At 37.3% G+C, this 72,089-nt stretch overlaps 1 protein-coding gene and 1 pseudogene across 1 annotated transcript; both read right to left on the reverse strand.

Moving 5' to 3' along the window:
* Positions 1–20,400: 20,400 nt before the first annotated feature.
* LOC113329375 lies at positions 20,401–22,833 on the reverse strand (annotated as a pseudogene).
* A 12,557-nt stretch (positions 22,834–35,390) lies between these two features.
* On the reverse strand, positions 35,391–42,610 carry LOC113329369. Its single transcript, XM_026576248.1, has 3 exons — positions 42,552–42,610; positions 35,646–35,864; positions 35,391–35,563 (listed from the first exon to the last, which is right to left on the reverse strand). Exons 2-3 carry the CDS (start codon positions 35,826–35,828, stop codon positions 35,468–35,470), a joined length of 279 nt encoding a protein of 92 aa, XP_026432033.1. The 5' UTR covers positions 35,829–35,864; positions 42,552–42,610; the 3' UTR covers positions 35,391–35,467.
* Positions 42,611–72,089: the final 29,479 nt, after the last annotated feature.

The raw sequence follows: 72,089 nt of genomic DNA on the forward strand, positions 1-72,089 counted from the left end.
ATGTGCTTATCCCTTTCTTAACGAACGATCTAGAGAAATGCCCAAGTTCTCATAGAAGGCGGGCACACCTTCACATTCATATAGGTGAGTCTATCAAGGATACTCCTGTATATCCCACTCTTAACTTAAGAGCTATAGACATCATTAAGAGTTTAAACACTCAACCTGTTTCCCACTTCAGGATATCATGCTATGGGAATGCATGACTCTATCATATTATTTGTAACTTCGTCTAGTCCCTTTGAACCTATTTCTAGGTTGGGTATCCATTACAAATGACTCAACTTCTCACGGGCAAAAGTCCCATACTTTTAGAGATATTCCATACCTTTTCTCTTGCTAATCCTTTCGTCAAAGTATCAGCTATATTTCCTTCAGACCTTACATGATCTACTCTAACAACACCAGTTGTGAGAAATTCTCTAACTGTGTCGTGCTTTCGACGTATCTGTCGATTCTTACTGTTATTATAACAGTTCTCTACTACTCCGATAGCCGCGGTACTATCGCAGTGGATCAAAGTGGCTGGTATCGGTTTTTCCCATACTGGAATGTCTGATAACAGACTCTTCAGCCATCCTGCTTCTTCACTAGCTGCTGCTAGTGCCATCAATTCAGCCTCCATCGTAGATTGGGCTATAATTGTCTATTTCTTTGATCTCCAAGATACAGCGCCCCCAGCAATAGTAAAAACATATCCACTGGTGGCCTTGGAATCATCTGAAAGAGTATTCCAATTAGCATCGCTAAATCCTTCAAGGACTGCGGGATGCCTCTTATAGTGTAATCCTAGGTTTGTGGTTCTTTTCAGATACCGCATAACCCTCTCAATAGCATCCCAGTGTTCCAAACTAGGATTACTGGTAAACCTGCACAGAACTCCCACTGCATATGCAATGTCTGGTCTTGTACAATCAGTTGCATAACGCAGACTTCCAATTATACTAGCATATTCAGATTGTCTAACACTTTCTCCAGTGTTCTTAAACAATTTCACATTAGGATCAAACGGAGTACAAGCAGGCTTACAATCAAAATATTCATACTTTATCAGAATTTTTTCAATGTAGTGAGATTGATCCAAACAAATACCACTACTAGTTCTAGTTATTTTGATTCCCAAGATTACACTAGCTTCACCCAAATCTTTCATGTCAAAATTCGAACTAAGCATACCTTTAGTTTCATTGACAACAGATAAATTGGAACCAAATATCAGCAAATCATCCACATACAAGCAAACAATCACACACACATCATTCTCAAATTTATAATAGATGCATTTGTCACCCTCGTTTATTCTGAAGTTATGTGAAATCATTAAATTATCAAATTTCTCATGCCAATGTTTAGGAGCTTGTTTTAAACCATAAAGGGATTTTTCTAGCTTACATACTTTCTGTTCTTGTCCAGGAATTACAAAACCTTCAGGTTGTTCCATATAAATTTCCTCTTCTAGTTCACCATTCAAAAAGGCAGTTTTAACATCCATTTGGTGAATAACAAGATTATGAGCAGCGGCAACAGCAATCAAAACACGTATAGATGTTAATCTAGTAACAGGAGAATAAGTATCAAAGAAGTCTACGTTCTCTCGTTGCCTAAATCCTTTAGCAACCAGTCTGGCTTTGTGCTTCTCTATTGTTCCATCAGGCTTTAGTTTCCTTTTCAAAACCCATTTACAACCTATAGGCTTACAACCAGGAGGTAAATCTACTATACGCCAAGTTCCATTAGACATATGAGAATCCCATTCATTATCTACAGCTTCTTGCCAGAAACTAGACTCTGCAGAACTGAACGCCTCTTGTAAATTAGAAGGTTCTTCCTCTACGGCATAAAATTCAAAATCAGGATCTCTTGTGTCAGTCCTAGCTCTTTTACTTCTTCTAGGTTCAACTTCAGTGATCCTAGTTTCTGCACTTCTAGGTTCTTCTAATCTATGTTCAGAATCAGCTCTAGGTAAAACACTAGATAAAGAACCCCCACTATTACCCCCACTATTTCTAGATTTAAAAGGAAATCTCTCTTCAAAGAAATCAACATCAATAGATTCAATAATAACCTTATTATTAATATTAAAGAACCTATAAGCTTTACTGTTTTGAGCATAACCAATAAAAATACATTCATAAGCTCTACTTTCTAACTTATGTCTTTTAGGATCAGGTTTTCTAACAAAAGCTAAGCAACCCCAAACTCTAAAATAAGAGACATTAGGTTTTCTATTTCTCCAAAGTTCATAAGGAGATATCATGGTTTTATTATTAGGAATGCGGTTCAAAACATGGCAAACAGTCAGCAAACATTCACCCCACCAATGAGAAGCAGCACCAGAGCTAAGCAAACAAGCAACAGTCAATTCAGTAAGAGTACGATTCTTTCTTTCAGCTTTCCCATTCATTTGAGGATTATATGGTGCAGTTCTTTCATGTATAATGCCATTAGTTTGATAAATTTCAGTAAAAGGAGAAGAATCATATTCAGTGCCTCTATCACTACGAAATCTCTTAATTTTCCTACCAAATTGATTTTCAATTTCAGCAATAAAAATCTTAAACTTTTCAATAGCTTCGTTCTTATGGCTCAACAAATAAACATAAGTATAATTAGAACAATCATCAATGAACGTCATGATATACCTCTTGCCATTTCTAGTTAGGATACCTTCATATTCACACAAATCAGAATGTATTAAGTCTAGTGGTTTCGATTCTCTTACAACAGATTTATGTGAAGTCTTGGTTATTTTTGCTTGACTACAGTATTCACATTTTTCAAAATCATTTTCAGAAAATTCAGGGAGGACACCTAACTTACTCATGTTATTTACTAACTTTTTACCCACATGACAAAGCCTACCATGCCAAACATTAAAATTGCAAACCATATAAGCAGAAAAATCAATTTTATTCATAGCATCAACATTAAGCTTAAACATTCCATCAGTAGCATAACCCTTTCCTACAAAATTCTTATTCTTAGTTATAGTGTAAATATCAGACCCAATAGTTTGATACAACCCAGCCTTGTTGAGAAGATAGCCGGAAACAAGGTTCTTTCTCATTTCTGGAGTGTGAAGGACATCTTTCAGCATGAGTGTCTTCCCAGAAGTAAACTTCAACTCTACCGTACCAGAACCTTTCACCATAGTGCTGTGGGAGTCTCCCAATAACACTTTCTTGTCCTTGGTTTCAGCATAAGTCTTAAACATGGACCTATCAAAACAACAATGACGCGAAGCACCACTGTCTATCCACCACCCATCAGATCCACCAACCATGTAGAACTCTGGATCAGAGACCATGGCAATTATAACGTCACCCACAGCATTAGCTTGTGCGTTATTCTTTTCCTTGTTAAATCTGCAATTCCTAGCCATGTGGTTTGGTTTATTAAAGATATAACAAAGAAATTCAGAATGGGAATTCTGTCCATTTTTCGATGGGTGTTGGTTCTTGTTTTGATTAGGCCTTCCTCCTTTCTTCTGGTTCGGGTTAGGTTTCATATCCCTTTTCTTAGGTTTTAAATTCGGATGAGTCTTATTGTTAGAAACAATGAGAATCTCTTCCTTCTTATCTTGTTTCCGAGCTTCTTCCTCAACCCTGAGCTTAACAATCAAACTTTCAAGAGAAAATTCTTTAGTCTTGTGACGCAAAGTATTACGAAAATCTTTCCAGCTAGGTGGTAACTTGTCAATCATTACAGAAACTTGAAATTGTTCATCAGTTTTCATACCTTCGGCCACAATTTCGTGGTAAATTTTTTGAAGTTCATGAGCCTGTGCAACAACTGATCTATCATCCACCATTTGGTATCTCACATACCGGCTCACAGCATATTTCTTTGAACCCGCTTCCTCGGTGTCATATTTTTTCTGTAATGCATCCCATACATCTTTAGCAGTTTCAAAAGTTGAATAATACTCATATAAATCGTCAGATAATGCATTAAGAATGTAGTTTTTGCAATCAAAGTCATTATCGATCCATTTGTCGATGGCCTTTTGTTTTTCCTCGGGAGTTTGAGAAACAACTTCTTCAACACCACCGGTAGGAGGTGGATCTGTAGCAGCACCACCGCCAGCAGCAACAGCAGCAGCCTTATCAGCAGCAGTCTTATCAGCAGCAGGTTCCAGGGTTCCAGGATGAACACTCGACACAATCATATGCAGCTTCATCAGTTTGAGATAAAAGAACATCTTCAGCTTCCATCTTCTGAAATGCAACCCTTCAAATTTGAAAGGCTTGTTGGTATCATCAACGCGCTTCTTTTCATTCTCCATAGCAGAAACGAATCACCTTAAAATTGTTGGAAACAAAGCACTATAATCAAATCACACAAAGAAACCGCTGAGTCGCGTACTAGGTCGCTATCTTTAAGGTGTTTCGCGACTCTGCCTCTTGATTGTGCTAGCAGTCAGTTTTTTGTCGAAACCCTATGGGATAAAACAGCTTATCTCTTTCGATTTCTCTGCACTGAGAAATCGAATCAATAATAACTCTTTCAACAACACTTGCTCAGAAAACTTGACGAAATAAAAATAACGTTCTATCTTTTCTCTTCCAGAAACCAGTTTTTTTTTTTTTATAATCAAAAAGAATCAATGGAATTAATGGAAAATTAATTTTCGATTAAATGCCAATTAAATTTCTTTGTAACAGCAAAAAAACGGCCGTATTAAAATTTCAACATTAACTGTAATTAATCATGATATAATTATCTTAATACGTTTTGAAAATTTAAGTTAAAAACAGCAAAAAAAATTGTTTATGGATCAGCAGACCTCCCAAGACCCCCAAGGCCCCGCTCCCGGACTAATGTAATATAATATATAGTATATACCCTAGTGAAATTGTGTGGGGTGGGAATTGAACCCATGCCTATAGTGTGGGAGCTCAAAACAATGCCACCATACTATCTCTCTAACTTTGGCATATTATTACAAAACTATGTTTTTAAATATATACCCCAACAATCCCCCACTTATATTTTAAAACATTGAGCAAGTGCTATACAGTTGTGCATAAGCAAAGGTGCCTTTCGACTTGAACCTCTACATAGTGTTGAACTTTCTAAGTATCAGGTAACTAGAGTGACTCTCGTCTTGAACTCTAACTAATAATAGATTATACAACACACACAACTATATCTTAGAGTAAAGTTCTTAATTTTGCACATTAGGGCCATGTGCTTATCCCTTTCTTAACGAACGATCTAGAGAAATGCACAAGTTCTCATAGAAGGCGGCCACACCTTCACATTCGTATAGGTGAGTCTATCAAGGATACTCCTGTATATCCCACTCTTAACTTAAGAGCTATAGACATCATTAAGAGTTTAAACACTCAACCTGTTTCCCACTTCAGGATATCATGATATGGGAATGCATGAGTCTATCATATTATTTGTAACTTCGTCTAGTCCCTTTGAACCTATTTCTAGGTTGGGTATCCATTACAAATGACTCAACTTCTCACGGGCAAAAGTCCCATACTTTTAGAGATATTCCATACCTTTTCTCTTGCTAATCCTTTCGTCAAAGTATCAGCTATATTTCCTTCAGACCTTACATGATCTACTCTAACAACACTAGTTGTGAGAAATTCTCTAACTGTGTCGTGCTTTCGACGTATCTGTCGATTCTTACTGTTATTATAACAGTTCTCTACTACTCCGATAGCCGCGGTACTATCGCAGTGGATCAAAGTGGCTGGTATCGGTTTTTCCCATACTGGAATGTCTGATAACAGACTCTTCAGCCATCCTGCTTCTTCACTAGCTGCTGCTAGTGCCATCAATTCAGCCTCCATCGTAGATTGGGCTATAATTGTCTGTTTCTTTGATCTCCAAGATACAGCGCCCCCAGCAATAGTAAAAACATATCCACTGGTGGCCTTGGAATCATCTGAAAGAGTATTCCAATTAGCATCGCTAAATCCTTCAAGGACTGCGGGATGCCTCTTATAGTGTAATCCTAGGTTTGTGGTTCTTTTCAGATACCGCATAACCCTCTCAATAGCATCCCAGTGTTCCAAACTAGGATTACTGGTAAACCTGCACAGAACTCCCACTGCATATGCAATGTCTGGTCTTGTACAATCAGTTGCATAACGCAGACTTCCAATTATACTAGCATATTCAGATTGTCTAACACTTTCTCCAGTGTTCTTAAACAATTTCACATTAGGATCAAACGGAGTACAAGCAGGCTTACAATCAAAATATTCAGGTTGTTCCATATAAATTTCCTCTTCTAGTTCACCATTCAAAAAGGCAGTTTTAACATCCATTTGGTGAATAACAAGATTATGAGCAGCGGCAACAACAATCAAAACACGTATAGATGTTAATCTAGTAACAGGAGAATAAGTATCAAAGAAGTCTACGTTCTCTCGTTGCCTAAATCCTTTAGCAACCAGTCTAGCTTTGTGCTTCTCTATTGTTCCATCAGGCTTTAGTTTCCTTTTCAAAACCCATTTACAACCTATAGGCTTACAACCAGGAGGTAAATCTACTATACGCCAAGTTCCATTAGACATATGAGAATCCCATTCATTATCTACAGCTTCTTGCCAGAAACTAGACTCTGCAGAAATGAACGCCTCTTGTAAATTAGAAGGTTCTTCCTCTACGGCATAAAATTCAAAATCAGGATCTCTTGTGTCAGTCCTAGCTCTTTTACTTCTTCTAGGTTCAACTTCAGTGATCCTAGTTTCTGCACTTCTAGGTTCTTCTAATCTATGTTCAGAATCAGCTCTAGGTAAAACACTAGATAAAGAACCCCCACTATTACCCCCACTATTTCTAGATTTAAAAGGAAATCTCTCTTCAAATAAATCAACATCAATAGATTCAATAATAACCTTATTATTAATATCAAAGAACCTATAAGCTTTACTGTTTTGAGCATAACCAATAAAAACACATTCATAAGCTCTACTTTCTAACTTATGTCTTTTAGGATCAGGTTTTCTAACAAAAGCTAAGCAACCCCAAACTCTAAAATAAGAGACATTAGGTTTTCTATTTCTCCAAAGTTCATAAGGAGATATCATGGTTTTATTATTAGGAATGCGGTTCAAAACATGGCAAACAGTCAGCAAACATTCACCCCACCAATGAGAAGCAGCACCAGAGCTAAGCAAACAAGCAACAGTCAATTCAGTAAGAGTACGATTCTTTCTTTCAGCTTTCCCATTCATTTGAGGATTATATGGTGCAGTTCTTTCATGTATAATGCCATTAGTTTGATAAATTTCAGTAAAAGGAGAAGAATCATATTCAGTGCCTCTAACACTACGAAATCTCTTAATTTTCCTACCAAATTGATTTTCAATTTCAGCAATAAAAATCTTAAACTTTTCAATAGCTTCGTTCTTATGGCTCAACAAATAAACATAAGTATAATTAGAACAATCATCAATGAACGTCATGATATACCTCTTGCCATTTCTAGTTAGGATACCTTCATATTCACACAAATCAGAATGTATTAAGTCTAGTGGTTTCGATTCTCTTACAACAGATTTATGTGAAGTCTTGGTTATTTTTGCTTGACTACAGTATTCACATTTTTCAAAATCATTTTCAGAAAATTCAGGGAGGACACCTAACTTACTCATGTTATTTACTAACTTTTTACCCACATGACAAAGCCTTCCATGCCAAACATTAAAATTGCAAACCATATAAGCAGAAGAATCAATTTTATTCATAGCATCAACATTAAGCTTAAACATTCCATCAGTAGCATAACCCTTTCCTACAAAATTCTTATTCTTAGTTATAGTGTAAATATCAGACCCAATAGTTTGATACAACCCAGCCTTGTTGAGAAGATAGCCGGAAACAAGGTTCTTTCTCATTTCTGGAGTGTGAAGGACATCTTTCAGCATGAGTGTCTTCCCAGAAGTAAACTTCAACTCTACCGTACCAGAACCTTTCACCATAGTGCTGTGGGAGTCTCCCAATAACACTTTCTTGTCCTTGGTTTCAGCATAAGTCTTAAACATGGACCTATCAAAACAACAATGACGCGAAGCACCACTGTCTATCCACCACCCATCAGATCCACCAACCATGTAGAACTCTGGATCAGAGACCATGGCAATTATAACGTCACCCACAGCATTAGCTTGTGCGTTATTCTTTTCCTTGTTAAATCTGCAATTCCTAGCCATGTGGTTTGGTTTATTAAAGATATAACAAAGAAATTCAGAATTGGAATTCTGTCCATTTTTCGATGGGTGTTGGTTCTTGTTTTGATTAGGCCTTCCTCCTTTCTTCTGGTTCGGGTTAGGTTTCATATCCCTTTTCTTCGGTTTTAAATTCGGATGAGTCTTATTGTTAGAAACAATGAGAATCTCTTCCTTCTTATCTTGTTTCCGAGCTTCTTCCTCAACCCTGAGCTTAACAATCAAACTTTCAAGAGAAAATTCTTTAGTCTTGTGACGCAAAGTATTACGAAAATCTTTCCAGCTAGGTGGTAACTTGTCAATCATTACAGAAACTTGAAATTGTTCATCAGTTTTCATACCTTCGGCCACAATTTCGTGGTAAATTTTTTGAAGTTCATGAGCCTGTGCAACAACTGATCTATCATCCACCATTTGGTATCTCACATACCGGCTCACAGCATATTTCTTTGAACCCGCTTCCTCGGTGTCATATTTTTTCTGTAATGCATCCCATACATCTTTAGCAGTTTCAAAAGTTGAATAATACTCATATAAATCGTCAGATAATGCATTAAGAATGTAGTTTTTGCAATCAAAGTCATTATCGATCCATTTGTCGATGGCCTTTTGTTTTTCCTCGGGAGTTTGAGAAACAACTTCTTCAACACCACCGGTAGGAGGTGGATCTGTAGCAGCACCACCGCCAGCAGCAACAGCAGCAGTCTTATCAGCAGCAGGTTCCAGGGTTCCAGGATGAACACTCGACACAATCATATGCAGCTTCATCAGTTTGAGATAAAAGAACATCTTCAGCTTCCATCTTCTGAAATGCAACCCTTCAAATTTGAAAGGCTTGTTGGTATCATCAACGCGCTTCTTTTCATTCTCCATAGCAGAAGCGAACCACCTTAAAATTGTTGGAAACAAAGCACTATAATCAAATCACACAAAGAAACCGCTGAGTCGCGTACTAGGTCGCTATCTTTAAGGTGTTTCGCGACTCTGCCTCTTGATTGTGCTAGCAGTCAGTTTTTTGTCGAAACCCTATGGGATAAAACAGCTTATCTCTTTCGATTTCTCTGCACTGAGAAATCGAATCAATAGTAACTCTTTCAACAACACTTGCTCAGAGAACTTGACGAAATAAAAATAACGTTCTATATTTTTTCTTCCAGAAACCAGTTTTTTTTTTTTTATAATCAAAAAGAATCAATGGAATTAATGGAAAATTAATTCTCGATTAAATGCCAATTAAATTTCTTTGTAACAGCAAAAAAACGGCCGTATTAAAATTTCAACATTAACTGTAATTAATCATGATATAATTATCTTAATACGTTTTGAAAATTTAAGTTAAAAACAGCAAAAAAATTGTTTCTGGATCAGCAGACCTTCCAAGACCCCCAAGGCCCCGCTCCCGGACTAATGTAATATAATATATAGTATAAATTGTATATACCCTAGTGAAATTGTGTGGGGTGGGAATTGAACCCATGCCTATAGTGTGGGAGCTCAAAACAATGCCACCATACTATCTCTCTAACTTTGGCATATTATTACAAAACTATGTTTTTAAATATATACCCCAACAATCCCCCACTTATATTTTAAAACATTGAGCAAGTGCTATACAGTTGTGCATAAGCAAAGGTGCCTTTCGACTTGAACCTCTACATAGTGTTGAACTTTCTAAGTATCAGGTAACTAGAGTGACTCTCGTCTTGAACTCTAACTAATAATAGATTATACAACACACACAACTATATCTTAGAGTAAAGTTCTTAATTTTGCACATTAGGGCCATGTGCTTATCCCTTTCTTAACGAACGATCTAGAGAAATGCCCAAGTTCTCATAGAAGGCGGCCACACCTTCACATTCGTATAGGTGAGTCTATCAAGGATACTCCTGTATATCCCACTCTTAACTTAAGAGCTATAGACATCATTAAGAGTTTAAACACTCAACCTGTTTCCTACTTCAGGATATCATGCTATGGGAATGCATGACTCTATCATATTATTTGTAACTTCGTCTAGTCCCTTTGAACCTATTTCTAGGTTGGGTATCCATTACAAATGACTCAACTTCTCACGGGCAAAAGTCCCATACTTTTAGAGATATTCCATACCTTTTATCTTGCTAATCCTTTCGTCAAAGTATCAGCTATATTTCCTTCAGACCTTACATGATCTACTCTAACAACACCAGTTGTGAGAAATTCTCTAACTGTGTCGTGCTTTCGACGTATCTGTCGATTCTTACTGTTATTATAACAGTTCTCTACTACTCCGATAGCCGCGGTACTATCGCAGTGGATCAAAGTGGCTGGTATCGGTTTTTCCCATATTGGAATGTCTGATAACAGACTCTTCAGCCATCCTGCTTCTTCACTAGCTGCTGCTAGTGCCATCAATTCAGCCTCCATCGTAGATTGGGCTATAATTGTCTGTTTCTTTGATCTCCAAGATACAGCGCCCCCAGCAATAGTAAAAACATATCCACTGGTGGCCTTGGAATCATCTGAAAGAGTATTCCAATTAGCATCGCTAAATCCTTCAAGGACTGCGGGATGCCTCTTATAGTGTAATCCTAGGTTTGTGGTTCTTTTCAGATACCGCATAACCCTCTCAATAGCATCCCAGTGTTCCAAACTAGGATTACTGGTAAACCTGCACAGAACTCCCACTGCATATGCAATGTCTGGTCTTGTACAATCAGTTGCATAACGCAGACTTCCAATTATACTAGCATATTCAGATTGTCTAACACTTTCTCCAGTGTTCTTAAACAATTTCACATTAGGATCAAACGGAGTACAAGCAGGCTTACAATCAAAATATTCATACTTTATCAGAATTTTTTCAATGTAGTGAGATTGATCCAAACAAATACCACTACTAGTTCTAGTTATTTTGATTCCCAAGATTACACTAGCTTCACCCAAATCTTTCATGTCAAAATTCGAACTAAGCATACCTTTAGTTTCATTGACAACAGATAAATTGGAACCAAATATCAGCAAATCATCCACATACAAGCAAACAATCACACACACATCATTCTCAAATTTATAATAGATGCATTTGTCACCCTCGTTTATTCTGAAGTTATGTGAAATCATTAAATTATCAAATTTCTCATGCCAATGTTTAGGAGCTTGTTTTAAACCATAAAGGGATTTTTCTAGCTTACATACTTTCTGTTCTTGTCCAGGAATTACAAAACCTTCAGGTTGTTCCATATAAATTTCCTCTTCTAGTTCACCATTCAAAAAGGCAGTTTTAACATCCATTTGGTGAATAACAAGATTATGAGCAGCGGCAACAGCAATCAAAACACGTATAGATGTTAATCTAGTAACAGGAGAATAAGTATCAAAGAAGTCTACGTTCTCTCGTTGCCTAAATCCTTTAGCAACCAGTCTGGCTTTGTGCTTCTCTATTGTTCCATCAGGCTTTAGTTTCCTTTTCAAAACCCATTTACAACCTATAGGCTTACAACCAGGAGGTAAATCTACTATACGCCAAGTTCCATTAGACATATGAGAATCCCATTCATTATCTACAGCTTCTTGCCAGAAACTAGACTCTGCAGAACTGAACGCCTCTTGTAAATTAGAAGGTTCTTCCTCTACGGCATAAAATTCAAAATCAGGATCTCTTGTGTCAGTCCTAGCTCTTTTACTTCTTCTAGGTTCAACTTCAGTGATCCTAGTTTCTGCACTTCTAGGTTCTTCTAATCTATGTTCAGAATCAGCTCTAGGTAAAACACTAGATAAAGAACCCCCACTATTACCCCCACTATTTCTAGATTTAAAAGGAAATCTCTCTTCAAAGAAATCAACATCAATAGATTCAATAATAACCTTATTATTAATATCAAAGAACCTATAAGCTTTACTGTTTTGAGCATAACCAATAAAAACACATTCATAAGCTCTACTTTCTAACTTATATCTTTTAGGATCAGGTTTTCTAACAAAAGCTAAGCAACCCCAAACTCTAAAATAAGAGACATTAGGTTTTCTATTTCTCCAAAGTTCATAAGGAGATATCATGGTTTTATTATTAGGAATGCGGTTCAAAACATGGCAAACAGTCAGCAAACATTCACCCCACCAATGAGAAGCAGCACCAGAGCTAAGCAAACAAGCAACAGTCAATTCAGTAAGAGTACGATTCTTTCTTTCAGCTTTCCCATTCATTTGAGGATTATATGGTGCAGTTCTTTCATGTATAATGCCATTAGTTTGATAAATTTCAGTAAAAGGAGAAGAATCATATTCAGTGCCTCTATCACTACGAAATCTCTTAATTTTCCTACCAAATTGATTTTCAATTTCAGCAATAAAAATCTTAAACTTTTCAATAGCTTCGTTCTTATGGCTCAACAAATAAACATAAGTATAATTAGAACAATCATCAATGAACGTCATGATATACCTCTTGCCATTTCTAGTTAGGATACCTTCATATTCACACAAATCAGAATGTATTAAGTCTAGTGGTTTCGATTCTCTTACAACAGATTTATGTGAAGTCTTGGTTATTTTTGCTTGACTACAGTATTCACATTTTTCAAAATCATTTTCAGAAAATTCAGGGAGGACACCTAACTTACTCATGTTATTTACTAACTTTTTTACCCACATGACAAAGCCTACCATGCCAAACATTAAAATTGCAAACCATATAAGCAGAAGAATCAATTTTATTCATAGCATCAACATTAAGCTTAAACATTCCATCAGTAGCATAACCCTTTCCTACAAAATTCTTATTCTTAGTTATAGTGTAAATATCAGACCCAATAGTTTGATACAACCCAGCCTTGTTGAGAAGATAGCCGGAAACAAGGTTCTTTCTCATTTCTGGAGTGTGAAGGACATCTTTCAGCATGAGTGTCTTCCCAGAAGTAAACTTCAACTCTACCGTACCAGAACCTTTCACCATAGTGCTGTGGGAGTCTCCCAATAACACTTTCTTGTCCTTGGTTTCAGCATAAGTCTTAAACATGGACCTATCAAAACAACAATGACGCGAAGCACCACTGTCTATCCACCACCCATCAGATCCACCAACCATGTAGAACTCTGGATCAGAGACCATGGCAATTATAACGTCACCCACAGCATTAGCTTGTGCGTTATTCTTTTCCTTGTTAAATCTGCAATTCCTAGCCATGTGGTTTGGTTTATTACAGATATAACAAAGAAATTCAGAATTGGAATTCTGTCCATTTTTCGATGGGTGTTGGTTCTTGTTTTGATTAGGCCTTCCTCATTTCTTCTGGTTCGGGTTAGGTTTCATATCCCTTTTCTTAGGTTTTAAATTCGGATGAGTCTTATTGTTAGAAACAATGAGAATCTCTTCCTTCTTATCTTGTTTCCGAGCTTCTTCCTCAACCCTGAGCTTAACAATCAAACTTTCAAGAGAAAATTCTTTAGTCTTGTGACGCAAAGTATTACGAAAATCTTTCCAGCTAGGTGGTAACTTGTCAATCATTACAGAAACTTGAAATTGTTCATCAGTTTTCATACCTTCGGCCACAATTTCGTGGTAAATTTTTTGAAGTTCATGAGCCTGTGCAACAACTGATCTATCATCCACCATTTGGTATCTCACATACCGGCTCACAGCATATTTCTTTGAACCCGCTTCCTCGGTGTCATATTTTTTCTGTAATGCATCCCATACAACTTTAGCAGTTTCAAAAGTTGAATAATACTCATATAAATCGTCAGATAATGCATTAAGAATGTAGTTTTTGCAATCAAAGTCATTATCGATCCATTTGTCGATGGCCTTTTGTTTTTCCTCGGGAGTTTGAGAAAGAACTTCTTCAACACCACCGGTAGGAGGTGGATCTGTAGCAGCACCACCGCCAGCAGCAACAGCAGCAGTCTTATCAGCAGCAGGTTCCAGGGTTCCAGGATGAACACTCGACACAATCATATGCAGCTTCATCAGTTTGAGATAAAAGAACATCTTCAGCTTCCATCTTCTGAAATGCAACCCTTCAAATTTGAAAGGCTTGTTGGTATCATCAACGCGCTTCTTTTCATTCTCCATAGCAGAAACGAACCACCTTAAAATTGTTGGAAACAAAGCACTATAATCAAATCACACAAAGAAACCGCTGAGTCGCGTACTAGGTCGCTATCTTTAAGGTGTTTCGCGACTCTGCCTCTTGATTGTGCTAGCAGTCAGTTTTTTGTCGAAACCCTATGGGATAAAACAGCTTATCTCTTTCGATTTCTCTGCACTGAGAAATCGAATCAATAGTAACTCTTTCAACAACACTTGCTCAGAGAACTTGACGAAATAAAAATAACGTTCTATATTTTTTCTTCCAGAAACCAGTTTTTTTTTTTTTATAATCAAAAAGAATCAATGGAATTAATGGAAAATTAATTTTCGATTAAATGCCAATTAAATTTCTTTGTAACAGCAAAAAAACGGCCGTATTAAAATTTCAACATTAACTGTAATTAATCATGATATAATTATCTTAATACGTTTTGAAAATTTAAGTTAAAAACAGCAAAAAAATTGTTTCTGGATCAGCAGACCTCCCAAGACCCCCAAGGCCCCGCTCCCGGACTAATGTAATATAATATATAGTATATACCCTAGTGAAATTGTGTGGGGTGGGAATTGAACCCATGCCTATAGTGTGGGAGCTCAAAACAATTCCACCATACTATCTCTCTAACTTTGGCATATTATTACAAAACTATGTTTTTAAATATATACCCCAACAATCCCCCACTTATATTTTAAAACATTGAGCAAGTGCTATACAGTTGTGCATAAGCAAAGGTGCCTTTCGACTTGAACCTCTACATAGTGTTGAACTTTCTAAGTATCAGGTAACTAGAGTGACTCTCGTCTTGAACTCTAACTAATAATAGATTATACAACACACACAACTATATCTTAGAGTAAAGTTCTTAATTTTGCACATTAGGGCCATGTGCTTATCCCTTTCTTAACGAACGATCTAGAGAAATGCCCAAGTTCTCATAGAAGGCGGCCACACCTTCACATTCGTATAGGTGAGTCTATCAAGGATACTCCTGTATATCCCACTCTTAACTTAAGAGCTATAGACATCATTAAGAGTTTAAACACTCAACCTGTTTCCTACTTCAGGATATCATGCTATGGGAATGCATGACTCTATCATATTATTTGTAACTTCGTCTAGTCCCTTTGAACCTATTTCTAGGTTGGGTATCCATTACAAATGACTCAACTTCTCACGGGAAAAAGTCCCATACTTTTAGAGATATTCCATACCTTTTCTCTTGCTAATCCTTTCGTCAAAGTATCAGCTATATTTCCTTCAGACCTTACATGATCTACTCTAACAACACCAGTTGTGAGAAATTCTCTAACTGTGTCGTGCTTTCGACGTATCTGTCGATTCTTACTGTTATTATAACAGTTCTCTACTACTCCGATAGCCGCGGTACTATCGCAGTGGATCAAAGTGGCTGGTATCGGTTTTTCCCATACTGGAATGTCTGATAACAGACTCTTCAGCCATCCTGCTTCTTCACTAGCTGCTGCTAGTGCCATCAATTCAGCCTCCATCGTAGATTGGGCTATAATTGTCTGTTTCTTTGATCTCCAAGATACAGCGCCCCCAGCAATAGTAAAAACATATCCACTGGTGGCCTTGGAATCATCTGAAAGAGTATTCCAATTAGCATCGCTAAATCCTTCAAGGACTGAGGGATGCCTCTTATAGTGTAATCCTAGGTTTGTGGTTCTTTTCAGATACCGCATAACCCTCTCAATAGCATCCCAGTGTTCCAAACTAGGATTACTGGTAAACCTGCACAGAACTCCCACTGCATATGCAATGTCTGGTCTTGTACAATCAGTTGCATAACGCAGACTTCCAATTATACTAGCATATTCAGATTGTCTAACACTTTCTCCAGTGTTCTTAAACAATTTCACATTAGGATCAAACGGAGTACAAGCAGGCTTACAATCAAAATATTCATACTTTCTCAGAATTTTTTCAATGTAGTGAGATTGATCCAAACAAATACCACTACTAGTTCTAGTTATTTTGATTCCCAAGATTACACTAGCTTCACCCAAATCTTTCATGTCAAAATTCGAACTAAGCATACCTTTAGTTTCATTGACAACAGATAAATTGGAACCAAATATCAGCAAATCATCCACATACAAGCAAACAATCACACACACGTCATTCTCAAATTTATAATAGATGCATTTGTCACCCTCGTTTATTCTGAAGTTATGTGAAATCATTAAATTATCAAATTTCTCATGACACTGTTTAGGAGCTTGTTTTAAACCATAAAGGGATTTTTCTAGCTTACATACTTTCTGTTCTTGTCCAGGAATTACAAAACCTTCAGGTTGTTCCATATAAATTTCCTCTTCTAGTTCACCATTCAAAAAGGCAGTTTTAACATCCATTTGGTGAATAACAAGATTATGAGCAGCGGCAGCAGCAATCAAAACACGTATAGATGTTAATCTAGTAACAGGAGAATAAGTATCAAAGAAGTCTACGTTCTCTCGTTGCCTAAAGAACCCCCACTATTTCTAGATTTAAAAGGAAATCTCTCTTCAAAGAAATCAACATCAATAGATTCAATAATAACCTTATTATTAATATCAAAGAACCTATAAGCTTTACTGTTTTGAGCATAACCAATAAAAACACATTCATAAGCTCTACTTTCTAACTTATGTCTTTTAGGATCAGGTTTTCTAACAAAAGCTAAGCAACCCCAAACTCTAAAATAAGAGACATTAGGTTTTCTATTTCTCCAAAGTTCATAAGGAGATATCATGGTTTTATTATTAGGAATGCGGTTCAAAACATGGCAAACAGTCAGCAAACATTCACCCCACCAATGAGAAGCAGCACCAGAGCTAAGCAAACAAGCAACAGTCAATTCAGTAAGAGTACGATTCTTTCTTTCAGCTTTCCCATTCATTTGAGGATTATATGGTGCAGTTCTTTCATGTATAATGCCATTAGTTTGATAAATTTCAGTATAAGGCCCCAAGGCCCCGCTCCCGGACTAATGTAATATAATATATAGTATAAATAGTATATACCCTAGTGAAATTGTGTGGGGTGGGAATTGAACCCATGCCTATAGTGTGGGAGCTCAAAACAATGCCACCATACTATCTCTCTAATTTTGGCATATTATTACAAAACTATGTTTTTAAATATATACCCCAACAATCCCCCACTTATATTTTAAAACATTGAGCAAGTGCTATACAGTTGTGCATAAGCAAAGGTGCCTTTCGACTTGAACCTCTACATAGTGTTGAACTTTCTAAGTATCAGGTAACTAGAGTGACTCTCGTCTTGAACTCTAACTAATAATAGATTATACAACACACACAACTATATCTTAGAGTAAAGTTCTTAATTTTGCACATTAGGGCCATGTGCTTATCCCTTTCTTAACGAACGATCTAGAGAAATGCCCAAGTTCTCATAGAAGGCGGCCACACCTTCACATTCGTGTAGGTGAGTCTATCAAGGATACTCCTGTATATGCCACTCTTAACTTAAGAGCTATAGACATCATTAAGAGTTTAAACACTCAACCTGTTTCCCACTTCAGGATATCATGCTATGGGAATGCATGACTCTATCATATTATTTGTAACTTCGTCTAGTCCCTTTGAACCTATTTCTAGGTTGGGTATCCATTACAAATGACTCAACTTCTCACGGGCAAAAGTCCCATACTTTTAGAGATATTCCATACCTTTTCTCTTGCTAATCCTTTCGTCAAAGTATCAGCTATATTTCCTTCAGACCTTACATGATCTACTCTAACAACACCAGTTGTGAGAAATTCTCTAACTGTGTCGTGCTTTCGACGTATCTGTCGATTCTTACTGTTATTATAACAGTTCTCTACTACTCCGATAGCCGCGGTACTATCGCAGTGGATCAAAGTGGCTGGTATCGGTTTTTCCCATACTGGAATGTCTGATAACAGACTCTTCAGCCATCCTGCTTCTTCACTAGCTGCTGCTAGTGCCATCAATTCAGCCTCCATCGTAGATTGGGCTATAATTGTCTGTTTCTTTGATCTCCAAGATACAGCGCCCCCAGCAATAGTAAAAACATATCCACTGGTGGCCTTGGAATCATCTGAAAGAGTATTCCAATTAGCATCGTTAAATCCTTCAAGGACTGTGGGATGCCTCTTATAGTGTAATCCTAGGTTTGTGGTTCTTTTCAGATACCGCATAACCCTCTCAATAGCATCCCAGTGTTCCAAACTAGGATTACTGGTAAACCTGCACAGAACTCCCACTGCATATGCAATGTCTGGTCTTGTACAATCAGTTGCATAACGCAGACTTCCAATTATACTAGCATATTCAGATTGTCTAACACTTTCTCCAGTGTTCTTAAACAATTTCACATTAGGATCAAACGAAGTACAAGCAGGCTTACACTTTCGATTGATCCCCACAAATTCAAAAGCAATACTTATAAATCACTCCTAGAATGCCAAAGAACTCAAAATGTAAGCATCAATCCACTTTACGCTATACTATCTTATAGGCGATTAATATAGCCATAAGAGGCGGGGGGGAGAAACGAAAGGATCCTCAGCAGTTGACAAAGCATCCAATCCGTTAAGGCCACATAAAAGTCATGATTAACAACCTCAATCAGGAAAGCATCTCTGATTTGGACTCCAGTTAGGAATCGGTCCAACTTAGGAAACTACAGTAAAATCTCCTTTAAATAATGCACCCAAAAAATAAGAATCTCTAAAACAAAATAAAAGAATTTTTTAATCATAAGTAGGCTTGTAGAGGTTAAATCTCGGTGAGGAACCTATATATATATATATATATAAAGGCACACTCTGAAGAGACCAATTTTTTGTTTTCGATCTGTCGAGAGCGAGACGCATATAATTTAATTTATTGTCTGTGGAGAGAGCAAGAAGAGATCCCTTTTGTGTTGTTGTGATTTATTTACTCTAATTGTTTGTTTAATAAAATCATCATCGTAGATTTTGCTGCGCCTCTTTGCAATGGTGTTAATCGAGAATTCCGAGGAGGAGGCTCGTATGATTAATCAGGCAAAACTTGGTCACTTGTCAAGGAGATTACTTCTCATGAGATGCCAGTCCATGACAACAGATAGTTCTTGCGGAGGTCCACCGATGACAAGGTTAAGTGACGTTTATCAAGAGAGGCTGCAGAAGCATGACGACCGACAGGGTTGCGAGGATACATCAGGTCATAATTGGCGGATCTGATAGATCATAGTTGCTGCGGCACCGGCACCATTGAAGCTCATGTAAACGGGTTCGAATACTCGGACCGTATTCTGCATGAATGTATAATGTAGAATGGTGTTTCTATGGTCTCGGAAACGAGATGCAGCCGCCTCTCATGCAATTCCACTTGAAGCGCCCCATCAAGACCGGAAATTCAGAGACAAAGGATATCCAGATCCGTGTGGTGCCACTGAGTTACAAAAATATGGAAAGAGTCCGTAACGAAGATTTAAAAAACTTCATCCACACAGTTGAAGAAACTCAGCGGGGACTTGCGAGAGTGAACTTCCTTTTACACCTATATATTTTCAGGCGCTTGACGAGTTCCAATTTGATGCTGCTGATCTTCCCACATGTGCACCAACTAGCTGTGCCCTGACTCGTTATAACCTGGTTGTGCTGCTCAAAGAACCACCTTACCTTGTGGTACCACTATGGGACATCCATCTTGTTAACCTGGCGCGCATTGGACTTGATAAAGTCGAAATAACAGTCATATTTAAAGACTTTGAGCGTGAGGTTCTTCAACTCCGCTCAATTCCCTTGAAATTTCTTACTGGCATAAAAGATTGTCTGAACAGTGAAAATGTCAAGTACTATGTGAACATTTTAAGGCCAAACTGGAATGAAATTGTGAGAGAAATGAGAGAGTGCCCGGAGATGTTCATAGCTAAAGGTGGATGGGATGTCTTGGAGGATAGTCTTACTTTGGCCTACTATCCCAGTGTAGATTCATATTCAGATTCCAACAGTGCAGGGGAAGAGATTTATCTTTGAAAGGATGGTATGGTGATGACACAAAATATCAACTTTTGATTACTAATATATTTCTGGATCTTAATCTGAAAATGTCGTTAACTTGTTAGGAAATTATACCGATTACCCACATTCAACTACTCATTTGCTGCAGTCTTTTAGCCAAGTCCGTACGCATGTCAACTTGTTGAGGAGGGATTGGCTCTGTCAACTTGTTGTTCTGGAGATCCCTATCAAATTGAACAGTGAAATATTAGATTATATCTGCAATCCTGCAGATTATATTTTACCAAAAACTCCTAACACAAGATAATCCAATTGTTGTTTGAAGGAGATTTTTGACAACAGTGTTGAGCTGCATACGTGGGTTACTGATACGCTAAGCAATTCAGGCGCCATTCTGGTTCATTTGCATATACATAGCCAATGTACCAAGTTAACATCATAAGCATTGACATAATAACATCATAAGGTTGAATACGACAAGTCCAAATTTGATCAGCATTAGACAAAGAATCCATAAGCATTGACATAATAACATCATGCTTAAGAAGAAAACCAGTTGTTTCATGCCATGCGTGATCTCAAATTTCATCAATCCAAAACACGATAACTTCGGATTGCAACCAGTTTACAAAGAGTCTTGACTATCACGAAACATGTATCCTATCAAGAACAAGATTTCCCCCCCTTTATATTAATGATACAGGTTAACCCTAGTGGCATTGTACTCATGTGGCAGCTACCAGTGACATGCTAATAAAATTTTACGACATTACAGAACGCATACAAAGTCACCAAAAATAATGGTAGCAATTCTCTTGTTTTCATCTATCGTGGTTCTCATTGCTGAAATCTACAGAAAAAATATACTCTAATTATATTTAAATTTAGGAAATAATGGTACTATAATCACAATACGTGAAAAAATATAATTATATTTAAAAAGTTGTGATTCACCTGCTCATTGTGTTTAAGCAGCTTTCTTTGGCGAAATTCTAATGGCACCGTGTGCATAGGTCCGAGCACCACAAAATCCACCCCCCGAGGCTCATAACTAAAGGGATCTTCTTCTCTATTATATGATCAAAACGATAGCTGTCACAAGCCATGATACCTCCCACAAGATAATCGGCTACCTCCGTCGTCGTCCAAAACACCCTGAAAAAATTCATTATGAATCGATTAAAATTCATTGCATAGAAAAGATAAACCATATGGTGTGGATAAAAACACTAAAGAGAGTCTCCTTTGATTGTTTATGGGAAAGTCCATCTGCCCCGGTCTTTAACCATAAATTTTACACCGTAGCTAGTGACAACCCATATGAATGTACCTGTATGAATCCACTTGCAACCAAATCTTCCATAGCTTTACCACCAAGACCCATGGCATGAAAAATCAGTGTTTCAAACCCTTGTTTCTCAAGTTTCTCCTTGACAGAATTCACACATATTGTTGTCACGCCATTCATGGTTATACCAATAATGGGTTTTTTAGTCATTATTGAAATAGCATCTTTGAGTCCGGAAATTCTTCCTACCACCATTCCAGCAAACGCCGCTCCAACATTAGAATAGAAAACCCGGCTTATGCTATTAATCCCACAAATATCTACCACAGACGGGATTAATATCAAATCCGACGTACCAATATAGTGACTAGTATTACCACTAGCAAGAGTTGACACAATGAACTTTGGAATTCCTAATGGAAGAGATTTCAAAGCGTGCGATATTAAAGATGCTCCTCCACTACCTCCGAGTCCGATTGCTCCAGCGAGGATTTTATTGTCGAGATTTTTCTTAAGGAATAGTTCGAGTGCTTTGCTCATAACAACAATTGCTTCACCTCTGTCGGTAGGAAGAATAATTTCTGACGGTTCTTGTTGTTGATTGTCAGTTCCATAATAAGAAGATAAAATCTCCTCTCTTGTTACAAATGGAAAATTATTAAAGCTCTTCTCTTTTCTTTCTTATTAGCCGAAACATCAACAATCGTCACTTCAACCTGACATTTCCATAAGCATACAAAAGTTTTAGCATTCTACGAAGTAACTAAATTTAAAGAAAATGGCGTTGTGTAATTAATTTCAATTAAACTTAAAAGAGTCCACATAAGTTGCTTTTAAAGGAATATGATTTATAATTCAAAAAGAGTTTGCGGCGTAGTTTGTTGTTCGCTTGCCTACCGTATTGATGTAGTTAATTTCTTGAATTAGTAACAACATTTTATCAATCAAATTAATTTAGACAATAATAACTTTTTCTTTAGGAGAAAAAAGAATAATAAATTAATCTGTTTTAGGAGAAAAAGAAAATAATAAAAACTTCTTTAGGAGAAAAAAGATAATAAAAAAAGTTGTAAATAGATGGTAGATAGAAACTTAATAACCAATCTGTAAAAGAGAGACGTTAGGTACTTTGGTTGATGCACTAATATTGTTGTGAAATATTTCGAGACAAGATTGAACTGAATCAGATAAGAAAAGAAGCTCCTTCAGCTTTATGTCGGCTGTTACAATGCAGAATACCCCAAAAACCTTGTCAGCAACAATACTGGCCATTCTTTTTCCCTGCCCAAGTTAAGGTTTTTTTAGTTGAAGCTCACCAAAAACCTATGTCTTGTTCTTAAAAGATTATAAATGGAGCGACTGGCTTGTCAAGATGTTTTTTTTTTTTGATCAATTAAAAGTGGGGTGGCTACACTCGCTGCGCGAGAGCACACCACAGGTTCACTTGACATCCCCGCAAGGAGCAAGTTACGGGTTAAATTACAGATCTTGTACGCGTAACTCGATATCAAGATGTTACATCATTCTAAAGATCCATTATAATAGATACTCCAAAACTTACTTTCATTCTCTCTTCATTCTATTTATTATTAACAAATAGGGTGAGAATCGACTTTCTTGGCATTCACTTGGAATAATATAAAAGTAGCTATATAAGCATTTTATCACTTATATATATATATATACCTATGTAGAATTTATGCGTTGTTTTTGAGTGGGTTTGTGGTATAAAGGAGAATTTGATACTCTTTGTTACGTTGTTAATGTTTTGGAATTTATTATATACAAGGGAATGTTGCTGTTGTTGCCATTCATTTCAAATAATAATAATAATGATGTCTAGGCTATTATATGAATCAGCGAATGTCAAGTCAGTTTACTTTTTACGTTTTTATGGAACACTTGAAGGAGCTTGACAGCTTGTAAATGGGTCTACCACTTGCGCAGCATGCAGAGGACGTATCGGTCTAAGCTGCAAGATGTCATTAGAGATATAAAAATAGATGCCTTCAACAAAATTTTGAAGTCCGTCAAAAGTTGGTCGATAAGAGAGTACGGACAGGTCGGCATCACCACCAGAATCCGGCACCGACGTATCCTTCACATGGAAAGTAGACTTCAATGTCAGAAGGTTAAAAAGAAAACAACATTCCCATCTTTAGGGCTACGGCAGGAAATGGAAAAAATCTCCTTTTGGACTCCATTTGGGAATCTGTTTAATTAGGAAATATATATAAAGGTACACACTGAAGAAAGAAAAGATAGACTAATTTTATTTCATCCGAAGTAGGTTTTGCTGCATCTCTTTGGAATGGAGGTATGCGATTCCTCCTTGCAGCGAACTGGAAATTCTGTCCCCCCCACCATTACGAATGATGATTCGGAGGAGATGGCTCGTATGATGAATCAGGCGAAACTTGGTCACTCGCTGAAGAGATTTATTGTCCGGAGATGCAAGATTCAGTCCAGGACAACAGATAATTATGGCGAAGGTCCACAGATGACAACGTACCTTTATCCAGAGCCAGTGCTGCAGAAGCATGAAGATCGCTAGGTTGCCAGGATACGTGTGAAAGGACAATAGTCCCACATCGCTAGAATTAATTGATTAACTTAAAATATAATATGAAAGGGCCGCTCCACTCATTGCCAATTGGTTTTGAGTTGGATGCTCGCAGACTTTAACATGGTATCAGAACTAAGCCCTAGACCCAGACTTGCCTGTGTACACTTGTTTACCGATGGACTGATAAACTCGTACGTAGGTCCACGTGTGACAATTGGTTTTGAGTTGGATGCCCGCAGACTTTAACAATACGTAATCCTTCCCGGCCAAAGAAAAAAACGTCACGGCACCATTGAGGCTCATGTAAACGGGTTCACATACTCAGACCATCGTTGGGATGAAGTTACAGTTATCATGCATGATAATGTAGAATGGTGTTTCTACGGACTTGGAAACGGCATGCAGCCGCCTCTCATGCAATTCCACTTGAAGCACCCCATCAAGATCCGAAATACAAAGACAAAGGATATCCAGTTCCGTTTGGCGCCAACTAGGATTAGCAGCAGCAGCCGTGACGAAGATTTAAAAAACTCAGAGGATTTGCGACACTGAACTGCCTTTTATTACACCTATAGATTTTCAGGCGCTAGACGAGTTCCAATTTGATGCTGCTGATCTTCCCAGAGGTGCACCAACTAGCTGTACCCTGACTCGTTATGCCCTTGTTGTGCTGCTCAAAGAACCACCTTACCTTGTGGTTTCACTGGGGAGCATCCAGTTTGTTAATCTGGCGTGCTTTGGAGATGGAATTGAATCGTATTTAATGACTTAGACCGTGATGTTCTTCAACTCGGCTCAATTCCCTTGAAATTTCTTACCGGCATAAAACATCATCTGAACAGTGCAGACGTGAAGTACTATGTTAACATTTTAAGGCCAGACTGGAGCGACAAGTTGAGACTTCACAGAGAACTCACGGAGGTGTTCTTAGCTGGTGGTGGATGGGATTTCTTGGAGGATAGTCTTACTTTGGCCAAGTATCCGCATTTCAATCCACATTTAGAAGGGGAAGATTACGATAGAGCACTTGAAGATATCAAAAATATGCGGAAAAGAGCACGGGTCGATCCCGAAAGTCAAGAATGGTACAGAAGTAATGCAGGGAGTTGAGAAGTAGAAAATTATTATCTCTGTTGCTCTAGTTTCTTTAGTTGTATTGTTGCTGATATAGATTTGCGAAGGGGAGTGTCCTTCCTGAAGGATAATGTTGTATAACTAGTGCACTGCAGAAAATGGTTGTTTCATGGATGCACTGGTGGTACATAATTTTGTTTATCTAATTTTGAAGAAAAAAGAATAGGTAATTCGTTAATTCTTACTTCCGTTGGATGTACCCGACGGTTCAGATGAGTTCTATATCGGTAGTTCCAAAGACCAGCACTATCTGTGTCTCAGACTTTCTGTTCTTCTTGTCTCACACCTATTCGAGCAGCGAGAGGATAGAAGCAAAGTTGATAACCTAATTTTAACTCTGAGGTAAAAATCTTTCTGTCCATTAATAGGAGTTCAAAACTCGAAGATACTGAAATCTTTTTGTTCGATTTACACTCGAGTATTGATCTGATAATTTAATTCTAGTATTATGTATCTATTGAGACACGTGACTGAGACTGATTAGGAAAGTCTCAGTTAAGTACGTCTCCTAGAGACTGTTTAGGAAAGTCTTATATTTGAGACTTCTAAAGACGGTAACAAATCCGAGTATCCGAGACTGTTTAGGAATGTACTTTGATTAGGACTCTTTATATTAGTCAAGAGGTAGAGTCGTGTTAGGAAGTTATTTCTTCCCTAAGTATGAATCACATATATATATGTATGATCGTATTGTAAAAGGGAACAAGTTAATAAAAAGATATAATATCAAATTCTTGACATGGCATCGAGAGCCAGTTTTGAAACCTAAAAAAAAAAAATAATAATAAATAAAATAGAGATGGTTAATGAGATTGAATCGTCAAAAGGGAAGGTGATGGAATATGATACGCAGAAGAAGAATCCTGTATATCATCTAGGATCGAGTGATGGACCAGGAACTATCATAACTCCAATAGTTATGAGAGGGAATAATTATGATGAATGGGCTAGAGCCATAAGAAGATCGCTGATAGCCAAGAGAAAATATGGTTTCATTGATGGAACCATCAAGCGACCTGAAGACCCGGATCAGTTAGAAGATTGGATAGCAGTGCAATCAACGTTGGTGTCATGGATTGGTAACACGTTGGAATTGTCGGTAAGATCAACCCTGGGAGATTATGAGGATGCAAGTCTATTATGGGCACACCTGAAGAGAAGATTTTGTGTTGTTAGTGGAACAAGAATATGTCAACTAAAAGCATCTTTAAGTGAATGCAAACAGAAGAAAACAGAGGGAGTTGCTATATATTTTGGCAGATTGAACAAAATATGGGATGAGATGGTGACTTATATGAAGATACCGCAATGCAAGTGTGGACAGTGTACATGTAATATCGCATCTCAGGTAAGTATGTTAAGAGAAGAAGATTTCTTGCACTATTTTCTGATTGGGTTAGATTCTGTATACAGTTCTTTGCGTGAACAATTACTTGCAAGGGAACCACTGCCGTCTGTAGATGTTGCATATCAAGCCATTGTGAACTCAGAACGCCTAAAGATTGGAGATGGAGTAGTACCTACAGAGATGCAAGAGAATATTATGGCCTTCAAAGTGCAAGCTGATCAACGCCTACTTAATAGCGCTTATGATCCCACCAAGTACTGCAAAACTTGCAGCAGACAAGGACACTCAGATGATGGGTGTTTTAAAATCATTGGATATCCAGAATGGTGGGGAGACAGACCAAAGAATGGCAGAGGAGGAAGAACTGGAGGAAGAGGACGTGATGGTAGAGGAGGTAGAGGACAAGGAGGGAATCCTGTCCGTGCTCATAACCTGCAAGTTTCGGCAGCAAAAGATAGTGCTGGTACGTCATCAGCTGATGAAGCATGTCTAGTAGGAGTAACAGCTGCACAAGTACAACAGGTGATGGAGTTTTTGAACTCAAGAAAGTCGGGTTCTCATCTACAAGGTAAAACGAATGAAACGTCTTGGATTGTTGACACAGGAGCAACAAACCATGTTACGTATGAACTTCTTAACATGATAAATGTAAGAGATATTAGGGCATGTTCAGTTGGATTGCCTGATGGAAAGTATGCATCCTCTGAGAAAACAGGAACAGTGATTCTTCCTGGTGGATTGAAACTTAAAAACGTGCTTTATGTGCCTAAGATAACCTGCAACCTAATTTCAGTCACACAACTTATTGATGAGATGAGTTGTATTCTTCAGTGTACTAACAAATTATGTCTTATACAGGACCGGTCTAAGAGGAGGATGATTGGAGTGGCTGAGAGACAAGGTGGACTATATATTTTCCGTGGTGTACCGCATGTTGAAGTTATGGCTGTGCGTGAAGATACATATGAGTTGTGGCATCAACGTATGGGACACCCTTCAGAGAAAGTTTTGCAGAAGGTGCAAGGTGTGAGTAGATTAATCAAAAAGAATAATGATGCTTGTGATATTTGTCCTCGGGCAAAGCATCATAGAAGCAGTTTTTCTAGTAGTTTGAGTAAATCAGATTGTATTTTTGATTTAGTTCACACAGATTTATGGGGTCCTTATAAGATCCCTTCATCATGTGGAGCTCAATATTTTCTAACAATAGTGGATGATTATTCAAGAGGTGTTTGGATTTATTTAATTCAGAATAAAACAGAAGTTGAATCAAAATTTCGTGAATTTGTTGCTCTTGTGAAGCGTCAATTTAACAAAGATATTAAAATTGTTAGAAGTGATAATGGAACGGAATTTAATGCATTGCGTGGTTATTTTAAGACTTATGGAATAGTCTTTGAGACGTCATGTGTAGGTACTCCTCAACAAAATGGAAGAGTGGAGAGAAAACATCAACATATAATGAATGTAGCAAGGGCCTTAAGATTTCAAGCAAGCTTGCCGAAATGGTTGTGGGGAGAGTGTGCATTGACAGCAGCATACTTGATAAATCGTACGCCTACACCTATCCTAAATAATAAAACACCATATGAAGTATTGTTTGGAAAACCACCTATATATAAACAGTTGAAGGTGTTTGGGTGCTTGTGATATGTACATGATCAAAATAGTAAAGGAGATAAGTTTTCTAGTCGAGGACGGAGGTGTGTGTTTCTTGGCTACCCATATGGTAAGAAGGCATGGCAAGTTTATGATCTAGACACAAGAAAATTTATGGTGTCACGAGATGTGAAATTTTGTGAGACACAATTTCCATTTAAGACTGAGTTGAATGGTAAAACAGTGGAGACGGACATTATGAGGAGCTCTAGAAGTCATATAGCGACTGATGTTGCCGGGACTACAGCTGAGACTGATCGTAATGGTGAAGAGTGGAGTGATGATGAAGAGTGTATGTCTGCTGGTGGTGAAGAAACTGCAGGAAAACAGCGACAGATAGATGGAGATATCGCAGTACAAACTGCGGCACCTGCTGAGGATGTCACGGTTCTGCGTCAGCCTACAGCGTCACAGAATTCAGCTGTTGAGAATAATGATGAACCATCTACGGATGCTGCTGTTGTGAATGAAGATTTAGGAAAGAGGAAGCGTCAGAAGATTCCCTCGAGTAGGCTTAAAGGTTTTGTGACATGCACCATTAGAGAAAATAGTCCATCTCACTCTCAATCATCACAGTCATCATCCTCAGGTACACCCTATCCTTTGACATATTTTGTTAGTTGTGACAGGTTTTCGGACATGCATAAAAATTATATTGCTGCAATATCGGCAAAGTCTGAGCCAAGGAATTTCAGAGAGGCAATGAAACATCCAGGCTGGAGGAAAGCAATGGCGGAAGAAATACGGGCCTTAGAAGAACAAGGCACATGGGATCTAACAGAACTGCTACCTGGTAAGAAAGCTTTAGGAAGTAAGTGGATATATACGGAAAAATATGATGAAAACGGGAATTTAGTACGTCTAAAGGCGAGACTTGTGATTTTTGGAAATCATCAAGTTGAAGGATTAGATTACAATGAGACATTTGCACCAGTGGCAAAGATGACAACGGTTCGTATGTTCTTGGCTGTAGCTGCAGCTAAACAGTGGTATGTGCATCAGATGGATGTGCATAATGCGTTCCTACATGGAGATTTGGAAGAGGAAGTATATATGAAAATACCACCAGGATTTGCTAAGGGTAATCCGAATATGGTGTGTAAGATGAAGAAATCGTTGTATGGTCTAAAACAAGCACCGCGGTGTTGGTTTTCGAAGCTATCAACTGCATTGAAGAATTATGGGTTTCGGCAATCGTACTCAGATTATTCTCTTTTTACTATGATGAAGGGGAAGATGCAACTTAATGTGCTGGTGTATGTTGATGATTTAATTATTGCAGGGAATGATCTAGTTGCGCTTACACAATTTAAAGCGTACTTGGGTCAATGTTTTAAGATGAAAGATTTAGGAAAATTAAAATACTTCCTAGGTTTGGAAGTGGCTCGTAGTAAACAAGGTTTCTATATATGCCAGAGGAAATATGCGTTGGATATTATAATGGAGGCAGGTTTATTGGGTGCGAAACCTGCAGAATTTCCTATTGAAACCAATCATCGTCTTGCTTTAGCAACAGGAGATTTGCTTTGTGATGTAGAAAAGTATAGAAGATTGGTTGGACGTTTGATCTATTTATCTGTCACCAGACCAGATCTTGCTTACTCAGTGCATATCTTGTCTCAGTTTATGCAACGACCAAGAATGGAGCATTGGGAAGCAGCACTTCGTGTGGTTAGATATTTGAAAAAGAATCCTGGACAAGGAATTCTGTTGCGCTCTGATAGTAGTTTAACCTTGAGAGGTTGGTGTGATTCAGATTGGGCAAGTTGTCCTTTAACTAGGCGTTCACTGACAGGATGGTTTATTTGTTTTGGAGATTCGCCAGTATCTTGGAAGACTAAGAAGCAACCAACTGTGTCTCGTAGCTCGGCTGAAGCGGAATATCGTTCCATGGCGGCGGCTACATGTGAATTAAAATGGTTGAAACAATTACTCAGTGATTTGAGAGTTTATCATCCACAAGCGATGAATCTTCTTTGCGATAGTCAATCAGCTTTATATATTGCGAAGAACCCTGTTTTTCATGAAAGAACAAAACACATTGAAGTGGACTGTCATCTGGTAAGGGATGCGGTAATACAAAAGATTATTCTACCTTCTTATACTCCTACCACAATGCAGTTGGCGGATATATTCACAAAGTCGTTGGGAAAAGCTCAGTTCCATGCTAATTTATCCAAGATGGGCATTTGTGACCTGCATGCTCCGTCTTGAGGGGGGGTATTGAGACACGTGACTGAGACTGATTAGGAAAGTCTCAGTTAAGTACGTCTCCTAGAGACTGTTTAGGAAAGTCTTATATTTGAGACTTCTAAAGACGGTAACAAATCCGAGTATCCGAGACTGTTTAGGAATGTACTTTGATTAGGACTCTTTATATTAGTCAAGAGGTAGAGTCGTGTTAGGAAGTTATTTCTTCCCTAAATATGAATCACATATATATATGTATGATCGTATTGTAAAAGGGAACAAGTTAATAAAAAGATATAATATCAAATTCTTGACAGTATCAGATCTAATTACTGTAATATTTCTATTTACGATTCAGTGGTAGACTTCACATATTTTCTTAGTAGGTTTATTTGATTACTGTGTCCTAAGTATTTGGTTGAATCTTTTTGTTCTGCACCATCTCGAGAGGCTTATTACGATCTAAGTTAAGTGTTATGAGTTGGGAGAACTTTAAATTTGTGGAGTTTTCGTTAGAGTTTTCATTAATATAGATCTGAGGATCGAATTAATTTGATTTAGACTTACTTTGATTTGTACTGGTAATATCTGATTAATGATCTGATGTGCATAGATTTTAAAAATGGAAATGACTAGCATTTGTTTGCATTAGTACCTTATTTAATTATTGATTGTATGTACCATTCTCATTGATCCTATTGATTTCCTATCATGTAGAAGTAGTTGACTGAGCTTAGTATATGTTGCATACATTTAGCTAGTCCCCTGTAGATGCGACGATATGAATATTTCGTCGACTGTATTGTATCTTTGATCCCTATTTTGTTGATGAATCGATGTAGTTCTTTCATACATGATGACAATCATAAACTTAGCCTGCCATGCATATTTGGGTGATCATTTTTCTCCTGTTTGGTTGGTGGATTCGAGATGGACGATAAAGGTAGTGTAGGCATAATAATTATGAATTTAGTATCCTTATGATTTAATAATTATGAATTTAGTATCCCAGGTAGAGTCTTTGGCAGTATATGTGCATTAGCTAGGAAAGCAGTTGATCTGATTTGTATGTTGTTTTCTTCCGACTTCTTTTGCAGATTTGGTAGACTGTTGACATTGCTAAGTACTACCCTTCTTGTGTATCAGTTGTCGAGCACAAGAAGGGTATTAAACTCATTGGAGTTGTTCCCTTAGAGCAACCACAGTCACGACTAAATTTGGGGACTATACCCAAATTTGGTCCCAAAATGGGGAATTATACATACGCCTCACATTAAGCGCCCACTATACCTGCGTCACATTCAGACGGTTATAATAAACACGCCTCATCAACAAAACGACCGTAATACGTGCGTCCAGTTTCAAGCGATGGTAATATGGTATAAGGTCCGTCAGACTATATTTTAGTCGCCTCTCGCTATGGTGCACCTCAAAAAAGGCTAAATTAATTTAGCTTTTAGTATGGGATTTGGTCTTTAGTGTGGCTCATGACTGTGGTTGCTCTTAGCATATTAGTATGTGTTTCCTAAATGGAATAGTCAGCCGGAATCCTAAGATAGGGTCCAATACGTGTTTAGTGATTGAGGATCTTTTCATTTTTCTTCAAGAATAATTATTTAATAAGTAGATAATTTTAGTACATTGATATAGTTTTTGTGCTTGCTGATAACTGCTCTAATTTTATCAAGCATGTATAGTATACTCGTTAATTGGTATTCTTGATTCTTGTTTTAAAGCTAAATCTATCGAGAACTTGCTTTGAGTTTGACTCCTGTGAAATATTTTTCAGCCATTGATAAGGATCGAGAATGAACTTAATTTAGTTTCAGTTTGGGTGGATGTTTTAGAAGATACCTAGCCTCAACATCCGACTGTGGCCCAAACAGTATAAATCATTGTGCATCGCCTGTCTTTGTACAAGCACCCGCTGACAAAGGATTGGCCAGTTTTGCATGTTGATTTTCTTATGGGAGGTGTCGCAGCTGCTTTCGCGAAAACTCAGTAAAGCTAATGTAACCTAAGAACGAAGTGGCCAGTTTGGCTAGTTGTGCTGTTAATTTGCAAATGTAACCTGACAACTAACTAAAGCTACTCACATAATCTGTAAATTTTTTCTTTCTTTGATGAAATGAATTTTATGGCAGATAACATTGAGTAGATGGATTATGTCGACTACAGACTAGATAGTCCTCCTGCAAAGTTTATGGTACTACTGCAGACCAGAATTTATGCCGCACATATATGGATTAGATATGTGCAGCATAAATATTACAGTGATTATTATGATCGGTGACGACTTTATGATGCAGGCACTACAAAATAGAAGGTCTCTTGGGACGGCCAAAAAGCATCCCAAAAAACCCTAAAACCGTCCCAAAAAGCATTTGTGACGGTTTTGTGTCCGTCCCCTATTCTACCGTCACTAATACTTTTTTGTCATACTTTCTTTTAGGGACGGCCTAAAATAGCCTTAAATTAATTATCCCGTGACCTATAGGGACGGTCAGACCATGAACGTCCCAAATAACCATCTCTAGGGACGGTTTTGAAAAAATGGCCGTCCCTAGAAGCCACCTGTTTTGTAGTGAGGAATAAAGATTGATTCAAAATGTAAGGTAGTACTACAGTGATTATTATGATCGGTGACGACTTTATGATGCAGGAATAAAGATTTAAAATTGGGCAGGAATAAAGATTTAAAATAGAGCCGTATGCATAGTTAATGTCAGCAATAGAAGATCCCATACTTGTTCCAAAATGCACAAAACAGTGTAACGAAAGGAAATACTAATTCTCCTCGCAAATAACGAAGCATACACATAATGAACAAAATGAAAAAAACACAAAATACACTTTCACATGGAATCTAACTCTGCCTTTCGATAAACCCCTGGCTGGAAGGTCTCTGCGATGCAGTTGGAGTGAAAGCTCGATTTGATTCATGTAAGGGACGATCTACATATGCTGCTCCAAAATTATGGATTCCTTCATAGTACTGCCATGGTGAGACTAGGGGTCTGCGCCTGCTTTTGCAGAGGAAATGGCATAGGATATACATATGCTGCTCCAAAATCACAACGATTGCTCTTGCGAGGTTGGGCTATATTTTTTGTCTTGTTAATAGGATTTCCTTCTCCGTTACAAACATACGCCATACTTCTTATGGTTCCCTCTTCCTTTTTCCGATTAGTTCTTTTCTTAACTGCAAATCCGCTGTCACCCTGCGGTTTAAGTAGCAAAATCGGTAGACGATTGGACTCCAGTTAGGAAACTACACAGTTAGCGAGCATATATAAAAATTCCTTCTTTTCGGTTCCCCTTCTAAGCTGTAACCGTCTGTTGAGAGCGAGATCCCTTTGAGTTGTGATTTATTTACACTAATTTTCTCTTCTGATTTATTTAACTATATTGCTTGTGAAGTTGTTGAATACTCGTAGATTTTGCTGCATCTCTTCTTTGCAATGGAGATCTGCGAATCCTCGGAGCGAATTGGAAATTCTGTTCCCAGCACACTTGTGAATCACGATTCGGAGGAGGTGGCTCGAATCATTAATCAGGCAAGACTTGGTCACTTGTTAAGGACAGAAACTGCCGAGAGATGTAAAGGTCAGCCTAGTATAATAGATAGTTCTGGCAGAATCCATAGGATGGATCCTATACCGCTCACAACGTCAATTGATGTTTATAACGTTGAGTGTTGATGAGTGTTGGGTTGAGAGGATATATAACGTCATACTCCTTTTCGGCCAAGGGAAAACACAACATTCCGGCACCGGCACCATTGAGGCTCATGTAAACGGGTTCACATACTCAGATCATGGTGATTGCGATCAAGTTTTCATGCATAGAAATGTAGAATGGTAATTCTATCAACTTGGAAACGGGAGGGAGCCGCCTCTCATGCAATTCCACTTGAAGCACCCCGTCAAGATCAGAAATACAGAGACAAAGGATATCCAGTTCCTCTTGGTGCTAAAGGTGACATCTGATAAGGATTCAGATAAGATTAGGAAAACCAGGTTTACCAGCAGGTTTAACATTAGGAAACCCAGGTTTAGCAGCAGCAGCAGCCGTAACAAAGAATTAAAAAAATTCGTCCACAAAGTTCAAGAAACTCAGTCTGCTGTCAAGACTGGACTGCCTTATATATGTGTAAAATTTCAGGCGCTAGAAGAGTTCAAATTTGATGCTGCTTATCTCCCCACAGGTGCGCCAACTATCTGTGCCCTGACTCGTTATAACCTGGTTGTGCTCAAAGAAGCACCTTACCTTGTGGTCCCACTATGGGACATCGAGATTGTTAACCTGGCGCGCGTTGGACTTGATGAAACTGAAATGACAGTCGTATTTAGAGACTTGGAGCGTGATGTTCTTCAACTCGGCTCGATTCCCTTCGATTTTCTTGCTGGCATAAAAGATCGTCTGAACAGGAAAGACGTGAAGTACTACGTGAACAATTTAAGGCCAAACTGGAGTGACATTAGGACACAAATCAGAGAGTGCCCTGAGACATTCATAGCTAAAGGTGGATGGGATGTCTTCGAGGATAGATAGTATTAGTTTGGGCTACTATCCGCCTGTCGTTTCATAATCAGAATTCTAAAAGTGAATTTATTTATTTTTTTAGTCGAACTTGTATAACCTGGGAGTTCGACCCCTAGCCAGCTGGGCTAGTCCCAGTTGGTTTTTAACAACTTGAGTTACAGAAGCTTTTGTATATTTTACTTTCCTTCGTATAACATAACTCACAAAGAGTAAATGGTCAGACAATAATTACGAATTCATTCTGATAAACTGGAAATCACATTAAATAGAAACCCATATTTTACGAAACTTTTAAATTCATGTATAAATCTTGCAAATGAGTTGTGTTTTCAATTACAGGCAAATAAGATGTCAATATATATCAATATTAAAAGCACCAGAAAATAGTTGCGCAACAGTTTTGCTTACCCTGTAAAATCCCTAAGCCTATCATGCCATATCCCTCTGTCAAAAGCTTGCCACTTCTATTCGGTAACAGTTGTCTTAAGAGGAAGGGAGCTTTCAACTTCTTTAACACTAAGTGAGTTCTTTTCTGCAACAATCTTTGACATCCCAAACATCTGAAATACACAAATATACAATTAGACAGAGAGAGAGAGAGAGGGACGGAGAAGATAGATCACTTTCCTATCAACTACTAACCTTCTCAATGGTCTTCTTGAAGCAGGTTTTGTGTTCATCCATGGAAGCGCTAAAAAATTCATCAACGTGCTCCCTCATATCAGCAACGAAACTGGCTCCCTCAGACTTCTTCTTTCGACATGAAGAGGCTGGTTTGGGTGTTGGAGAAGGCGGTACTTGGGGTTGGTCTTGTTGAGACACCATTGCTGAAAATACTTTAATATGAAGGGGTTTTTATCACTTCAGGAATGAGAAAATAAGCAAAATTTTAGATCTTCAAAGTTTAAAACAACGAATTAGATAGCTACTTCAAGCATAACACGAAAACATAGCCAAGGATCTGAATTATGCTACAAAATTATGAATGAACAAGCAATATCACACTGCTATCATATGAAACTATCAAACCATCATGTTATAGTCTGTTCTCTCAGACACACTCTATTATACTTGGTTATTTACGTTCTAACGGTTGTAAGGGAGTTAGGTGATACAAGATCTTAAAGATAGACAGCCTACTAAGTAACATGAGATAATTTATACCAGTATAACTCAGTAGAATGCTAACTCCATATCAGACTAGATTATTGCATATTCATCTATTCCATCCCATCCCCCTAAGTGTTCAAATTCAAGCACTGATTTCCCCCAGATGACTCAATGCAATCATATTACATAAGAATAACAACAAACAATCAAACAAACAAAAACAAAAAGATCCAGGAAGACTCTCCCTCTCTCTCAAAATCTTCAGATTATTACTCCATAGTCCCTGGACTCTCTCTCAAAATCACCAGACCTCACTCAAAATCCATAGAATCACAACTACACTAAAATAGAACAGACATTGAAACATTCACTAAGTAACCAGAAGCAAGTAACACCCCCAGTTACCATTCTAAAAACATACTACCAGATTGGGAATGAAAAGAGCACCAAACCAACACAATGGTGCAACAAACAATGCCCCGTAGGAACATATATAAAACCCCCACAATTGCAAAATCAATAAGCAGCCACGGTCAAATTTAAACTACAAACAACTTCAGAGGTGACTTTCTGAAAATCTGTATCAAATATTCACCTCTAAAGAAAGAAATGAAACCAAAATCAACAACTAGGTTTTACAGAAAACTTGTGAATGCTCAGAATCACTAGTAAATAACAAAAATCATACTAAATTTCATGGATATGTTTACCTCTAGTATTCCAGATCAATTGAAGATGCAGAAATCAATAGAATATCCAATAAAACTCTCTTCCCCTCTCTCTCTCAAAATTCTCAGATCATTCAATAGTCACTGGACTCTCTCTCAAAATCACCAGACTCCCTCAAAATCCCTAGAATGACAACTACACTATAATACCTTAAAATCTCCCACAACTATCCCCATGTCAAACCCAATAGAACAACAAGGAAGCAAGTGACAACCCAATTACATTCTTAAAAGCATAACACAGATTGGGGATGAAAAGAGCACCTTATGAAAACTAGATAATATAGAAGAATAAATGCCAAGAAAACTAATATAAACAAATCCCCAAATTGCAAAACAAAAATAAGCTGATCTGTTAAGTTTTGGTATAATTCCTTTATCTGTTTATTCATTCATCAATCTCGTAACTCTTATACAAGACCCAACTTGTTTCACAAGACACAAACTTGTTACTCAAGACACTAACCCTAGACACCGACTTGAGACTAATACGTGGGTCTCAACATTGTTACTCACATGGACAGACCCCCTACATGGACTGACCACTTGGGTCTCAGAATCCAGACTGATAACGTGGGTCTCAAGGCACAGTCTTGAGCCCAAACACATACTTATCTCCCAATACCCTCCCTCAAGACGGAGCATGCAGGTCACAAATGCCCATTTTGGACAAAAGACCTTGAAATTGAGCTTTCCCTAAGGATTTGGTGAAGATATATATCTGCCAATTGCACCGCTGTAGGAGTGTAAGAGGGTGATATAATCTGCTTTAGTATAGCATCCCTGACAACATGACAGTCCACCTCTATATGTTTGGTTCGTTCATGAAAAACTGGATTCTGAGCAATATATAATGCTGACTGACTATCACAAAGAAGCCTCATTCCATGCGTATGACGAACCCCCAAATCACCAAGTAATTGTTTCAACCACTTCAACTCACATGTAGCTGCCGCCATGGACCTGTATTCTGCTTCAGCTGAGCTACGAGATACAGTTTTTTGCTTCTTTGTCTTCCAAGACACCGGTGAATTCCCAAGAAGAACAAACCATCCTGTCAAAGAACGTCTAGTCAAAGGACAACTTGCCCAATCTGAGTCACACCACCCTTGTAAACTTAGAGTACTATCAGAGCGCAACAAAATACCTTGCCCAGGATTCTTTTTCAAATACCTAACCACACGAAGTGCTGCTTCCCAATGCTCTATTCGCGGTTGTTGCATAAACTGAGACAGCGTATGCACTGAGTAAGTAAGATCGGGTCTGGTTACTGACAAATAAATCAGTCTATCAATTAGTCTTCTATATTTATCCACATCATTGAACAAGTCTCCCTTCGCCAAAGCAAGTCGATGATTAGTCTCCATTGGAAACTCTGCAGGTTTTGCTCCTAATAAACCCGTTTCCATGATAATATCCAATGCATATTTCCGTTGGCATATATAAAAACCCTGTTTACTGCGAGCTATCTCCAAGCCCAGAAAATATTTCAATTTTCCCAAATCTTTCATCTTGAAACATTGTCCCAAGTATGATTTAAATTTATTAATCTCCACTAGATTATTCCCTGCAACAATCAAATCATCTACATACACCAAAACATTAAGCTGCATTTTCCCCTTGGTCATAGTAAAAAGAGAGTAGTCTGAGTATGCCTGCCGAAAACTGTATTTCTTCAAGGCTATTGATAGTTTGGCAAACCAACAACGAGGAGCCTGTTTTAAACCATATAATGATTTCTTCATTTTACACACCATATTAGGATTACCTTTGGCAAATCCAGGTGGTATCTTCATATACACCTCTTCCTCCAAATCTCCATGAAGAAATGCATTATGCACATCCATCTGATGTACTTCCCAATGTTTAACTGCAGCAACAGCTAGAAAAGTACGTACCGTTGTCATTTTTTCTACTGGTGCAAATGTATCTTTGTAATCCAATCCTTCAACTTGATGATTTCCAAAAATTATCTTGCTTTTAGCCGTACCAACTTCCCATTTTCATCATACTTTTCTGTGTAAATCCATTTACTCCCTAGGGCTTTCTTGCCCGGCGGCAATTCTTGCAATTCCCATGTACCTTTTTCTTCCAAAGCTCGGATTTCTGCTTCCATGGCTTTTCGCCACCCTGAATGCTTCATAGCTTCTTTGAAGTTGCGTGGTTCAGACCCTGCTGTTATAGCTGCAAGATATTTCCTATGCACGACAGAAAATTTTTCACAACTAACATAATATGTCAAAGGATAAGGCGTACCTGAGGATGATGATTGTGTGGAATGAGGATGAGGTGGACTATTTTCTCGAATGGTGTGCGTCACAAATCCTTTAATTCTACTAGAAGGAATCTTCGGACGCTTTCCTTTACCCATCTCACCTTCAACTGTTACATCATTGCTCGGAGCAACATTTTCTTCATGTTGTTTCGGAGTATCGTGTTGTACTCTGTCAACTGCACCTTCGGTATCAGTCGAAGCACCAGCACCTTCAGTCTCAGTTGAAGCACCAGCACCGTCGGTCTCAGTTGAAGCACCAGCACCTTCGATCTCAGTTGAAGCACCAGCACCGTCGGTCTCAGTTGAAGCACCAGGCAGATCCATCTCATCGCCGTGAGGTGCTATTATTTCTTCTTCCCTGTCTTCATCATCGCTCCAGCACGCAACAGGACTGGACTGAACCGTCTCAGCTGAAGTACCATGCATGTCAGTCTCAGAAGACGCATCATCAACGCCTGAATTCGACTGATCCTTCTTATTCGATACACCATGCATATCATTCTTATACGGAAACTGATGTTCATAAAACTTTACATCTCTTGACACCCGAAATTGTCTCGTGTCTAAATCATATACTTGCCATGCCTTTTTACCAAACAGATATCCAAGAAAGACACGCCTTCTTCCTCTACTCGCGAACTTATCCCCTTTACTACTTTGATCATGCACATAGCACAAGCATCCAAACACCTTCAACTGATGATATGGAGGCTGTTTTCCAAACAAAATTTCATATGGAGTTTTATTATTTAGAATAGGTGTAGGCGTACGATTAATTAAGTACGCAGCAGTCAATGCACATTCCCCCCAAAACCTTATTGGAAAATTGGCTTGAAATCTCAGAGCCCTTGCCACATTCATTATATGTTGATGTTTTCTCTCAACTCTTCCATTCTATTGTGGTGTACCTACACAAGATGTCTCAAAAACTATCCCATTAGTACGAAAGTATCCACGCAATGCATTAAACTCAGTTCCATTATCACTTCTAACAATTTTGATTTCTTTACTAAACTGACGTTTCACAAGAGCAATGAAGTTAAGAAATGTCTATTCAACTTCAGTTTTGTTTCGAAGCAAATAAATCCACACCCCTCTTAAAAAATCATCTACTATTGTCAAAAAATAATGAGCTCCGCAAGATGACTGAGTCTTATAAGGACCCCATAAATCTATATGAACCAACTCAAAAATACAACTAGATTTACTGAGACTGCTAGCAAAACTACTCCTATGATGTTTTGCTCGTGGACAAATATCACAAGCATCATTATTCTTCTTTATTAACCTACTCACTCCTTGTAACTTTTATAAAACTTTCTATGAAGGATATCCCATACATCGATGCCACAGATCATATGTATCTTCACTCACAGCCATAACTTCAACTTGAGGCACACCACAGAAAATATATAGTCCACCTTGTCTCTCAGCCACTCCAATCATCCTCCTCGTCAACCGGTCCTGTATAAGACATAAATTGTTAGTACATTGGATAATACATCTCATCTCATCAATAAGATGTGTAACTGAAATTAAGTTACAGGTTATCTGAGGCACATAAAGCACATTCTCTAGTCTCAAACCCCTAAGAAGGATAACGGTTCCTATTTTCTCAGAGAGTGCATACTTCCCATCTGGAAGTCCAATAGTGCATGCCTTAATATTTTTCATCTCTATCATGTCATCTCTTTTATACGTGACATGGTTTGTAGCTCCCGTGTCTACAATCCAAACAGTTTTATTCTTCTTACCTTGGAGCTGAGACGTGGACTTTCTTGAGTTTAAAAACTCAAGCACCTGTTGAAGCTGTGTTGCTGTAACTCTGATCAAACCTGACCCTTCTGATGAGTACGCTCCACCTGACTGCCTTGCTTCTGATATATTAAGGTTATGCGCACGAACCTGGTTGCCAGTTCCATATCATTTACCACCTCTTCCATTGGTAAAGTTAGTGCCACCACGTCCTCTACCACTGGATCTGCCTCCTCGACCATATCTTCTTCCGCCTCTAGGTATGTCTCCCCATATTCAGGGTATCCAATACGCTGAAAACACCCATCCTCGAGTGCCCATCTCTGGTACAGTGCTTGCAATGCTTGGTAGGATCATATGTATTGTTGAGTTGACGATGATCAGATTGTACCCTGAATGCCATCACATTGTCATGTACATCTATTGACATAGCTACGTCTCCTATTCTCAGACGCTTCGAATTCACCATTGTCTGGTATGCTACATCTGTTGATGGAAACGGGTCTCTATCCAACAGTTGTTCACGCAAGGAACTATACACAGAATCTAATCCAATTAAAAAATAATGCAGGAAGTCTTCTTCTCTTAACATACTGACCTGTGTTGCGATATTACAAGTGCAATTACCATACTTGCACTGAGGTACCTTCATGTATGTGACCATCTCATCCCATATCTTGTTCAATCTCCCAAAATAATCAGCTACGCCTTCTGCTTTCTTTTGTTTGCACTCACTCAAAGAAGCCTTCAGCTGACAGATCCTTGTTCCACTTACAACGCAGAATCTTCTCTTCAAGTGTGTCCACAGCAAGTTTGCATTATCATAGTCTCCCAAACTCGATCCTATTGATGACTCTAACGTTTTGCTAATCCATGAGACAAGCATTGACTGGACAACAATCCACTCTTCCAACTGGTCACTATCTTCAGGTCTTGTGATTGTTCCATCAACAAAACCAAACTTCCTTTTAGCTATCAATGATCTTCTTACGGCTCTAGTCCATTCATCATAGTTAGTTCCCTTTAGAACGATCGGCGTGATGATAATGCCTGGACCATCACTCGACCCCAGATGGTAAACTGGATTCTTCTTCTGCATATCACAATCTATATTTTTCCCTTTGGTTGATTATTCTACTTCACCACCCATCGTTTTCTTTTAGGTTCTCAACTGGCTCTTGATGCCATGTTAAGTTTTGGTATAATTTCTTTCTCTGTTTATTCATTCATCAATCTCGTAACTCTTATACAAGACCCAACTTGTTTCACAAGACACAAACTTGTTACTCAAGACACTAACCCTAGACACCGACTTGAGACTAAATACGTGGGTCTCAAGATTGCTACTCACATGGACATACCCTCTACATGGGCTGACCACTTGGGTCTTAGAATCCAGACTGATAACGTGGGTCTCAAGGCATAGTATTGAGCCCAAACACATACTTATCTCCCAATATGATCACACTCAGATTTCAACACCAAATAATTTCACAAGTGACTGATTTAGAACTTTAATTACAGTAAATTTTCAATCAAATGGAAAATCTATATCAAGTTATACCTCGAAAAGAACCAAAATCAACAAAACCAGGTTTACAGAAACATTTCGATGCTCAGAATCACTATAGTTCAATAAATAACAGAAATCAAACAGAAATTTCATGGATATGTAAGTACCTTTTTGATTTCCAGATGAATTGAAGAATCAGAAGCAGAAATTCCTTTTATCTTCTTTTTTTTATTTTGTTTTCTTTCACACAATAAAAGAATCAAGAATTTTTCTTAAAGGCACTGGAATAATGGCAACTCCTACCGTTATTCTATATTTATGGAAGCTTTTGGGAACATTGAGGCCTTAAAAAGACCGAGCCCCAAAATAAGCAAATGGGATTTCCCTTTGCCGAAAAAAACAAGGAACAAGTTGGATACTAGGAGGAGCACAAGCACAAGTGTTCTAGCGCGTTTAGATATCATAAGCAGAAGTTATAAGTAAAATTTTTTTGCTTCATAAAAAGCTGACTTTTCTGTTTATAGAAATCGTTTTGAAAAATTATTGTTAAACTGATTTTTAGCTTTTCGACTCCTGGGTGTACATCCGAACATCATGTTATTTATCCAAACTCAGAAGCAGAAGTCAAGCAATACTATTTTGTTTCACAAAAATCTCCTTCTTAACTCATTTATCTCCATATCAGACTAGATTACTACGAGTTCATTTATTCCATCTCCCAAACTGCTCAATTCAAGCTTTGATCACCCTTAGATGACTCAATGCAATCCTATCACATTAAAAAAAACACAAACAAACACATGGAAAGAAACAAAAATATCGAATAAAACTCTCCCTAACTCCCAAAATCTTAAGACTACAACATTGTCCCATGACTCCCTCTCAAAATCATCAGAATAGTACCTAAAATCACAACTACTCTAAAGTATCTTAAGATCTCCCGTGGATAACAGAACAAACATTGGAACATGCACTAAGTAATGGAAAAGCAAGTAACACCCTCAATTACATTCTAAAAATCATACTAACATATTGGGAATGAAAATACCACCCAACAAAATGGTATAAAACCCCAATTGCAAAATCAATAACCAGTCACACATCCAAATTTCAACTACAAACAATTTCACAAGTGACTTCTTGAACTATATAATAAAAGTATAAAACGCTTAATTGCAAAACAATAAGCAGTCGCACCAAAATTTCTAACTAGAAACAATTTCACAAGTGACTGTTTTGAACTATAATAAAGAAAACTCTAAATCAAAGTGCAACTGGATTAAAAATTATATCAATTATTTACCTCTAAAGAACGAAATTTAGATCATTAAGTGAAAGTGTTGCTTGAAGTTTAAAACATATGAATTAGATAGCATACTGAAAAACCTATGAATAGACAAGCATTAACATTGCTATGCCTATGCATTTGAGAAAAGATCTTAAAGACAGACAGAAAGCCTACTAAGTGACATGAGATTTATACCATTATAACTCAGTAGAATGATAACTCATTTTCTCCATATCGGACTAGATTGTAGCAAAATATCATATATTCCATCCTCAATACTGTTCAAATTTAAGCATTGAAACCCGTAAACAATCAAACGAAAAAAAAAACAAAAAGATCCAATAAGACTCTTCATCTCTCTCAAAATCCTCAGACTATTCCATAGTCCCCCTGGACTCTTTCTCAAAATCACCAGAATCTCTAAAATTACAGATGCACTGAAGTATCGTAAAATCTCCGATGACTGGCAGAACAAACATTGAAACATGTACCAAGTAAAGCAGAAGCAAGTAACACCCCAAGTTACATTCTAAAAACATATTGGGAATGAAAAAGAGCACCCAACCAACACAATGGTGTGCCCCGTGAACCAAAGTGCATAAGAACATATATAAAACCCGCAACTGCAAAATCAATAAGCAGTCACACCCAAATTCCAACTACAAACATTTAAACAAGTGATTGTTTCGAACTATGATAAAGAAGATTCTAAATCAATGTGCAACCCATTGAAAATATATATAAAATATTAACCTCTAAAGAACAAAATGATAGCAAAATCAACAAGGATTATATGCAGAAACAAGCCTGTTTTGGACCCTCACTTTCGTTTGTAGGCCTGTCTTTTTATTTATTGCAAAACTAGGCAAGTTAAACGGATTCCATCCACTTTTGTTATCTCGGTCCATTTATCGTGTTGACTCGTCAATTTATCGTCAATTACTCATGCAGCGATATCTCATGGATGTGGTAAGATTACTGAAATGTCCTTCACACGTGTGTGTGTCAGTCACATTAGATAAGATGCCCACATGTCTCGATAAGATGTCCATGTGTCTCTATCTGGAAGCCTAATCTAACTAACACAACATCTCGAGGATTATTAAATGACAATGATAGTACTTCATTGTTATTATCGACAATGCGGGAAGGTGTAAGGAATAAGTGAAGACAGGGAGAGATATCGATTCATTTAGTTTCTTCTTCTCTCTTGTTCTTCAGAGAGGGTTTTTAGTAGAGAGATAAATCAGTGAAGATTCGAAGAAAAAATTGAGGATTTCCTGCTGGTGAAGATGCCGAGACGGAAGAAGCGTTCTACAGATAGGTAAGAAAAAACCCTAATCTGTTTTTAACGTTTCAGTGATAAACATATTATGGGTTTTGTTTGTAAGGTTGATTTATTAGGATTTTTTACATGGGTTTGTCGGTGTTTAAATTTCTAGGATTTTCTCTGTTTAAGATTTTTTGTTGATTAATGTTCGAATTTTTTCTGCTGAAAATTTTCTAGGGTTTCTTAATTTAAAAAATGGGTTTTATTGACAATGATTAGTTGAAATTGATCTCTAGGGTTTTTTTATGGTTTTTGTGATAATTGATTTCTAGGGTTTTTATGGTTCTAGAATTTGTCGGATATATATTTTGTTGTTCTTAATTGTAGAAAGCAAGTGGTTCAAGAGGTCATAAATGAGGTTCAATAGGACATGGTTCCAACCAGAGATATTAAGGTGAATGATCTAATCAACACTGCTATATGTTTTGAGTTTAAGGGTTTGTCCAGAGAAGATATGGGTATAAATCAGTTAAAGTCTATGATTAGTCCTATCTTGAGATTAACCAGTAGGGAGATATTGGACCTTCTATAGTATGTTGATCCATGCCTACCATCAAATATCATTAATGATGAAGAGTTTTGGTTTTTCTGGGAAAATGCAATTCAAGATGAACATGGTTGGATTACATTGTATTTGCAAGTGATGCCACTAGATGACAATGGTGAGATAGATGTATCTTAGGTTACTGCAGATTCACAGCCTCCTCCACCACATATGACACTCAAAAAGAATGTGATTCCAAAGAAGCCAGTCTCTAAGACTCCACCTAAACCAGTTGGTTCTAGTGGTTCATCACCTAAGACAGTAACAAAGAGATTTAGGGATGGCAAGACAGTAAGAAGAAGTCAAAGAATACCTAGGATCAAGAAGAAGAATCCTACTAAAGTATACATTGATTTAGCTGATGATGAAGATGTTTCTGATGAAGATGTTTATATTCCACAATTTACTCAACAAACACAAGATAGTGTAACTGAGAATAATCTTGTTTTGGAAGCTAGTGTAGCTGAACCTGAAGAATTGACTCAACAAAGTAATGCTGGTGGAGCTGAACAAGTTAATGAGATACCTGGATTTGAGGAATATTTCAATCATGACTTTTGGTTTCAAGCTACAACACAGGCAGAAGCGGTGGAAGATTTGTTTGCAATTGCCCAAGAGTACAAGAAAAGTGATGAGTATGTCCTGCACTTGAAGAATGTACAATAAGATGAATGTAATCCTAATGATGAGTATGTCCTGAACAATATATCAAACAAAGAAAGTGAAGAAAAATATATCAAGAGTTACAATAAGTTTCTACAAAAAGTTGAGAATGGGTATCTTTCAGATGGTACTGTAAGTGAGAGAAGTGATGATGGTGCAAATGATGATAATGATGCTGCAAGTGATGGTGATGATGCTGAAAGTGATGGTGGTGATCCAAACTTTGGGGAGGTGGAGGTTGAGAATGACAAGGAAGGTAATTCATTGCTTTTGTCTTTTTTTAAACTTTATTGGGTTTGATTTTAGATTTGTTTAGTACTAATGCCCTTGTCTCTGTGGTTTTGTAGAGGACCATTATGGGGACTTGGTCTCAGACAGAGAAGAATAAGGTAAATTGTCATTTGTTTTGTAGTCTTTTGTTTTTTGTTTGTTTGTTATGTTTGTTTGAACTCTAACTGAATCTATTGTTTTTGGGAATTTGTATCAGAAATCAACAAGACTAATGGGGTTGAACTTATAGTATTAGAAAGCAACAATACTGATGAGCCTAAATATTCAAAGCCTAAATTTTCAAAGCCTCATGATAACACACAGTTTGAGGAAGACCATGCACAACATTTTAAGGATGAGGAATCTGAAGAGATGTTCCTCGAGGGAGTTACTTTTCAACAAGTGGATCCTTATAGCCTAGTGAAGGGAAGCAAGTTTGTCAGCAAGAAAGCATTCAAGAAGAATTTGAGAGCCTACTGTATAAAGCATAAACATCAGGTTAAGTTTAGTGATTCAAACAACTATAAGATTAGGCTGAAGTGCATTCATAATCAGAAAACCAAGTGTCCTATGTTCATTTATGGAAGAGTTATGAAGGCTGGAGGAACTACATTTACTCTGAGAAGTTGGAATCTAAAGCACACATGCAATGGAAATGTTAAAGGGGAGAACAGATGTGCAAATCCAGCATTTGTAGCTGATTGGTACATGGAAAGGTTGGAGACTCTTGGAAATAATAACAACATCCCTGATCTTGAGTCATTGGCAAATGATTTCAACAAAACAATGAAAATCTGTATAAAATATTTACCCTCTAAAGAAAGAAATGAAACCAAAATAAACAACTAGGTTTTACAGAAAAGTTTTGAATTCTCAGAATCACTAGTAAATAACAAAAATCATACTAAATTTCACGGATATGTTTACCACTAGTATTCCAAATCAATTGAAGATGCAGAAATCAACAAAACATCCAATATAACTCTCTTCCCCTCTCTCTCAAAATTCTCAGACCATTCAATAGTCACTGGACTCTCTCTCAAAATCACTGGACTCCCACAAAATCTCCCATAACTATCCCCCTGACAAACCGAATAGAACAACAAGGAAGCAAGTGACAACCCAATTACAGTATTAAAAGCATAACACAGATTGCAAAAAAAAAAATAAGATGATTACACTCAGATTTCAACACCAAACAATTTCACAAGTGACTGATTTAGAACTTTAATTACAGTAATTCTCAGAAAATCTATATCAAGTTGTACCTCAAAAAGAACCAAAATCAACAAAACTAGGTTTTACAGAAACATTTCGATGCTCAGGATCACTCTAAGAAAAGAAATCAAACAGAATTTCATGGATATCTATGTACCTTTTTGATTTCCAGATGAATTGAAGAATCAGAAGCAGAAATTGCTTTTTTCTTTTTTTTTTCTTTTTTTTTCTTTCACACAAGAAAATAATCAATTTATTAGATCAAGGATTTTTCTTGAGTGTTAAGTCGAGATAAAAAGAGAGGAAGGGGTGTGGAAATAAAATTCCAGAAGTTTCTCCTTTTTCTTAAAGCACTGGAATAATACTTGGGAGAACTCCTATCGTTATTCTATATTAAGGGCAATTTTTATCGGAAATGCTATTTGGCTCCCTATTTTCCATCTCCCTGTTCACCTCCCTATAATTAGGGAGGTAGAGATTAGGGAGCCAAATAGCACTGCCGAATTTTTATTGAATCTTTTGGGAACGTTGAGGCCTTAAAAAGACCGAGCCAAAAATAAGCAAATGGGATTTCCTTTGCCGAAAGAAAATAAGGCACAAGTTGGATACTAGGAGCACAAACAGAAGGGATTTAGCGCGTTTAGGTTTCAAAAGCAGAAGTTATAAGTAAATTCTTTTTGCTTCATAAAAAGCTGACTTTTCTACTTCAAGAAATCGTTTTGAAAAATTATTGTTAAACTGATTTTTAGCTTTTCGACTCCTGGGTGTACATCCGAACACCATGTTATTTATCCAAACTCAGAAGCAGAAGTCAAGCAAAACTATTTTGTTTCACAAAAATCTCCTTCTTAACTCATTTATCTCCATATCAGACTAGATTACTACGAGTTCATCTATTCCATCTCCCAAACTGCTCAATTCAAGCTTTGGTTACCTTTAGATGACTCAATGCAGTCTTATCACATTAAAAAAAAACACAAATAAACACATGGAAAGAAACAAAAATATCGAATAAAACTCTCCCTCACTCCCAAAATCTTAAGACTATTACATAGTCCCATGACTCCCTCTCAAAATCATCAGTATAGTACCTAAAATCACAACTACTCTAAAGTATCTTAAGATCTCCCATGGATAACTGAACAAACATTGGAACATGCACTAAGTGATGGAGAAGCAAGTAACACCCCCAATTACATTCTAAAAATCATACTAACAGATTGGGAATGAAAACACCACCTAACCAAAATGGTATAAAACCCCAATTGCAAAATCAATAACTAGTCTCACATCCAAATTTCAACTACAAACAATTTCACAAGTGACTTCTTGAACTATATAATAAAAGTATAAAACGCTTAAATGCAAATCAATAAGCAGTCGCATCCAAATTTCTAACTAGAAACAATTTCACAAGTGACTGTTTTGAACTATAATAAAGAAGACTCTAAATCAAAGTGCAAGTGGATTAAATATTATATAAATTATTTACCTCTAAAGAACGGAATTTAGATCATTAAGTAGAAGTTTTGTTTGAAGTTTAAAACATATGAATTAGATAGCATACTGAAAAACCTATGAATAGACAAGCAATAACATTGCTATGCCTATGCATTTGAGAAAAGATCTTAAAGACAGACAGAAATCCTACTAAGTGACATGAGATTTATACCATTATAAATCAGTAGAATGATAACTCATTTTCTCCATATCGGACTAGATTATAGCAAAATACCATTTATTTCATCCCCAAAACTGTTCAAATTTAAGCATTGAAACCCATAAACAATAAAACGAACAAAAACAAAAAGATCCAATAAGACTCTTCCTCGCTCTCAAATTCCTCATACTATTCCATCGTCCCCCTGGACTCTTTCTCAAAATCACCAGAATCTCTAAAATTACAGATACACTGAAGTATCGTAAAATCTCCCACGACTGGCAGAACAAACATTGAAACATGCATCAAGTAACGCAGAAGCAAGTAACACCCCAAGTTACATTCTAAAAACATATTGGGAATAAAAAGAGCACCCAACCAACACAATGGTATGCCCCGTGAACCAAAATGCATAAGTGAAATAGAGGGGGTCTAACACCACCACCCAATAATTCATTTAGCAATCCGTATGGACTAACTCCGAATTACTTTGCTAGAGAATCAACTAGACAGTCAGACTCAATCTAGATTAAAGTATCTCAAGGAGATAATATCTCTCACTTGTTTTGATTTACTCAAGCTAAAACAATAGCGAGTCTTTAATCAAACACAAGGAATAACTTGGACGGTACCAAAGACCAGTATCCAAGGATCAATCAATATCAATCAACAACCAAAGGTTGGATTTCCAATTGATGATATTAACGCACAAACTGTATTATTTCAATTATATAAAAATATAATGCGGAAAAGAAATAACACAGACACCAGAAGTTTTGTTAACGAGGAAACCGCAAATGCAGAAAACCCCCGGGACCTAGTCCAGATTGAATACACACTTTATTAAGCTGCTACAGACACTAGCCTACTACAAGCTAATTTAGGACTAGACTATAGTTGAACCCCAATCAGTCTCCCACCGATCCAAGATACAGTTGTACTCCTACGCCTCTGATCCCAGCAGGACACTGCGTACTTGATTCCCTTAGTTGATCTCACCCACAACTAAGAGTTGCTGCAACCCAAAATCGCAGACTTGATAATAAACAAATATGTCTCACACAGAAAAGTCTATCGAAGGATAAATCTGTCTCACACAGAATAACCCTAGGTTTTGTTCCGTCTAATAATATGAAATCAAGGTGAACAGGAACCAATTGATAATCCGGTCTTATATTTCCGAAGAATAGCCTATATTAATCAATCACCTCTCAACAATCCTTCCTGACTACACAGGAGGTTTGTCGAGGAATCACAAACAGTGAGACGAAGATGTTTGTGACTTCTTTATCTTTCCTATCGGAGAACTCTCACGATCTCAAAACAATCAATTGATTGTACTCGTACGATATAAGATGCAAGATCAGATCACACAACTACGATAAAAGTAGTATCGGTCTGGCTTCACAATCCCAATGAAGTCTTTTACGTCGTTAACCTGGTTTTAGAGAAGAAAACCAAAGGTTAAAGGAGAATCGACTCTACCGAGCGCACTAGTATCACACAGACGTGTGGGGATTAGTTTTGCACAATGCTAGATGTCTTTTTTATATAGCCTTCAAATCAGGGTTTTTCCTTAGTTACAAAGCAATCCATATTCACTATTAGATGAAAACCTGATATAGATTCAAGCTAATATTTCTCAACCGTTAGATCGAAAACTTAGCTTGTCACACACACTTGGGTATACGTTTACTAGGTTTTTGAAAACCGTGCCAACGTGTACGTGTATGTTGGTTCAACATAGTAACTAAAAGGTTAACCATATGAGCATTCTATATTAACCTTGTTCTTCTTCACCATAACTAGTTCAATTGACTCAAATGAACTAGTTAGAGAGTTGCTCAATTGCTATGAGATCTTATGTAATTACACAAGACACAATTGAAACAAAGATGATTCGATTCGATTGAATCGGATCATGAACTTATAGCCACGGTTTTCATAAATCATTCCTTAGTAATTTAAGTTTCATGTTCATAGCACATCTTTAGATCATAACCACTTAAGCTCACAAACAAGTTCGCGAACTTAAGATAACAGACAGATTTTTCCAAACTCAGCAGAAAATATCGGCAAGGAGACTTCCACCAGTTCGCGGACTAGGTTCGTAGACTGAGTTCGCGGACTTACACGCAAATGAGTTTTTGGAAATCCCAGCAGAATTTCTCGGAAGAGAAAGTTCGCCAGTTCACGGACTTGTACTCATGCAAACTATTTTCCGGTTTCTCTTGATCAACAAAGTTCGCAAACTTTGGTTCAAGAAATATGACTTATGCATATATGTGCTTCCACAACAATGCTTATATCCATCATTGGTAATATGACCTAAACTCTCATTCCAATCATTGATACATTCTCAGAGGATGTTATTCAGTCGTTATTCACAAACCATTCTCGTCAGAGCAATTTCCAAAGTAATTGAAACTTTTCATGACTTTCGTCACTAGTTGAAGATAAACCCGATCAAAGCGAAAAGATTTTCCAACACACGATTTCGAGAAAAATATAAGTAGAGTATACTCAGCTCGAAATGTCAAATGTGTATGATCCAGTCTATATAGCATACGAGTTTTGTCTCATAATAAGTAGGAGATAGAATAGATAGAATTTTGAGTGATAGATAAGTTCAAGTCTCTACATACCTTTTTGTTGATGACGTTCCACGGTTCCATGAGTATATCTTCGTCGTTGTATGATGAACCGCCATGAATTCCTTGAGCTCAAGTACACTTTTCTATCCTAATCCGAGACTTAGATAGACTAGAAATCAAGACTCATAGTTTTAATCACTAACATTGACAAACATACTTGATATAGAAACTCATGCGAGGTCGACCGATTTATGCTCTAACAATCTCCCCCTTAGTCAATTTTAGTGGAAAAACTATTAATACATATGGAACACAAAAAAAGATAAACTTTAGTGGCTCCTATTCAATAGTCTAATCTTCAACATTCCTTGAAATCTTCGTCCTTCCAAGTACTCCAATGATCCCAAAGGTTGTAAGTTTAGCACCATTGTTGTTGAAGATCCGTAGCTATAACAATGAGAGAAATCGAGATTCTCGATCATTATTATACAGTGACATAGTATTATTATGTAACATCAAAGTCCAATTGCATCACGACTTTAACAACAATACTATGGTGATATGTATCACTCCCCCTTAGTCAATACTCCATCTCAATCATGGAAAACACTCCCCCTTACACAATGATCCGAAAACCATATGTATTTGTAGTGTGAACTACAATATTTCTCCCCCTTTTTGTCAATAAAATTGGCAAAGGTAAAAGAACGTGATCATAATGAAATTTCCACAAGAGACATTTCATAGACTAAAACAAGAAAATACATACCAACTTAATTTAGATGAAATCATAAAGCCGAAGCTAAATCCATTCATCAAGGAGTTTTAAGATACAAGATAACCCCTTTAAAATTCCACAACCGCACACCCCACAAGATATTACCATTAAGCACAAGTTCAAAAGAACTCTCCCCCATTTGATGTCATTCTCAAAGGAACAATAAGAGCGACCTTAATTTCGAAAGAAAAGAAGGATTTTTAAATTGGACACCAAAAACCATGGGAATGATTTTCTATATCCAAAACTCAACCAAATTAATCATAAGTAAACCCATGATTAATTTAATTGGAATATGCAACTAAATCAAACCACAAAAGTGATCAATTTAATTGATTGTGCTCAACATAAGTAAACTTACGGAGCTACGACTAAGCCAATCATATGGAGATGACTAACTTAACCGTTCAAATACTCAACATAAGGAAAAACTTACGGAATATATGACTATATTAACCAATAGAACATGATTAGTATAGTCGTTCATATACTCAACACAAGAACTTGTGGATTATATGAAAACTCAACTAGATTAATTACAAGAGAACCTATAATTAATCTAATTGGAATACAAATAACCAAACTAATCACGAAAGTAATCAATTTAATTGTCATTTGTTTTGATCGACAAAAGAAGATTTTCGGAGCAAATAACTAAATGATCCACCAAGATGAATAATTTAGTTCATAATTCTCAACATATAGCATCTCACGGAACAACCGAAAACGCCAAGATTAATCGACTTAGTTGTATCGTGCTCAACATGAGACACACAATGGAGCATTCACAGTAATACATAACAAAATGGATCAACGAAGATCAATACTGTGGTTAACATACAAGGATCTATTATATTTTCCATCATTATATGCATAACAACATAATAGACTTTATCCTTGTCTTACAAAAGATTTCATCATATGTTCCATCAAATAAATGACTGCATAGGCATAACTTTTGTATTTGTCAAAAGTCCATTCACCCTTTCATAAATACAAATATCAATTTATGAACGACTTTACTTTTGACAAAATATGGGACCTTCAAGTTCACGGACGCAAATAATACATATCCCATAAAAATATTGCAATACTTCAAAATCAAACAGATTAATACTGCAATAATATCATCCTCCAAATATTCTTAGAATTTAAAAAAAATAAACCTAAAAAATAATACAAGAAGATGAAAACAAAGATATCTATGTGTAATCACAATCATCGCTATTTAAAATGCTATAGTTATTCTTTCAACTAATCCAAAAGAAGACGTCCTAGGAAAGTGAGATCTGACGAAACCTAAATCTTATCTGTAACTAGGGATTGAACGTGAACGAGGTCCTCATTCGCATTCTTAAGTTCGCCTTTCATAAAATCAAGGTTCATGGTTGCAATACTGAGTTGCTCTCATACAACCTCAAAATCTCCAAGAAGATTTCCTACCAATTGTGAAGAAATTTGAACTAGTAGTTTGTCATCGTTTACATGATCAGGAGCATGAAAACACGAGATATCAATAGGACATAACTCAACATCATCGACTTTGTTGCTTCCTTCCATTGTGCACCAAAAATACTTTTTTTGAAGATCTTTTTGCACTTCTGGAACACATTATATATATATACGGCTTCCCATCAAACCCTAGAGAACCTGACGTTCGTGAGGGTTGGTGCTTGTACTAGAGAACTGGGCCTATGTTAGACCAAAGAATCCCAAAAGTAAAAAAGAAATGGATATTGAGGAGCAAACGGAATAATGTAGCATCAAATGCAGTACTCTCCTGATAGCTTTCTCAAGATGAAAAATCCTGAGAATCATGAGCATCCCTTTTTAACTAATCCTAATTAACAAGATATGCAATCATGAACATTTCAGGGTGATAAGATGAGCATTTTGCTCATCATTATTTACTTCTCTTTTTTCCTTTTCATCGGTATTTACCAAACTACCTGGTTTAGTTTAAGAAGCATTATCAAGAGAGGATTTCGAAGTACCTATATTAACATCATTCCATGTTTTCTTGATATTCCCTCTTAGTTTGTTTATACATATCTTCAGATCAGACATTCGACTGTTGACATGTAGAAAATCTGAATTTGAAGTATTGGATCCATAGTCCTTTTTTGAGAAGATTAGAACTTGACTTATTTTTCTTCCTCTTGTTCCTTTTTATCCTATTGTAGGTATCCTTCGACAAGACATGGTTGGAAACAACCTTATCATACTTTATCCCTTGATAGTGAGAATGATTAATTCTACCAATCTGTGACACAGGTTTAAAAACTTCTTTAGACATCCATGTAAGAATCTTGTGAAGTTTTTCATTCCTTTTCCGAAGACGACACCTATGCTCTGAGTGTCCTTTGTTTCCGCAGAAATAGCAGTAAAATAACTTATATCCAGTGGTTCTCTTATGAGCAGATTTTGTTGGAGTAGAGTCCTTGTTCTTACAGGCTGACATAGGTCTTGCACATGAAGAATTATTAACGACTCTAACAAAGTTAATCTTACCAGTGCTTGGAGCGTCTATTTTTTTATAGCCCAGACCACGTGTCTCACGATGTTATTTACATGCTCCAAGCATAGATGGTATCTTTGTAGAGCTAAAATTGAATCTCTTCAGATTCTCGTCCAGTGATTTTACCTTCTTAAGAGCAGCTGCAAGTTCAGTTTCCAGGAATTTTTCTTTGGAAAGAAAATGATGTTCTTTGTAATTAAAACATTTCCGTTGAGATTCAAATATTTCTTCAGATTCTGCAAGCTTATCTTTCATTATTGCAAGATTTCTATGGAGATTATCACATTCAGTTCTTTACAGAAGAACATCTTCCTTGTGATCTTCGACAGTGGATTGTAAGAGTTTATATCTGCTATCATATCCTTTAAAGAGTTTTTTCAACTTTCTGTTTTCTAGACAAAGAGGACCCATGTATTTTCTCAAACACGTTGTTGACCTTGTTTCTTTCAGGGCACGATCAAACATCATGATGTATTGAGAGACTTCCTCATCAACGCTCTGTCCTTCTTCTGAATCATTGTCATATGAAAGTTCATCCAACTGCATATCAAGCGATTTTTCCCAGTTGAGTGTAGATTCAGTTGAAGGACTTGGGTTGGAGTTATTCTTAGTAGTATTTGGTTTTTGAATCCCAAACGAGTGACTCTGAACTGGTATTGCGTTTCTTGATATAACGGTTTGGTCCATAAAATCAGATCGCTATAAACACCGACTGATGAGGTCTTAAACGTGTTTTCCTGCTATGATACCAATTGAAAAGGCGGGGGTCTAACAACGCCACCCAATAATTTGATTAGCAATCTGTATGGACTAACTCCGAAATACTTTGCTAAAGAATCAACTAGACAGTCAGACTCAATATAGATTAAAGTATCTCAAGGAGTTAATATCTCTCACTTGTTTTGATTTACTCAAGCTAAAACAATAGCGAGTCTTTAATCAAACACAAGGAATAACTAGGACGGTACCAAAGACCAATATCCAAGGATAAATCAATATCTATCAATAACCAAAGGTTGGATTTCCAATTGATGATCTTAACGCACAACATGTATTATTTCAATTATATAAAAATAATGCGTAAAAGAAATAACACAGACACCAGAAGTTTTGTTAACGAGGAAACCGCAAATGCAGAAAAACCCCAGGACCTAGTCCAGATTGAATACACACTGTATAAGCCGCTACAGACACTAGCCTACTACAAGCTAACTTCGTACTGGACTATAGTTGAACCCCAATCAGTCTCCCACCGATCCAAGGTACAGTTGTACTCCTACGCCTCTGATCCAAGCAGGACACTGCGTACTTGATTCCCTTAGCTGATCTCACCCATAACTAAGAGTTGATGCAACCCAAAATCGCAGACTTGATAATAAACAAACCTGTCTAACACAGAAAAGTCTATAAAAGGATAAATCTATCTCCCATAGAAAAACCCTAGGTTTTGTTAAGTATAATGATATGAAATCAAGGTGAACATGAACCAATCAATAATCCCGTCTTATATTCCAGAAGAACAGCCTAGGTTAATCAATCACCTCTCAACAATCCTTCATGACTACACAGGCGGTTTGTCTAGGAATCACAAACAGTGAGACGAAGATGTTTGTGACTTCTTTATATTTCCTATCAAAGAACTCTCATGATCTCAAGCCAATCAATAGATTGTACTCGTACGATAGAAGATTCAATATTAGATCACACAACTAAGATAAAATTAGTATCGGTCTGGCTTCACAATCCCAATGAAGTCTTTAATTCGTTAACCTGGTTTTAGAGAAGAAAACCAAAGGTTAAAGGAGAATCGACTCTAGCGAGCATACTAGTATCACACAGACGTGTGGGGATTAGTTTTGCACAATGCTTGATGTCTCCTTTATATAGCCTTCAAATCAGGGTTTTGCCTTAGTTACAAAGCAATTCATATTCACCGTTAGATGAAAACCTGATTTAGATTCAAGCTAATATTTCTCAACCGTTAGATCAAAAACTTAACTTGTCACACACACTTGGGTATACGTTTGTGAAAAACCGTGCCAAACATGTACGTGTATGTTGTTTCAACATAGTAACCAAAAGGTTAACCATATGAGCATTTTATATTACCCTTGTTCTTCTTCACCATAACTAATTCAATTGACTCAAATGAACTATTTAGAGAGTTGTTCAATTGCTATGAGATCTTATATAACTACACAAGACACAATTGAAACAAAGATGATTTGATTCGATTTAATCGGCTCATGAACTTATAGCCACGGTTTGCATAAGCATTCCTTAGTAATTTAAGTTTCATGTTCAGAGCACATCTTTATATCATAACCACTTAAGATCACAAACAAGTTCGCGGACTTAAGATAACCGGATGAGTTTTCCAAACTCATCAGAAAATCTCAGCAAGGAGACTTCCGCCAGTTCTCGGACTTACACGCAAACGAGTTTTTGGAAATCCTAGCAGAATTTCCCAGGAAGAGAAAGTTCGCCAGTTTGCAGACTTGTACTCACGCAAACTATTTTTCGGTTTCTCTTGATCAACAAAGTTCGCAAACTTTGGTTCAAGAAATATGACTAACGCATATATGTGTTTCCACAACAATGCTTATATCCATCATTGGTAATATGACCTAAACTCTCATTCCAATCATTGGAACATTCTCAGAGGACGTTATTCAGTCGTTATTCACAGACCTTTCTCGTTAGAGCAATTTCCAAAGTAATTGAAACTTTTCATGACTTTCGTCACTAGGTGAAGATAAACCCGATCAAAGAGAAAAGCTTTTCCAACACACGATTTCGAGAAAAAGATAAGTAGAGTATACTCAGCTCGAAATGTTAAATGTGTATGATCCAGTCTATATAGCATACGAGTTTTGTCTCATAAGAAGTAGGAGATAGAATAGATAGACTTTTGAGTGATAGATAAGTTCAAGTCTCCACATACCTTTTTGTTAATGAATTTCGCGGTTCCTTGATTAGATCTTCGTCGTTGTATGATGAATCTCCATGAAGTCCTTGAGCTCAACTACACTTTTCTATCCTAGTACGAGACTTAGATAGACTAGAAATCAAGACTCATTGTTTTGATCACTAACATTGACAAACATGCTTGATATAGCAACGCATGCGAGGTCGACCGATCTATGCTCTAACAATAAAAACATATATAAAACCCACAACTGCAAAATCAATAAGCAGTCACAACCAAATTTCAACTACAAACATTTAAACAAGTGACTGTTTCGAACTATGATAAAGAAGATTCTAAATCAATGTGCAACCCGTTGAAAATCTATATAAAGTATTAACCTCTAAAGAACGAAATGATATCCAAAATCAACAAGGATTATATGCAGAAATAGGTATGTTTTGGACCCTCACTTTTGTTTGTAGGCCTGTTTTTTTATTTATTGCAAAACTAGGCAAGTTAAACGGATTCCATCCACTTTTGTTATCTCGGTCAATTTATCGTCAATTACTCATGCAGCGATATCTCATGGATGTGGTGAGATTACTGAAATGTTCTTCACGCGTGTGTGTCAGTCACATTAGATAAGATGTCCACGTGTCTCGATAAGATGTCCACGTGTCTCTATCTGGAAGCCTAATCTAACTACCACGACATCTCGAGGATTATTAAACGGCCATGATAGTACTTCATTGTTATTATCGACAGCGCGGGAAGGTGTAAGGAATAAGAGAAGACAAAGAGAGAGATCGATTCATTTAGTTTCTACTTCTCTCTTGTTCTTCAGAGAGGGTTTTTAGTAGAGAGATAAATCAGTGAATATTCGAAGAAAAAATTGAAGATTTCCTGCTGGTGAAGATGCCGAGACGGAAGAAGCGTTCTACAGAGAGGTAACAAAAAACCCTAATATGTTTTTAACGTTTCAGTGATGAACATATTATGGGTTTTGTTTGTAAGGTTGTTTATTTGGGTTTTTTACATGGGTTTGTCGGTGTTTTGATTTCTAGGGTTTTCTCTGTTTATATATTTTCTGTTGATTAATGTTCGAATTTTGTCTGTTGATTAATGTTCGAATTTGTTCTGTGGTGGGCCCGGAGGAGTGTATAAAATTAAGCGAAATGAAACGCGGGCCTACAGTAATACCACAAGTGCACGGTCGTCAGTTGTAGCTCGTGCAAGTATGGGTCGATCCACAAAGACTGGGTGTGTTTTGTAGTGTTCTAGCTATTTGGGCTCTAAATTGCTATTGGGCTCTAAATTGCTATTGGGCTTAGTTGGTTTGTTTGTAATGATGAAGTGCTTTAGGCCTTGGGCCTTTGAATTGAACTGAGCCTTGGACTCAGTTGGTCTTAAAATGAATTGAACTGGGCCTTAATAATGAACTTGGGCTTGGAGCCTTAATGAACTGGGCTTTGAGCCTTAATGAACTGGGCTTCAATTTTTTGGTTCAATCCTGGGCTTGGTCTTGAACTGAGAACTGAGCTTGGGATTTTTGATTGCTGTGAGCCAAGCTCAGTTGCAGCAGCAGCAGTGGCTTCAGGAGCAGCAGAAGGGGAAGGAAAGCAATGCAGCAGTGCAAAGGGCAAGTGCACAGCAGCAAGGGGAGACAAGGCAGCAGAACAAGGCAAGGAAGGCTTTGGCTTGGCAGCAGCAACAGCAGGGGAAGCAACAGCAGCAGTAGCACAAGCAGTGGAAGGGAGGCAGCAAGCCAAGGGAAGAAAACAGGGCAAAACAAGGCAATATAGCAAAGAAGAGATGGCAGTGAAGAAAACAGTGTGAACAAGATAATGAGTAACAAAACAGTGAACAAAAACAAAACAAAATGGAACAAAGTGAAAGTTACACAAAGGCAATTAGCCTAAGGCAGTGAAGATGAGAAGCTAACAGTGGTGACAATGCAAGGCCAAGGCAGTGGCTCTAGGCATATAAATAGAATGGAAAGAGAATTAGCTTGCTATGAGCACTAATTTCTCCCATTGCTCTATCAAAACAATGCATCCTAAGCATACAAATGGAATGGAAAGAGAATTAGCTTGCTATGAGAACTAATTTCTCCCATTACTCAATCAAATCAGTGCACTGAGGTTTCTAGCCTAACATTCCACTAAACATGTATCACATAACAGGTACATTAACATTACACAAACATCAACAGGAACATGCACATCAACAGGAACATCAACAGGAAATTAAAACAGGGAAATTAAAACATGCACATTAACAGCACACATTAACAGGAATTGATTGGAAACTGAAATTGAACATTAACAGAACAAAGTTCTGGACACTGGCTAGTCCAGCATGCCCATTACATACACCACAGTCCTCAATTTATACCCAAAGAAATTTCCCTCAAATTACAAATTAGGGTTTTCACCAAAATCCCTAAATCCCAAATTTAAAACAGTAAAATTAGGTTTTCAAGAAATTAGGGAAATGGGTCTAACCCATACCCTATTTCTACCTACTCTCTCTTCTCAATTCTCTCTTAGTCGAAATTAGGGTTTTGGTAAAATTTCTCAAATTTGACAGAAGTTAGGGTTCTCGATTTTTACCTGATTTGATGTAGCAACATCAAATTAAACTCGACCCATTCTTCCTCTGACATTGTAGCTTCATTCCCATGCCTTTTCTAGCTTCTCTAGCTCGATCTATCTCATCAGTCTCTTACCTAGGGATTAGAATAGGGGAGAGCTTGATGGAATAGATAGGTAGAGAGATAGGGTGGTTGTGATGATGTGGTATTTGGTAGTGACAGTGGAGAGTTGGTGGTGGCGGCGGACATGGTGTACGGTGGAGTTGGTGGTGGTACGGCAACATGGTGTCTGCAACTGTCGGGTGTGGAGGAGAAGATGGCGAGAGAGAGAAGGCGAAGTGGAGAATTGATTAGGTTTTTGGTTTCATTTTGGGTTATATATCCTAGGGTTGTTTCGGTGTTGAGCGGACATATCATTCTTGATGTCCAGCGAGATGAGACCGTGTGATGCATGAGACTGAATTGAATCGGACGGTTAAGAGAGGCTGATATTGAGCGACCGTTGGATGTAGAAGCACAACGAAACTGACGGCTCAAGATGGAGTTAGGTGTTGTGGTGTGAAGCGGATGTATCAAACTTTGATGAACAGCAAGGGAGCGACCGTTAGATGTTGAGATGATCCAATCTGACGGCTGAAATCCGATACGGGCTTGGGTAGTGGAAATGGGTGAGGGTAAGGATTTTGGGCCTTGGGTATGCCAAGCCCATATCTTCTTTAAAAACAATTCTTCCTCTTCAAGCCCATTCCTAGCCTCTTGGTCTTGTGCACAACATTCTTCGCGGCTTCCTTGCGTAATTTCTTCCGGCTTTTCACCACTCTTCAGCTCTTTTCCGCTCCGCAAGTTATCCAGACTTTATTTATTACCTAAAAATGCAAAATTAAGTAAGAAAAATATTTATTCTTGAAAACAATGAAAATATAGAATATGGGATAAAATGTAGAATTACTGCACAAAAGATGAGTTAAATGCCAACAAAAAGGGATAGATATATACATTATTTGGCACTCATCATTCTGCTGATAATTTTCTAGGGTTTCTTAATTTAAAAAATGGGTTCTGCTGGTAATGATTAGTTGAAATTGATTTCTAGGGTTTTTTATGGTTTTTGTGATAATTGATTTCTAGGGTTTTTATGGTTCTAAATTTGTCTGAGATGGTTTTACCATAATTTTTTTGATATATATTTTGTTGTTCTTAAATGTAAAAAGCAAGTGGTTCAAGAGGTTATAAATGAGGTTCAACATGACATATTTCCAACCAGAGATATTAAGGTGAATGATCTAATCAACACTACTATGTGTTTTGAGTTTAAGGGTTTGTCCAGAGAAGATATGGGTATAAATCACTTAAAGTCTAGGATTAGTCCTATGTTGAGATTAACCAGTAGGGAGACATTGGACCTTCTATGGTATGTTGATCCATGCCTACCATCAAACATCATTAATGATGAAGAGTTTTGGTTTTTTTGGGAAAATGCAATTCAAGATGAACATGGTTGGATTACATTGTATTTGCAAGTGATGCCATTAGATGACAATGGTGAGATAGATGTATCTCAGGTTACTGCAGATTCACAGCCCTCTGCACCACAGATGACACCCAAAAAGAATGTGACTTCAAAGAAACCAATCTCTAAGACTCCACCTAAACCAGTTGGCTCTAGTGGTTCATCACCCAAGACAGTAACAAAGAGATTTAGGGATGGCAAGACAGTAAGAATAAGTCAAAGAATACCTAGGATGAAGAAGAAGAATCCTATTAAAATATACATAGATTTAGCTGATGAGGAAGATGTTTCTGATGAAGATGTTTATATTCCATAGTTTACTCAACAAACACAAGCTAGTAGCTGTGAATAATCCTGTTTTGGAAGCTAGTGTAGATGAACCTGAAGAATTGACTCAACACAGTAATGCTGGTGGAGCTGAACAAGTTAATGAGATACCTGGATTTGAGGAATATTTCAATCATGACTTTTGGGCTCAAGCTACCACATAGGCAGAAGTGGTGGAAGATTTGTCTGCAATTTCCCAAGAGTACAAGAAAAGTGATGAGTATGTCCTGCACTTGAAGAATGTAGAAGAAGATGAATGTAATCCTAATGATGAGTATGTCCTGAACACTATATCTGATAAAGAAAGCAAGGAGAAAGATATCAAGAGTTACAATAAGTTTCTACAAAAAGTTGAGAATGAGTATCTTTCAGATGGTACTGCAAGTAAAGAAGTGATGATGGTGCAAGTGATGATAAGGATGTTGCAAGTGATGGTGATGATGCTGAAAGTGATGGTGGTGATCCAAAATTTGGGTAGGTGGAGGTTGAGAATGACAAGGAAGGTAATTCATTGCTTCTGTCTTTTTTAAAACTTTGTTGGGTTTGGTTTTAGATTTTTTTAGTACTAATGCCCTTGTCTCTGTAGTTTTGTAGATGACCATTATGGGGACTTGGTCTCTGACAGAGAAGAAGAAGGTAAATTGTCATTTGTTTTGTAGTCTTTTGTTTTTCTTATTTTTTGTTTGTTTGTTATGTTTGTTTGAACTCTAACTGAATCATTTGTTTTTGGGAATTTGTATCAGAAATCAACAAGACTGATGGGGTTGAACTTATAGTATCAGAAAGCAACAAGACTGATGGGCCTAAATGTTCAAAGCCTCATGATAACCCACAGTTTGAGGAAAACCATGCACAATATTTTAAGGAGGAGGAAGCTGAAGAGATGTTCCCTGAGGGAGTTACTTTTTAACAAGTGGATCCTTATATCCTAGTGAAGCGAAGCAAGTTTGTCAGCAAGAAAGCATTCAAGAAGCATTTGAAAGCCTACTGTGTAAAGCATAAACATCAGTTTAAGTTTAGTGATTCAAATAACTATAAGATTAGGGTGAAGTGCATTCATAATCAGAAGACCAAGTGTCTTATGTTCATTTATGGAAGATTTATGAAGGGTGAAGGAATTACATTTACTCTGAGAAGTTGGAATTTAAAGCACACATGCAATGGAAATGTTAAAGGGGGGAACAAATGTGCAAATCCAGCATTTGTAGCTGATTGGTACATGGAAAAGTTGGAGACTCTTGGCAATAATAACAACATCCCTGATCCTGAGTCATTGGAAGATGAGTTCAACAAAACAATGAAGGTGAACATTAAGTACCATACAGCCTGGAGAGCAAGAGATATTCTATTGCAGAATCTTTATGGCAGCTATGAGGAGCAGTACAAGAAAATTCCTGCATTCTGTGAAATGGTGAAGGTAACATTATTTTATTGTTTATTTGTTAACGTTTGTCTTTAGTTAGATCAACATGACTAAATATTACAAATTATATAGAATTAACATTACTTTGTTGTAATTGCAGGAAAAAATGCCTGGCAGTGTAGCTAACATATGGAAGCACAGACTACACATTCTTGTCAATGACACTCTGCTTCAAGCCTGCTATCAAAGGATTTTTGGCTGGATGTAGGAAAATCATTGGATTGGATGCTTGCCATTTGTATGGGAAGTATGGTGGTGTGTTAATGGTTGCAACAGGTCTAGTTGGTCAGAATGGTTTAGTTCCTCTTGGTATAATGGTGTGTAGGAATGAAACAATTGAGAACTGGAAGATATTTCTCAGAGACTTGAAAGCTATACTGGGTGAAGACTTGCATTTCACCATTATATCAGACAAGCAGAAGGGGATTAGTGAAGCTTGTGACAGATACTTCTGCTTGGATAAGCATAGATTATGTTCCAGGTTATGTTATACTATTGTTGAACTATTTCCTTTTTTAATATTTCCTAATAATATCAGTTCAATGAATAACTATTACTTGGCTACTTGGTAGACATTTGATGAAGAATTTCAAGTCATTCAGCTTACAAACTCATTTCTAGAATGCTGCCAAATGTTACAAGATGAGACATTATCAGGTATGCTCATTTCTCAAAACAATATAATGTAATTGCAATTAAAATTATTACAAACATGAGTTTGATACTATTTATGTTTGTTTTTAGCAACACATGGATAAATTGTTTGCTGAGGATGAAAAAGTTGCACTGTATCTCCTAGATCAAAAACCTGAATGCTGGTCTAGGTCTCATTTCTCAAATGATAGCAAGTGTGAGCACATTAACAATAATTTCTTAGAATCTTTCAACAAAATGGACAAGCCCTTCAGGGATAAGCCTATCATTACACTTGGACAAATGTATGCTAAACTGGTGATGGGTCTTTTCTTCAAGAGGAGGAATGAATGTGAAAAGTGGCAGGATGGTCAGATAGTTCCAAAGGAAATGAAGCTGATTAAAAAGATGTAGGACTTAAATCATCTATTTGAATTAATTGGAGTTGTAAGGGAAAAGGTGTATGAGGTCAGGAGTATTCATGATGCTGTGTTTATTGTGGATCTTCCCAAAAAGACATGTAGTTGTTTGCAGTGACAGCTGAGGGGATTTCCCTGTCAACATGATGTATGTGCTTTAACACCTTTGAGACCAAACTGGGTTGAGTAAGTCACACTCTCTTTTCATTCCAAAGTTTCATTCCTATGTTTTGATTTGTTATGTTCCCTTTATTTTTCCTTGCTCAATCTTGTAAAATGATAATTTGTGGATCTGCTTGTCTGATTTCATGTTGTAGCTAATGTGACCTTGTGTACAGTGTGGAATATTACAAAAAGACATATGCTCCAGAGTTTGAACCACTGTCAGCTGAAATTGACTGGGTAAGAGCATTAGTTTTATTAAAAATAAAGATATTGATTATTATGCAATAAATATTTAATATTAACAAAGATTCTTTTAGGGTTTCATACATGCTTTATATAGTACACAACCTTTAAGGGTTTCATATATTAATCAATATCTTCTCTTTATTTCTTTCTTTATTTGTGGAGAATATATTGGTAGAGTTCATTAATCCTCTTGTTATCATAATAAAATCTGGAAGGACAAGGAAGAAGATGATTCCTTCTTATGATGAAGCTGGAAGTGTGAAGAAAATGAGAAAGTGTAAGAAGTGTGGAGTTTATGGTCACTATGCAGTAACTTGTGCTAGTGGAGAGGTTGGAAAGAATCCAAAGGGAAACAATCCTAGAACATGTGTTGATGGCTCAACATCATCTTACTTATGTACCTGAACCATCAAAAAGGAAGTATAAAAGAAAGAAACCAGTTGTTAGTGCTTCTGCAGGTGCATCTACTACTGCTAAGGATGGAATAAAGAACAACAACAGTTCGAAAACATGTGTTGGTGAATCTTCTAAACAAGGTGCTGCAAAATCAGACCAAGGGAGTAAGAGAAAGGCTTCTTCTCAACCTGCTTTCAGTCAGACTAACAAACATGTTGGATCTGTCAACAACAAAGTCACCTTCACAGTTTCACATCCAAAGGGAAAGAAGAAACCAAAGAAGTACATGAAAATCTGATTATATGTTTGTGTTAGTCTCTTTTTTGTTTTGTTTTGTGACTGGATCTGAATAATATGGTTGATTTTGTGTTTCAATTTGGTTATCTTTTGTGAATGGATGAATGGATGCTTTTGTAAGACAATGCAAGTTCTAAAATTAAAGTAAATTCATTATAAAATTGTTGCATGCCACATTTTCATATTTTTCTTAAATTCCTTGCATATTTCATACATTTTACCCTTAATTGTTTCTTTGCTTTCAATGACAAGAGCATCTGAAGCCCATCTGAATGCATCACAGGATTTTTTCTTGCACACAAGGTATGCTATGTTGAAATTATGTTGATTTTTGCATATCTTCAGTTCTAATTGAGAGTTGCAGTTGTCTTTAAAGAATTTTTGAAGCTTCAATGGACAGTTTGTAACACTGTGACTGTCTTCTCCACAGGAAATACAACCATGAGTTGATGGAAGCTTGATTGGAAGTGCTGAAGAATGGGAAGAAGATTGAGAAAACCACTCAAAGTAGTTGCAGGTAGGATTCAAACATTTCAAGAACAACTTTCCATTACTTACATCTGTTTTAGACCTCAACAAAGCTCTTACTCCATTACAAGGTACATGTTTGCACCTTGAATAAACCCATGGACATGCCTTTGTTTCATGATCTTCTTCCATTTCACACATTAAACACACTATAATACTACTTGAAGTACTTGCTTTATCATTCATACCACCACCCATTTTTTCATATATGAAAACGAAGAGAAGAAGATATATGTGGTTGTGGAGATGTTCATTTATGGAGAAGAAGATAAGAGTGTCACGTAAGCAGTGCCACGCAAGCGGTGCCACGTACGCACTATCTGGTGACGTATACAGAGTCAACACACATATGGTTGATCACAATGACCGATTCAAAGGACTTTTATGTCTTTTTAGTTACATCTAACGGTGCTAACTTTCCATCCATCACTTTTGGTCAAAACTTGCCTAATTTTGCAATAAATAAAAAGAACAGGCCTAGTTTTGCAAACCATAAAAAAAACACAGGCCTATTTATGTAAATTTCCCAATCAACAAAACTAGACAGGAAACTTTTGAATCCCAAATTACTCAAGTTCAAGTAAATAACATAAGCCAAACCAAAGTTCATGGATATGTTCACTTTTGGTAATCAAGATCAATTGAAGAAGCATATATCAACAAAACATCTTATAAAAACTCTCTCTCTTAAAATCCCTAGAACGGCAATCACACTATAATATCTCAAAACCTCCCACAGTTAACCCCCCTGTTAAACTTAATAGAACAAACATTGCAACACACATTAAACAACGCAAGGCGGAAGCAAGTGACACCCCATTCACATAATCACATACTTAAAAGCATTGATTAAGTGTGATAGACAAATGCTAGATTAAATTTTTCTGTAAGAACATAAATAAATCCCCAAATTGCAAAACAATAATAAGCTCACCACACCCAAATTTTCAACTACAAACAATTTCACAAGTGACTATAATAAATTAGATTTTAAACCAAAGTGAAAATCCATATTAAACATAGGAAAAACGAACCAAAATCAACAAAACTAGGTTTTACAGAAACATTCCAATGCTCAGAATCGTTAAAGTAAATAACAGAAATCAAACGGAAATTTCATAGATATGTATGTACCTTCGAGATTAATTGAAGAATCAGAAACAAAAATCAGCACAAGAATTTTCTTTTATCTTTTGTTTTTCTCTCACACAAGAAAAGAATTCAAAGGATTTTTCTTGAGTGTTAAGTTGAGAATTAAGAGAGAGAGGGAGGGGAGTGGAAATAAAATTTCCAAAAGTTTCTCTTTTTCTAAAAGGCACTGGAATAATCACTAAGGGCAACCCCTATAGTTATTCTTATGGAAAGTTTTTTTATTTTTTATTTTTTTTTGAAGCATATACATAAAATACATAAAATAATAATAATAATAATAATAATAATAATAATAAGCATCTTTAGGCATCCTACATGGAACAACCGCTTTGAAACTGGCAGATATCCTCGTGTATAATTGGGAGAACGGAATCGACACATGTTTCGACGTCACAGGAGTCTCTCCATTTTCCGGTCCTGGAGTTCGTGGTTTCACACCAGGTCAAGCAATTTTAACTGCAGTGACCCGCAAACAACGCAAATATTCTGAGAATTGTAAAGCCAACGGATACGCTTTCGGAGTACTGGATTTTACCACCTTGTGAGAACTTGGAGATGAATTGATTATTTTTTTGAAGAGATTAAAGAACTGCTTAACTAATTACGACCCTAACAATAAAATATGCGGTTCTTTATTTCACAGGATAGGCTTGGCTATCCAGAAAGGAGTCGGAGCACAAATAGTTTCCCGTCTACCAACCATTCATGTAAATGACACCATTTGGTCGTTCTATTTTAGCCCCGAGTGGCAGTCTTATAATAATAATAATAATAACATCCTTCGGCTCGGCCTCCTACTATCCCAACGGAAGATTTCACAGCCCCGACCTTGGTTGTTGGGGCCAAGGATATTCTTTCGGCTCTCAAAAGTTTTCCTAAAGGTACGGCTTGTGGGAGAGATGGTCTACGTTCTCAACATATTTTAGACGCCATGAGTGGTGTTGGCGCTACTGTTGCCGAGGATTTGTTGTTGTCTATTGCCGGGGTGGTGAATTTGTGGCTTGCGGGTAAGTGCCCCCTATTCTTGGGGAATTTTTAGCTAGTGCTCCCCTAACTCCCCTTCTCAAACCGGGCGGAGGTCTGGGACCAATTGCAGTAGGTACCATATGGCGCAGACTTTGCTCGAAATTAGCTGGCACCTCAGTTAGCAAGGAAATGAACTCTTATTTAGGTTCATATCAGTATGGTGTTGGCATTCCTTGTGGGGGGGGGAGGGGATTTTACACGCTGCAAACAGGTTGCTGGAGATGAAATGGGAGGATAACACTAAGTCTATGTTGATGATAGATTTTTCGAATGCTTTTAACCTTGTTGATAGGTCTACTATCCTTAAAGAAGTTAGGCTCACTATCTCAGTATCTCTTACTGGGTTGAGTTTTGTTACACGAAACCAGCCAGGCTATATTACCGCGAGCATGTTCTTTCTTCGGCCTTGGGTGTTCAACAGGGGAATCCCCTCGGTCCCCTCTTATTTTCTTTAGTGATCCACCCTCTGGCCCTGAAGATTGCAGCCACATGTACCTTGGATTTTCATGCTTGGTACTTAGATGATGGAACCATTGCGGGAGATACTTTGGAAGTGTCTAAGGCGCTGAAAATTCTACAAGAAGATGGTCCACGCCACGGTTTGCATTTGAATATCTCGAAGATAGAACTTTTTTGGCCGTCTTATGACCCGAGAAAAGATGTTGATACTGCCTTTCCTACCAACATTGGTAATCCGGTGGGTGGTGTCAAACTTCTAGGTGGCCCTGTCAGCTTGGATTTGGAGTTTTGCAATGGAGTTGTTTTGAGTAGAGTGGAAAAAACCATACAGATCATGAACAAGATTCATGTGTTGAATGATCCCTAGAGTGGGTTGTTGCTTTTACGCAGTTGCAATGGGGTCTCTAGGTTATACTTTTCTCTTCGCACTACATGCCCCAAGGCGGTTCAGGTTGCTGCCTCTCGTTTTGATGAGTATTTAATGCAGTACCTACGACGATTGGTTGTGGGAGACGGTGCAGGCTTTGGTAAGGTTCAACAACGACTTTCCACTCTTCCCATCAAGGATGGTGGCTTGGGTGTACTTACCATGAGAGATACTATGACATCTTGCTACCTCGCTTCCCAGGATCAGACTCAACAGTTACAGAGCTCAATCCTGAATCTTCCAGCAATAGCCGACCCGTCTCTTGGTTTTCAGCAAGCGCTAAATGGCTTCGGTCAAGCATGCAGTCTCTTCTTATCTGATTTCAACATCAACAATGCTGCCCCACATTTCATGAAGTCCCTGGAAGTTATTTATTTTGGTGTTGTCAAAGAAAAGGTACCCTCCTGTTTCTCCTTATCTGCGCGTGAATCTACCATCTGGCAATGCAATAGAGCTGACCATGCAATGGATTTTCTCAAAGCTATCCCAATACCCGGGCTTAACCAATCAGTCGGTTCAAGACACTTCAGCTCGGTCTTGGAATATCGCTTGGGTATCCCTTTATTTGAAGAAGATAGCAAGTGCACTTGTTGTGGCAAACCCATGGATGTCTTTGGAGATCATGCTATCCATTGTTCTAGTGAGGTTGGGCTTAAATATCGTCATGATTTTGTCAAAGATGTTGTGTCTGATATGTGTTACAAAGCAGGTGTGACAGCTAGGAAAGAAGTTTCCTTGGGGCTTATTAATAATGATGGGAAAGATCTTAGACCAGCGGATATCATGGTTTACAATTGGGATAATGGGAAGGATGTGTGCATGGACGTCACAGGCGTTTCTCCATTCACAAATGTCAGAGTTCGCAACTTCGTACCGGGTCGGGATAACTCTGATGCTATCACTCGCAAAAACCATAAATATTTGGATAAATGCACCTCTCTTGGATATGGTTTTGGAGTTTTAGCCTTTTTCTACGTTTGGTGAGCTCTGAGCTGATACAATAAACTTCCTGAAGCGATTGATGAATTTCATGGCAAGACATGATGCAAATTTTAAGATAGGAAATTCGCTCTTTCATAGGCTAGGAATTGTTATTCAAAAAGGTATTAGTCCCCAGCTTGTTGCTAGGTTACCTACCATCCCCTATAATTTTGATCCAAATTTTTAATAATAATAATAATAATAATATCCTTCCCATGAGAGTTACCCATGGGAAACTTTGGGGAACTTTGAAGCCTTCTGGGATTTTTTTCTCGCGGAATGTGTCAAAAAATAATAATGATAATAATTGAAGCCATTTTTTTAGAAAGTAAACATGGGTGATGCACATATAGCATTTGCACAATACAAACGAAATGTACGGATAGGTATTAGCAACACAGAACATCAATTGTTGAAATTTTTTAGTACCAAAAAGGAAAAAGACACTTGTTCAACAATCCACGACACGAGTATCAAATCTAAAACTGGTATCATGTCTCTCTAAGAATTATCTCAAAAAGTTTTTCCTGACTCTGACCATATACCACTTCCTTCTCATCACAGAAACCCATGGTGTATTGGATGGTATTTTTGCTAACTTCGAAAAGCATCATAAACTGGTTGAGATTTGTTTGGGTTTGCTTCATAGGGTTGGATACTTCATCAAGGTTTTAGAATACCATTTAAAAATTTTGGAGAGGGAAAGAGAAGATAAAATGATCAAGAACAATGAGAATGTAACAAGTTCTGTGAGTAACCTGAATACTAGTGTATCCAAATTGATGAAAGATTCTCCAAGTTCCATGGTTCAGGGACTAGATGAGAGTCATTACATTTAGCAAAGTCCGTGATGATTATGAATTGCGATACTTCAACATTGTTGAAAACTAGGATGAGGAAAAGGATTAGTTTGATTTACTAGTTAATGTTTATGCTAGTTTGTACAGTTAAAACTCTGTATAAGAATATCCTAAGGACCGCAAAATAATATTCTTGTATAAGGGTTATTCTTATGGAGGTTACCAAGCTTGTAACAATTTTCATACATGTACTTGTGAAAATACACATGTAAACACAAAATTGTATCTAGGTAAATGTAAACTCAACTTTAACACGTAAAATTGACAAATAAAATCGTATAAGTGAAAGATATTTGTATTAAGTTGTGCACAAAAAAGCAATGAATTCACTTTGAAGCAAAATAATCTTGTAAGATTGTCACAAGAATCTTTTTATCTTAAATGTTGATGTATGATAATGCCTAAATATTTATATTATAATGTCATTTATTCTTATACGGAGGTAGGTTCCTTAAGACGGGACTGGAAAGATTATGAATTATTCTAATA

Source organism: Papaver somniferum, unplaced genomic scaffold, assembly GCF_003573695.1.
Source record: "Papaver somniferum cultivar HN1 unplaced genomic scaffold, ASM357369v1 unplaced-scaffold_116, whole genome shotgun sequence".
Lineage (NCBI taxonomy): Eukaryota > Viridiplantae > Streptophyta > Magnoliopsida > Ranunculales > Papaveraceae > Papaver > Papaver somniferum.

Coding starts and splice junctions, on each gene's coding strand:
- LOC113329369 (XM_026576248.1), bottom strand. CDS start 35,828: ATGGTGTCTCAACAAGACCAACCCCAAGTACCGCCTTCTCCAACACCC. Junction 35,564..35,645: donor TCAAGAAGACCATTGAGAAG/GTTAGTAGTTGA, acceptor TGTGTATTTCAG/ATGTTTGGGATGTCAAAGAT.